Raw genomic sequence first — 72,089 nt, forward strand, 5'->3', positions numbered from 1 at the left:
TGGCATAAAAAGAAAAATAAGAAAAATAATTTCCATTTCATTTATTGAGGTGTGTAGATGAAATCTTATAATTTTTTGAAAAGATCCTTAAATCATATATTTAATATTTGTTGTGATCCACAAAGGCAATGTAATTTTCTAATTGGCCATATGGTGGTGCATTGTTGTATTTGGGTGGGAATAATATATTTTTTGGAAGGTAGTTGCATTTACCTTTTATCCCAAATTGGTTGTGTTTGTAACATCTTGGGTGGTAAGTGGCTATTTAAGAAAGACATATGAGCATTTTTAATCAATCTCTCAAGGTGTAATCTCTTCTTGTATAGAAGCTTAGAGAGAAGGATGAAGTAGAGGAGCAAAGTTTGAGGAGAGCTAGTAGCTATGGCTTGGGAAACTACAAGGATATTGCTTGGTGGCTTGTGAGCACAAGTTTAGATTTTCCTTGGGCATTTTTACCAAAGTGTGGATCTGGACTAGCTAGGGTTTGGGTTGGATCTTGAGGAACTTGCAAAACTATTACTTGCTTTGTACTTGGACATAACTAGGAAGGCCTTACATCCTAACACATTGCATGTAATCAATTGATTAATGAATAAAGAGTTATTTTTGGTATCAGATCTTTTATCTTGTGTTGTTTTTCTAGTGTATGGTTAATTGCTCAATGCTAGGACATCTTCTCTGGGGATTCTCCTACCTTATATAGTGTCAATGATGCAACTAGAAAAGTACGGGTTTATTTCCTTAGACATGAATATAATGTATTTATAACTTTTAAGAAATGGAAAAGCTTGATTGAAAATGAGACTACTAAAAGGATAAAATATCTTAGATCTAATAATGGTGATGAGTATTGTAGAAATGAGTTTGAAGATTATTATTCCACTAATAGTATTCTTAGGAAAAAAACTATTCCAAGGACTCCCTAGGGAAAATACATTGGTTGAACACATGAGTAGGAAAATAATAAAGCATGCAAAAAGCATGAGATTACATGTTACGATGCTCATAAACACATGGATTAAGGCTATGAATACTATTGTATATGCGATCAATAGAGGTCCCTCTACTCTATGGAGTTGTGGTATTCTAGAGGAAGCATGTACTAGTAAGAAGGTGAGTTGTCCTTTTCTTAGAACCTTCGATGGTGAAGCATTTGAACATATAAATTCTAAAAGTAGAACCAAGCTGGAAGCTAAATCAAAGAAGTGTGTATTTTTTGGATATGGCATTGATGAATTTGGTTATAGGCTTTGGGATTTTGATAATCATAAAATTTTAAGAAGAAAATATATCATATTCAATGAGAAAGTATTGTACAAAGATCTATTGCAGCAACACAAAAAGAAATAAAATGATTATGTAGTATTGGATGATACTCTAAAAGATGATGTTTCAGTAGTCCCTCATGGCCCATAATAATTGCAACACCAAATACCACACCCTAGTGAATGTTAGATGATCAGCAAAGCTAAGTAGATGTCTAGAAATAGTTTCTCCCTCTTTGTATTATATTTTATTAATAGATAATGGTGAACCTGAATGTTATGATGAAGTTATGCGGGTGGATACAAAGATTCATTAGGAGTCTACAATAACAAAAGAAATGGACTCCTTGCTGAAAAATAAGACTTTTCATTTTTGTACGGTACTTGCAGGAAAAAGATCTTTACAAAATAAATGGGTTTACAGGTTGAAAGAAGATGATGGAGGTAAGAAAAGATTTGAAATTAGATTAGTTGTAAAAGGATTTTTACATAAAAATTGCTTTGATTTTGATGATATATTTTCAAATATTATTAAAATGGCTTCTATTCACATTTTTTAAAGTATTCTAGCTACTAAAGATTTGCATTTGGCGTAACTTGATGTTAAAAACAACTTTTCTTCATGGTGATTTAGATGAAGAGATATATATGGCTCATCCAAAAGGATTTATGGTCAAAGGTAAGGAGAATTTAGTGTACACATTGAAGAAAAATTTGATATGGCTTGAAGAAAGCACCTCAACAATGGTATCTCAAATTTGACAATTTTATGCATGAGCATGGATACACTATGTTTTGTTCAGATCATTTGTGTTTATTTTAAGAGGTTAGATGATGAGAGATACATTATTTTATGTTTATATGTTGATGATATGCTTGAAGCTGGATCTAACATGGATCACATTAAGGGGTTAAAATAGAAGTTAGCACATGTATTTTCTATGACACTAGTAAATTTGGACCTATTTTTCAATGCGAGATCATCGAGAGTTTGATGTCTTAATGTTTAAAAATGCTAGAATTATGTCAAAATTTTGATGCACTCCACCACTGTCAATTTATCAATGGTATTCTCCATCAAAAATTATCCCCATCTATGTAACATGGTGCAATCAAACAACTAGTTTGAAACGTTGAAATATGGACTACATCTAGAGATGTGTTTATTTATCATCAATGTTTCAGATCACACTACATGATCCATCATCAAGATGAGAAAGTGCAAGATAGTAAGATAGATCACACTACATGATCCATCATCAGGATGAGAAAGTGTAGGATAGTAAGATATCTTACTATCCTACACTTTCTCATCTTGATGATGGATCATGTAGTGTGATCTGAAACATTGATGATAAACAAACACACACAATTGAATCCAAAAAACTTAGTACTTTACAAATGGATTGTGGAAATCTATTACTGTTAATACCTCTAGATATGATTTGATGGGCTTGTCATACCATCTATCCTAGCTCGTGTCAAAATATTGATTCTCACTAGAGAAGATTCGATGGGTTTTTCATATCATTGACATCAGTAAGCATTGAAATATTGACTACATCCAGAGATGATTCAACGAGCTTTTCATACCATTAATGATAGGCTATGTCAAAATATCGATGACAAGTAGAGTTTAAAAAAATAAAATCAAATAGTCTCATTGTATAAGAGGCTAATAACATCATTGCTATGACTGTACTTTGGAATCTCAAAAAATAAGTGCAACATGAAAGATAGACATCAAGATGAAAGATGAAAAACTTGCTCACAACTTAATCTTATATATTTTGATAAGAACATTGACAAATATACTAATAGCACATGAAATCTCTAGAGCTTGTGACTTAATTTTCATTTATCTTTACTTTTCATACTAAGACCAATATAAATGTAGATTTCACAAATAAAATCAATGATAACAAGACCATCTAAATGTAAACAAGATTGGAAATTGCTTTCAACAATACAATAATAACATACTTACTTTAATAATTTAAGAGCACAAACCACATAATGCATATAAGTGATAAGGCAAAAACTCATTAGCATGCACAAGTTTGACATATGCATTGACAAATAACAAATATACTAAAAATAGGCTACACTTTGGAACCTCCAAACTTTGAAAAAAAAGTGACTAGTATAATCAAGTATTCCTCTCATTGTTCTCGTATGACTTTCACATCCTTTATATAATGAGTCCATCAAACATAGGATAAGAAATGAAACCAAAATAGAAAATAGTGATGGACAATTTTTTTCTAGGCCAAATCTTATGTTACAAAGCATTGTATTAACATAGAGAACATTTACAATTTTAAAATATGGTATATGAGGTATTGGAAAATTTAGGGGTAAGTATTTTTTTTCGATGCCACACAATCTCCCTTTCTATTTTGAGGCTAGAGATTGCGAATAGTTTGAGACTAAAAATCTGATTAAAAAGTTACAAGTAATGTTGACAAATCTGTAATCAAGTTTCTCCAACAAATCAAGTCATAGAATTATAATAATAATCATAGAGTAGAAGAACTCTATATGTTTAAGGAAAATTCATTTCATCAATATTGATATATGTACACCTAGTTAAAAAAATTATTTCAAAAAATTACATGGATTGAAGGTATACTATTACAATCCAGCTATTTTTTCTTTTACTCCCTCAATTTTATTATGATCCAATTATTCTGAGTCAAAAATATTTAACAACCCTATGAAAAAAACCTAGACTAGCACATGTAAATACAAACAAAATATAGTTAGGCCAATAAACATTACATAAAAATAAAAGATCCAAATAAAAATATAATGAATCAACAAAGAAAATGTTTTACAAATGCAATAGTGGTAGATTAAAATACTAATCTACACATCAAAATGGGTAGTGATGATTTTGATTTGGATAAAATGCTTACAGTGATGTGACATACAACTTACACAATACAGTTAAATGAGGTCCTACAATCAAAATATGAATTCTTGAACATTAAATCAATCAAAAAATGAATGTTTGAATAGTAATGTAACATGCCATGACTAAGAATAGGAACTTGAGGGTCTGCCCATGCCTGAAGTACTAAATTCTTGTTTTACCACTAAGTGGAGAGGAGTATACACTAAAGCGATAATGATCTTTGGATCTTGTCATACAAATAGTTAAGGGGTTGAACTTTGAGTCTAAAAGAGGGCTCTATAATGTTGTTTGCATCTGAATTAGCTTTGAGAACAATTGGGTTTTGAGTTACCATATCAAGGGGTATGAACCTAGTTGCCTATTTAAGCATCTTTGAGGGCCCATTACTCAAGTGCACATAATCTAGTCTGATTCTCTCCTCATCACTACAAATAGGAGTACATAATTTTGAAATGAGCTATAGAAGAATATAAATAGGGTGAGGATAGACTATTTTGAGGCATGATGTGGCTATATAAACTAAGACAGAGGTTCCCATTAGCTATGGATACAAATTCTACCATGAACCAAGTATGAATCCAGCCACATTAGTAAAACCACCAAATAGAAATGTAGTGATGTTTTTTTGTAGGATTGTTGATAGATCCATTCAAAAGGAACCATTGTCACAAATATTTAAAACATAGTGCACGAAATATTAACATAGTCTTATAGGTTATAAATATTAGAAAAGCTTTACTGGGAAAAAAAACATAAATATAATCAAATTCCTATGGTTGAGTAAGATAAAAATATTTTGTCATATAGTGCATATGCCCAATTTTTTAAAAAATTTTGCATAATTATATTATTACAACAAAAAAGGGAAGAGAAGACAATTAACCTCTTTTATATCAATTATAATTCAACCCAAATACTGAGAAACCTTAATGATGAGACCTCTCTAGAACTGAAACCTAGCTTCACAATCTGACCTTTGCCCAATAAATGCCTTAAACCTTGCACTTTTTATCACATCATCATCCCAATCTACTACTTGAATTTTTATAAACTCACCCACTATAGTCCCCATTAATTCCAACAATGCTAAAAAATTCAATCTTTGTTTAGTTGACAATTTCTTACCCAATAATCAAAATTCACTGCAAAGCCCTTTCTTCTCAAGCTAAATAAGATTGAGAGATGAATATATTGATTAGAGCACAAGTTAATTGGAAAGATTATGAACACTTGTCTTCATGATTTCATTTCTTATCCTTCTTCATTGGCTTTGCAACCATTACCTAATTGAGAAAATCAACGAAGCAGTAAGTATCTCCCAAAAAATGGTTGAAAAACCACACAACTATATCAGTGAATGAAGCTAATGAAAATTCTAATGGACTTTATAATTTATATTTTAATATCAGGTCAACACTACAAACATAGGAGCTTTAAAATATAAACAAAACTATCATGTACAAACAATAAAAGTGATATTCAATGAAAGGGTGCACAAGAACAAAATTATTTGAATGAAAATTTTAAAAATAACCTATATCTTGAACTTAGGATCTTTATCAAGACAATCAATAGTTTTTCCATCAAGTTCTTTGATTGCTTTATCAAGGTCTTGTTACAAAATAGATGATACCCAATCATCAATGAACTAAAAAATATGCACCATCCACACTAAACAAAGAAACCAAGCATAACAACCATTATAGAATGTGAAAAATAAGTCAAAATAATACATTAGACCTCAAATGTGTTAAAAAATGTTGTAATTTTATATCAATCAAATTGTGGCATAAAAAAGAACAAAGCATAGTTATGACAAATTATTGTTGTGACACCTAATTTTATACTTACAACACGTGTCAAGAAGTGAACAAAACCAACATACACATTACTCTTTTTGGTATAGCAACTCTTTCTAATTGTAGCCACACACAAATATCTCAACAACTAGCTAAGAAATTGACCATTGTCAATTTTTTATTTTATAATAAATAATGAAGAATAGACTATACCTTCCCAAAAGGTTCAAACAACTTTCTTAAAAATTATTTATTAGCATTGTTTGGAAGATTGCTGACAAAAGCAATTTTAACCTACATTTTAAAAATCAAATCAAATCAAATCAGAAACACATTGTAGTTGATATAGAATTATTTGTCTCAATCATGTATGAGAAGCATATAACCTAATATGAGACCTTAAAACACATAATGCAAAGTTCACTTTCAGCCCAATCCACTATAGGATGCCACTTACCTCCAAGTTTAAAGTCTTGTTTTCTCCCAACTCGATAGGCTTAGTTTGAGCTTCACTTGGTTTCAAGAATCCTTTCATATTCTCTACTTAACAAGGCCAACCACATGAAGGTGGAATCTCATTTGGCCTCCCCCCCCCCCTAATCACCATCTAAATTCTCCATTAACAACTAAGTAAATATTTCATTCATTCAATTTAGAAGTATATCATCGAATCATTATAATCACATAACATTCATTAACACGACATACAATTAATTAATACATATAAACATCATCAATAATTTGTGAACACATCAATCATTATATTCACATAACATTCATTAACATGACATATAATTCATTAATACCTATAAACATTCATCAATAATTTGTGAACACATCAATCATTATAATCACATAACAATATTCAATAACATGACATAAAATTCATTAATAAGAAACATTCATCATCAAACAAGGTTTTTAACATTCATTTCTTCTTCCTTTTTTATTTTTTTGAAGATAAAGGATAATAGGCACATCATGACTATCTTCAGCATCCTATGGCTCTTATGGTTTTGATTTTACAACATGAGGATTCCTCTTCTTTTTTTGAGGACAAGGCTGATGCTCCCCTACAATAAGAAATAAATGGGTTTAATTCTAGACATTTTTTTAACTGTCATTTCGTTAATCTAAAGAACATTACAAGATTTTTTCTTAACCTAATAGTTCCACATCATCTACTATCACATTTTGTTCAGCCCCTACCTCAACATGCTCAACACTAACATCACGTTCTACATACTAAAAAAGTATCACATAAAGGATACACCAATTTGAATAGATGTTAAATTTTATTAATAATTACATGTTTAATTTTCAATAGAAATTGAATATGTACCTATATCATTGCGATGCACGTAGAGGTCTTTTTTATGTGTAGGATTTGTGCCTTCATCATCATGAATAAGATCTATGTTAGGAGTAGCAGGCTGCAGTGAAAAGTCATGCACACATTGTTATCACTATTCGAAATTAACATCAAATAGATTATGTCTCATAAAGTTTTCAATTATTGTTATTATTCTTTAGGCATATTTACTTGTTTGTGAACTGGTGCACTAGAATCTTCTACATATGTTTGGCCATTGAAATATGTGTGGTGGTGGGCAACCACTGTTTTATAGCCTTGCTTAGAGCCAATTTGTTTGTCCTCTTCTATGAGTGCTAGATTAAATTCAATGCCCTAATTTTTTTGCATAATATCATCATTAATTAATTAATTTATTAATTTTTAATTTTATATAAAAAGATTGATATGAAATTTCATTTACTGCTACTTACAAGGCATGAGTGAATTTTCATAGATCCATCAGAGCCAAGATGGTGTTAACCAACCTTCTCTTTCCTAGTGTGTGTTGCCTTTGATGTGTCCTGCAACTTGTATATGTAAACTTTGAAATATGCTAGAAATATGTTAGATTATATAAATCCACAATCACACTTCTAAAAATATCTACCAAAATCCACAACCCAAATAAACATGCCATTGTCTCCATACTATGTTGATTTTAGGGTGGTACAAATATGGTGCAAATTGCATGTTGTAGTTTGTTCTTAATGGTTCAAGTATGTTGTTAGTGTCAATTATTTACCAAAATAGAAAGATCAAAAAATGCCAGTATTGGAGCCTCAAGCATCTTCCTCTGTTGGTTGATAATATGACAACTCAATAACGAAGTGGGACTCCGTACCTTCTTATTGGTCATATTTTATCATGCCTATTAAATGCTATTGAAAATTGTAATGCTTATGATTGAGAAAATTTCTTGATTTTTATGGTAAATTTAGTTTGTCTCAACAACATTATTTTCTAAAATTTTGATATAAACTAAAATCGCATAATTTTCTTGAGAAATGTTCACTCATTTTCATAACTGTGAAAACCTATGTCTACTATTTAATGCTTTTGTCAAACAAAATTAATCAATATTTCGATGTCTTCCAATTAAAAATTTAAATCAATGTGCTCCAAATGTGTTTTGATATTTTTTTTGGTTTTTATACTCCTTAAGCCAAAATGAATGAAGTCAATTTTTGCCTGGTTGAAGCTCTATTATGGAAAAGCATGGTCTTCCCCTTCTCTGCTGATCAAATAGAATACTAGTGTTCATAATGGACACTCTAATATGTTAGACACTATGAAATACATGAAAAAAAATCTTGTAGGTGATCTCTTAATCTAATTCAAATTCCTAAAGAAGATAATCCACATGTTGTGCATTTGAATCTTGTATAGGGACATGAAAAACATGAGGAAATAGAGTGGTTGTATGGGGATCCACATGAGTTAGACCCTAATATGTATATTCAGTTCTTGAAATTCAAATATTATACAAATATGTAATTATTATCTATTATGGTGAGGTCATGAAACACAATAATTAATAAAATTATTTGAAGCTATTAATATTTAGTAGCTCTAATAAGATACAAGAATGATTGCTTATGTGTATGTGTGTGATTGAAATCTGAATGTGCAGATTCATTTTCTCTTGCTAACAGATCGAGTAATGATATGACATTCATGCATAGAATATGATTTTTTTCCAGTGTGTATTTCTATTATCCTAGAGTATTTGATGGAATTGCTAATTAATAAGTGGGTGTAATATTGGCAGCAGTACATAGCTGATCATGGGTGATATATTTTGGCTTTACATGGTTACAAAAAAGTGGTGTACATTAAATGTCACTTGCTGATTTCATGATTCTCATTTGCTTTATAGGAATTTCTTACAAGTAGATTTTGAACTCAAGGGTATGAAAACAAATTAATTGATACATTTTCTTTCCACAATTGAAAATTTCCTATATTATACATTTTAATATAACATAGAATCATATACATGTTAGATATATAACTATAATCTTTTTTAAAGGTGTATATCTAACATAGAATATTATACATGTTAGATATATGATTACAACTATTGTAATCAAGTCATGCATTTTAATGAATAGCTAGAGATCACTAATTTGTGCATAATTATATTAATACTACCACATACCTATTTTTTTTGGGTGGTGGATCAATTCCTTTAACTCTTAGTCTCGTCTCTTTTGCATATTCAATGATTTCATTCCACTTTGGATATGACCCCATAGGAGGATGCTCATACTTTGGGTTGAGCTTTAGAGCCCTTATGTATTGGTCTCTCATAGTCTTTAGGTGTTTACAAGTTTTTTTTAGAATTTGGGATTTATTCAAAATATTTTGACCAAAGAACTCCATAGTTTTTATGAACTGATCTTTTAATTTAGGGCCTTTCTCCTTACACCTTTTAACAAAAAAAATTGTTAAATCAAAAAATTAGTTCAAGCTATGTACGTTGAATATATTACAACAAATGGATGAACGAAAAAATGTAGCAAACAATTATATTAAACTATGTACTTTATGTAATGTGGGCCCAAATATCTTCAATGTTAAATCATAAAAAGTTTCATAAAAAATATCATTTCCTACAAAATCATCATGAGATCATTAATAAAAAATGAGTTATGAATAAGTGAACTACAATGACACTCTAAATAATTACAATTTTTTAAGTACCCAGAAGCTTAGGCAATTTTAAGGGAATCATATCTTTCTCATCTATCAATAATGATGCCTCCAACGATCTAGTAGAAGTAACATAGGTTGCTCCAGGAAAGGCTGGTAAATTATCACTAGTATTGGTATCAGTTCTATCACCATGAGAAGGTGTACATATCCTTGCACAAAGTTAATCAATGTCACACTATAATCAAATGAACAAGAAAGTAAAAATATTATCATATTTAACACAACAAAATGTAGAAAAACAAGGATTTACTAGTTCTAGTTATAGCAGGTATGGATGTTTGCAATTTCCTTTTTGTTGATCTTGTAGTTGGCAATCTTGGAGTGTTGGCCGGCCTTGTGGAAGTAGGTGTATGGAAATCACCAAATGCTAAAAAATAGTCATATATATACAATGTATTTGTCATGTCCCCCAGTTTCCTCTAATAGAATTTAATAATAAACATTAAATAAAAATGGCATCACTATTAGGAGAAATTCTCCAACCATGAATCATTCCAAATAAATGTTATCAAGTTGAGGGTAAGAAAAAATGAACATAGTTAGGATTTAGTAAGGAATTATCTTTTACAGATCTTTGGATACATATCTGGCATCATCATCTTCAACACACAAAAATATAGTCACATGTATGGAGATTTAATTATTAGATCAAACTTGGCACTCAGATCAAATTTAGTTTTTTTATGGCTTCATATATGGCATTAGTTTATTTTTGCATTAATAACCAAGGAATGATGATCATATTAATCCAATTTCCATTGCTATTTAATTCAAGGAAAAACTTCAATGCATGCTTGGATTCATCAATGTCATTCCAAGTTTTGACCAATTTTTCTTTGTCACATCTTCCATCCAATATTTTCCATAGTGTCTACATTACATTGTTTCTAATATGCATAGCATCAAAAAAATGCATGATTGTGAGGTGCTTGTAGTATGACAACCTACTAAATTTTCTAGGATAGCTTTTAATTCCTTTTGGAATTTTCTCATCGATGCCTTGATTAGCTTCACAAACATTAGTTATATCATTAGTAAACAAAAGATAGTATCCAAATTTAATTTTCATATGAAAACTTGCATCAAATGCAAAGACATTAGCTCGATGATTCATTCTATTGTATTCCAACTTCCACATGTGAGGTGTCATTCTTCATGGCTTTGATGTTGTCTCTTCTTTCCCATTGAAAAAATAATTTTCAAAAATTTGATACTTATGATTTTTGTGAAGAAAGTGTCTATGCTCATCAAACACCTAATTTCTTAAACTTTTTAAATGATGAGATTTCATCTTTGGACCACAAACTTGGACATGTAAATTTTCCCTTTGTCTAAAGACCTACCAGATCGTGTATAATTAGATGACATGTGTACTATAAGATTCATATTTACAATTATCATACACAACTTAAATATACAATGAAAATTCATTAGCACTATTACATACCAAAAAATATGTGTTAATAGTTTTACATACCACAAAAATGTGTTAGTCCAAGGGCATAATGTGTTGTCCATACAAGCATTACACATAATTAAAAATGTCTTTCACCAATTGGTCTAGAGATATCATACATAGGTACCCCATTCTATAACTCCAACAACTCATCAATCAAGGGCTCAATATACATATTCATATCTTTCACTCAGTACTTACCTAGTTAAATAAACATAAACAAAACATAATTATTATGACCATTTTGATACTATGTTTATAAATTAATTTAGATGAATATTAAATGGAAAAATACCTAGTACAATAATTTATAACATTATGTGCTCCCTCTTTATGAACATCCAAGGAGGAATGTTATTGTTAATAACAAAAATAGGCCAAACCAAGTAAACATATCTCATCTCTCCAAATGGATTGAAATTGTCTATTGCCAATGAAAGCTTTAGATTATGAGGTTCTTCTTTAAATAATAGCCACCTATATTCTATGTCCTTAAATGAAAAACCATTCACAGGCATTCACATAATATCATCTTGACTTCTATTACATGCATGCTAATCCATAAATTTTGCTAAGCTAGTACACCTGAATAATCATTGCAAATGTGGAATAATGAGAATGTATTGAAGAACCTTGCAAGAAATCTTTTTGGTTATTTGATCTTATCAATATATTCTAATGTGACAATCAAGGCATTCTATTAAAAATTCATATTGTTAATGACATATAAAATGATTATTGGGACATACATGTATTGTTTGATGCTCCATTCCAATATCTTTCATAATGCTTGATAATTCTCCTTAAGAGCGAGGTAGAATGTTTGATGGTGGTAACAAAAACACACCTATCAACCTATGGAAAAACATTGTTAATATAAATAACATTAATGGTACACTAACATAGAAGGTAACAAAAATGACACTATACCTTAGCATACATGTGAGATTTCTATATTGGATATACCATTCATAACCTTTAAGTTTACCAACAACAATACAACAAAGAGAAGTATTGTTTGGGAGCCTTGGTACATGGGCTTGTATGCTTTTTCAAGTACAAGTGTATCAAGGTTCTTTTCATCATCATCATTAGATGCACAACTATCATCATCTTCATCACCTTCATCAATTGTGTTAGTAACATCTTGTTCAATCCTATTCTTTGGCACATTATCAATTGCACCAATACCAAAATCAATTATTTTCTCAACCTTAGGATCATATTCTTCCATGGGAGCATTACCTTTTGCTTCGATATTCACACCTCCATGTTCCACTAGTTCAAAATCCACATTCACCAAAAGACAAAAATCCTTTCCCCCTTCAATGTGATCATGTTTCCTATAATGTCTCTAAGTTTTTGTGATTAGAATTCTTTGATTCTTTAAGCCCTTGCATTATTTGCAAGGACAATAACATTTTCCATCACCATTTCTTTTGAATTGAGACCATAATCTAGCAATTGTCACCTTCTTTTGTTTTGGGTTCATATTGTTAGGCATAGAATTTCTTCACAAGAAAATATTCGGGCTATAAAATTTATATTAAATATAAAAATATAGGCATTAGTAGTATCTTGTAAATAATTGATAATAATAAAATAATTCAATATTACTATCTCTTCAGTAAAGATGACATCTAAACAAATCAAATGAATTATGCAATATAAATATTGGCATTAATTTTGATCAAAAATTAGTCATTTATGTATGTTGCCACACGAAATATATTGCTGCAACAAATGTGAGTGAAGGTATGGATTTTTTTGGTAAGATTAGTTTAGGATCAAGAAACATTGGGGGTTGGGGGTGAGGGTGCATGAATAAGTGTTATTAGATTTTATTAAATTTTTTGAAAGAAGAAGAGGTGTGTCATTCTATTAATTTTATCAAAAATACATTTGTTATATGCAATCACAATGTGATATATGGTTTACTTGTGTGCAAAAACTCAAAAACTTAAAAGGTGTCTATTTTTGTGGAAGAAATGAGTAGCCTCCAATCAAAATTAAGGACTACCATCTCAAGTGTATGAGAAATTCCTTAAGAGTTCTATATTATGAAGATGGATCAAAAATAACATTCAACAATAGATTTCATTAACCATTTAAGGAAATCATATGCCTCTGAAGTCTAGATTACATTTGCAAACTACCAATGGAGTTTGAGAAACTTGAACATTTTGGTTACTACAGCAGCCCTTTCACACAAACATGAGTTTTTATGAGGTAAGATCTACCCTCCTTAGACCATGTCATTTCAATTAGATTTCATTCATTAAAGAATATAATAAAACTTGACATCCATTAAGATTGTTGCTAAGAGTAGGGTTAGAGATTCTAAGGTTCTTCCTAGAGTAACTTCAGCCTATGATCACTTTGAGTGCAACTTAAGGGAGAATGAAAGAACATGAAAAGATAGGTCATTGCTACAAGACCATGTGAGGTACCTATGTATAGAGAAATTTTTCACAAACATCATAAAGGAGAGAAAACCCATGTGAAAAAAGCCCCTCCAAAAGAGAAAGAAGATTAAGGAAAAATGTACAAGTGAAAAAGGAAGGAGGAACCCGCAAGGAACTTCCATCACCAATGTATAGTCATTTTTCTCACCCATTGGAGAGAATAAGAGAAGGTATGTAGGACCATGATGTATAATCGAATAAATCAATGTTGGATGTTCAACAAACAATGATGAAAATCAAGAATGTTAAACAATGTTCCTTTTATTGGGAATAAGAAAAACTAAATATGTATGAAAGGTTTCTTTGCATACCAAATAGTAAAATATGGGAAGAAAATCATAATTTATGATGTCTCTAAACTCTTCTCAAATATTACACAAAAGTCTTAAACCATGAAATGAAAACATGTAATATTGGAACCCCTATAGTGTAAAAGTGGTCAAACACCAATGTTGCATAAAGTAGGAGGTTAATAAATTTCCAAGATGGACAAGACATTTAGGCAATCTCAAAACATCCCTAGAATGCATTTAGACAAATTTCTTACATGTTGTAATAAGGCATATAAGCAAGTCAAAGGTTGGTCAACACTATGAGTTGACCAAAAATCTTCATTTTCATGGTTTTTAGTATTCTTGCATGATTTTTTAAGGTTTGGTAGGCATTTAAAGTCATTTTTTTTAAATATTGGAAAATTGCAAAAAATAAAGTTGTCACGCAACTTTTCTTGCAAAAATGGAAGATCAATAGTCAGTTTATTATTTTGATCGAACATGTAGGAATGAATTTGTAAGGTCAAGAAGTTTGACTTATAAAGTGAATATCTTCAACCTAGGAAAGGGTTGGAATGTGTTGTATGAAATTTGAATCAAATAAACAAGTGTTTTGGTGGGAAAGAGATGTGTAGACAACGAGTACAAATTTGAGATCTTCTTGCAATGTTCAATATGTACCCGTGTTTATGGTGAAAAGTTGTGTCTTTTATCATTTTTTAGTGTAATGATTAGTTTATATCGAATAGAATTAGTTTGTGTTTGATTTTCATTTATTTGGGTCTATTGGTTAACCTATACTACAGTTAGGGTTTTAACTGAAATGACTCCTCCCATCTAATTCCCATGGTGAAAAACCCTAATTATTGGTTTGTAGAAGGATATTAGGATGGATATTTCCATTTTGGTTCTTATTTTACCACCACACATCTATTTGGGATATTTTGGCAACATTTGAGGCTAAGTAGTTGGTATGCTTGGTCTACTGACAGTTTGAAATAATGTTGCAGAAGATAGAGAATAGATCACGGTGCTTGAGATTGGGTGAGTAGAAATGTGGAAGGATTCCCTTGGTGATGGAAGAAATTATTTTGATGTGGGTCTTAGGTTTGAAAGCTTAGAAGCCCAAATAGTGTTATTAAGCCTAATAAGCCTTAAACTAGGGCTCGAGAGTTAAGGGGTAAGGAGAGTCAAACCATAACCCATTTTGTGGGACTATTTAGGTCTTCATATCCTATGAGAGATTTTGTAACTAGTTGGATGTATTCTTTGGGATTTTTTGGAGTTTAGTGTTTATTTTGGTTAGACATGGCTACTAGGAAACTAGAGCCCCTATTAGGCCTTGTAGAAAAACTTACAAGTTTGGCTTAGAAAGAAGCTCAAAACCTATCAGAGGGTTATGAAACTTGGTGGAATGATGGAAAAGGGCATAAAGGAGTGTAGTAGAGTCTGAGATCCTAGAGAATGAAAGGGAGTGAGTTGTGGAGAAGTTTTGGTTTCCTTTTTGAAGGCTTGAGGCTACTTGGAAGATATGGATGGACTTTTGAGGTGAAGTTGATATGTTAAGGAAACCAATCACCACCAGCCTAGTCTTGAGTAGATCTTAAGGAGGTATATTAGGATATCCTATTGGATTACACCCATTACTTGCATCAAAAGTAGAACTCAAAAAAAAACAAAAAAAAACTTTAAATTAAACTGATATGGTTGTGTAATGCATAGAAGTAGGTTTCCAATGCCTACACATATGGGTGAACACACAAGAATGGGTTCCACTTTTGTGGGACAAAGAAAATCCAAAAACTTTGCAAAATGTGCTAATCACATTTATCATTTGTTTGAGCAAACATAGTAAGTATGTTCACAATGAACATATAATATAATAGTGTTCATAGTGAACATGTTTTACATTTATTAGGTATGTTCACAGCGAACATACCTAATTAATATGTTCACTGCAAACATATTTTGTGGCGACTGTGACATTTTTAAACATCATTTTCTTAATCTCATTGTTCATTTTTACAACCTGTTGATTTTGATTTATACATTGGAGTGAACGTGCTTGACTGGTTAGCATGCCGCATCATTCTCCTCCAGATTCTAATGTCTATATGTTATTATTTGAATGTTTTTAATGTTTTAATTCTATTAATTTAATCTTTATAATTTATTTGTATATGTTTGTTATATATTAGAAAAATATTAATATAGCATTAGAAAACAAATTTAGAAAAAAATTAGTGTTAAATTAGATAAATATTAGAGAAACAATAGTTTAGAATATTAGAAAAACATTAGAAAATATTAAAAAACTGTTAATTTCTAGAATATCAAAACATTAGAAAAAAATTACATAAAAAATATTAGAAAAAACATTACATTAAAATATTAGTTTTTATTAGAAAAAATTACATTTAAATATTAGAAAAACATGTTCGACAATATATTTTTAAAAATACCAATTTGGAAAATATTAGAAAACTATGAGAAAATATAAGGAAAAACATTAGAATACATTAGAAAAATATTAGAAAAAACATTAGAAAATATTTTTAAAAATGTTAGTCTTGAAAATTAGAAAATATTAGAAAAAACATTATAAAATATTTTTAAAAATAGTGTAGAATATTAGAAAATAGAATATAGAAAAATATTAGTTTTATTAGAAAAACAAATTAGTTTAATTAGAAACAATTTTTTAAGAAAAATATTAGTTTTATTATAAAACCAGTTGAAAAAAAAAATTTAGAAAAATATTAGAAAAAACATTACATTTTTTAATATTAGAAAAACATTAGAAAATATTAGAAAATATTAGCTTTTTAAAAATTAGAAAATATTAGAAAAACATTAGAAAAATATTTAAAAATAATAGTACAAAAATATTGGGAAAACATTACTAAGTGAAATATTAAAAAAACGTTAATTTCTTGTACAATATTAGAAAAATAAATTAGTATTATAACATTAAGAAATATTAATATTTAACATTAAAGAAAATAAATTAGTATATATAACATTGAATATCTTTACATATAATAAAACAATTAATGTATATGCTCTGCTCTGCAAATATGGCAAAAAAATTAAAAACATATGCAACACCTAATCATAAAAAAGCAAACCACTTCATGATCTAGTCGAAGAAATCACAGACTTTCTTGAAAACTAGTAATCAATTTGAAGCCCTATCATCTCCAAGTAGAGGGCAAGAAAACAAAAAAAATATAGGAACCAACAAATTTGAAAACCTAGTCAGGCAACATAAACAACGACGGGTGGAAATTAACGGGAGAGCTTTGAATGCATAAGCCAGGAAGATGTTGGGCACTCTTTCAGAATTTGAATTAGATGGATCATGTGTAGGCAAGAAACTGGTCAGGGGGAATCTGACTGGAGGTACTGAACCTGGGGGAACGACAAAGGATGCTGCAAAGTTTACGAGGTCAGAATCTTTGGTTGAGGTGGACAATGGAAAGTCTTCGGGCGAAATTGAACTTTTGTGTGGGGTTTGTGTCCCACCTTTGGGATCTCTTTTTGCCTCTCATGTGTCGGTATAGGATCTCGAGAAGGAAAAAGAAAATGTTGTTTCTCTCAAGGAAAAGACTTTTGGAGGACAAAAGCAAGGAGCCTTGGAAGGAAAATCCTGGTCATCCCTGTTTGGCAAGAAACCAACTAGAAAATCTCTCTTTCCACTGATGACTACGAAGACCTACTCGGAGAAAGGTGAGTTTCAAGTCTTTATCCCAGACCCTTTAGTAGATTTTTTCGTGTCTTCCATGGATTTAACTCTAGTGGGAAAATTTTTAGGTGCTAGACCTGATATTGAAACCCTTAGAAAGATGGTGAAAAGTAAATGGGTTATTAGAGGAGAGGTAGATGTTTCCCCCATGCTGAATAGCTTCTTTTTCGTTTATCTTCAACTGTAAAGAAGATATGGATAGAGTTCTCTGTGGAGGACCGTGGTCTTTTGGCAAAAGTTCTCTTACCATTCAAAAATGGGAACCTAGTATGGATCTTTCAAACTCATTCTTCTTAACCACTCCCATTTGAGCCAGACTCCCTGGTCTCCCTCTTGAATTCTAGCATGAAGATATCTTTAAAGTTATTGCTAGTTCCTTTGGTGAACTAGTGGCTCTGGATAATGCTACGGCTTCTAGATCCAAACTTCAGTGTGCTAGACTTTTTGTTAAGGTGGCAAACCTGAATCACCTCCCAACGAAAGTGGATCTAATCTCCAAGTTGGGTAATAGAACTCAAGAAATCCTATTTGAAGATTTTCCTAATTCCTTCTATGCTTGTAAGAAGCAGGGGCATCTGGTTAAGAACTGTCCCTCTAAAAGTAAAAAATAGGCTAGTAGTGGGTTGGAAAGGAAAAAGAACAAGATTCAGCATAAGAAAGTTTGGAAACCCAAAGAAGGCCAATGCCAAGAACAAAAAAGCCATGAAAAACTTCAAACACAATAGGTTGGGGCAGAGAAAGAGTTCACTTCTGAGGAAGATAACTTTGAGAAAGAAGGTCCCAGTTTACAATCTGAAACTAGTGTACCTGAAAAAGAATTGGAAAAATAGGCAAATATCTCTAATCAAATTGTTATTTACTAGAGGCTAAATGAACAATGGGGAGATATTGATGACAAATCTATGCTTGAGGATGGTGAAATCTTGGCTAATATTGGAAATTTACTAGAGGCGGGAGTATTTCCTTCTTCTCAATCCAAGGAGATTCAGATGCAAACCAAGATAGAAAATGACCTTTGTATGGTGGAACCTCCTCCCTTGGATGATGTGAAAGAAAATGGCTCAATTCATAAACCTATCCAAATACCAAGGGAGTAGAGACTAGGAGCAGCAAAATAGATCAACATAGCAAGGAAAAACCTCTTGTTTCTAATCTAGAAAAAATTGGAAAAAAAACAGACCAACACATTAAGGTAAAACTGGATGTTGGATCCCTGGGTAATCTTGGAAGAAGATCTATGAAGAAAACTAGAGAGTTAGAAAGTATGCAGGATATTGCCCATGGTAGATAAGAAACTATGCTAGATTTTTCTCCTCAAAAATGGATATGAAGATCATAACCTAGAATATTAGGGGATTGAATAGTACTCATAAATTGGATATTGTTAGGAATTTTGTTAGAGAAAAAAAGCCTAATTTTCTCTTGCTTCAAGAGACTAAAATGAATAAAGAGAAAGCGGAACGGATTAAAGCTTTTAATAATTATTCTTTAAATGCTAGCAGTTCAGAAGGAGCATCAAGAGGAACTTTGTTGTTATGGAAGAAGAACTATTTCTCTAGAGCTATTTTGTTTGCTAGTAAACACCTTATGATAGCCAAAATTTCTAGTTCTAACTAGAAGGAAGAGTGGCATCTTGTGAATATTTATGCTCCTAACTCAAAGCTTTCAAGGAAAAAGGATTGGGATTTTATTTCTATCTTTAAAAAAAAAATCTATTCTGACTGATGGATCCTCATGGGAGATTTTAATGTCCCTCTTTATTACCATGAGAAAATGGGAGGCAATGCAAATCAGTTGGAAGGAAGATTGGATCTAAGGGAATTCATCAATAATGAGGGCTTAATGGACTTGGACCTCCATGGTATCTAGTACATGTGGAGCAATAAGAGAATTGGTAATAAATGTATCCAGGCTAGGCTTGACCGTGCTCTTATTTCTCCTGACTGGACTAAAGACTTCATTTGTAACCTGGAGGCTTGTCAGAAAATCGGTTTGGATCATTTCCCTCTTATTTTCACTGCTGAAAAGATTAATCTCAAGAAGAATTTTCCTTTTAGATTTGAGAAGATGTGGATGCAACACCCTCAATTGGAAATTAACATCTCAAATAATTTTTTAATGGGAGAGCTTTGAATGCATAAGCCAGGAAGATGTCAGAATTTGAATTAGCTAGATCGCGTGCAGGCAAGAAACTGGTTGGGGGGAATCTGGCTAGAGGTACTAACCCTGGGGGAATGACAGAGGATGCTGAGAAGTTTATGGGGTCAAAATCTTTGGTTGAGGTGGACAATGGAAAGTCTTTAGGAAAAATTGAACTTTTGTGTGGGGTCTATGTCCCACCTTTGGGATCTCTTTTTGCCTCTCATGTGTTAGGACAAGATCTCGAGAAGGAAAAAGAAAACATTGTTTCTCTCAAGGAAAATAATTTTGGAGGATAGAAGCAAGGAGCCTTGGAAGGAAAATCTTGGTCATCCCTGTTTGGCAAGAAACCAACTAGAAAATCTCTCTTTCCATCGATGACTATGAAGACCTGCTAGGAGAAAGGTGAGTTTCAAGTCTTTATCCCAGACCCTTTAGTGGATTTTTCCATGTCTTCCATGGATTTCACTCTAGTGGGAAAATTTTTAGGTGCTAGACCTGATATTGAAACCCTTAGAAAGATGGTGAAAAGTAAATGGGTTATTAGAGGAGAGGTAGATGTTGCCCCCATGCTGAATGGCTTCTTTTCATTTATCTTCAACTGTAAAGAAGATATGGATAGAGTTCTCTATGGAGGACCATGGTCTTTTGGCAAAAGTTCTCTTACCATTAAAAAATGGGAACCCAATATGGATTTTTCAGACTCATTCTTCTTAACCACTCCCATTTGGGTTAGACTCCCTGGTCTCCCTCTTGAATTCTGGCATGAAGATATCTTTAAAGGTATTACTAGTTCCTTTGGTGAACTAGTGGCTATGGATAATGCTATGGCTTCTAGATCCAAACTTTGGTGTGCCAGACTTTTTGTTAAGGTGGCAAACCTAAATCATCTCCTAGCCAAGGTGGATCTAATCTCCAAGTTGGGTAATAGAACTCAAGAAATCTTGTTTGAAGATTTGCCTAATTCCTGCTATGCTTGTAAGAAGCAGGGGCATCTGGTTAAGAATTGCCCCTCTAAAAGTAAAAAATAGGCTAGCAGTGGATTGGAAAGGAAAAAGAACAAGATTCAGCATAAGAAAGTTTGGAAACCCAAAGAAGGCAAGCGCTAAGAACAAAAAAGCCATGAAAAACTTCAAACACAATAGGCTGAGGCAGAGAAAGAGTTCACTTCTGAGGAAGACAACTCTGAGAAAGAAGGTCCAAATTTACAATTTGAAACTAGTGTACCTAAAAAAGAATTGGAAAGATAGGCAAATATCTCTAATCAAATTGTTATTTACCAGAGGCTAGATGAACAGTGGGGAGATATTGATCACAAATCTGTGCTTGAGGATGGTGAAATCTTGGCTGATATTGGAAATTTACTAGAGGAAGGAGTATTTCCTTCTTCTCAAGTGAGGGAGATTCAGATGCAAACCAGGATAGAAAATGACCTTACTATGGTGGAACCTCCTCCCCTGGATGATGTGAAAGAAAATGGCTCAATTCATAAACCTATCCAAAGGAAAAGGGTTGAAAAAAAGAACAATACCAAGGGAGTGGAGACTAGAAGTAGCAAAATAGATCAACATAGCAAGGTAAAACCTCCTGTTTCTAATTTAGAAAAACTTTGAAAAAAAATAGACCAACACATTAAGGTAAAACTAGATGTTGGATCCCTGTGTAATCCTAGAAGAAGATCTACGAAGAAAACTAGAGAGTTAGAAAGTATGCAGAATAAGTCCCATGGTAGACAAGCAACTATGCTGGATTTTTCTCCTAAAAAATGGATATGAAGATCATAACCTAGAATATTAGGGGGTTGAATAGTACTCATAAATTGGATATTTTTAGAGAACAAAAGCCTGATTTTCTCCTACTTCAAGAGACTAAAATGAATAAAGAGAAAGTGGAACAGATTAAAGCTTTTAATAATTACTCTTTAAATGCTAGCAGTTCAGAAGGAGCATCAGGAGGAACTTTGCTTTTATGGAAGAAGAACTATTTCTCTGGAACTATTTTGTTTGCTAGTAAACACCTTATGATAGCCAAAATTTCTAGTTCTAACTAGAAGGAAGAGTGGCATCTTGTGAATATTTATGCTCCTAACTCAAAGCTTTCAAGGAAAAAGGTTTGGGATTTTATTTCTATCTTTAAAAGCAAAATCTATTCTGACCGATGGATCCTCATGGGAGGTTTTAAGGTTCCTCTTTATGACCATGAGAAAATGGGAGGCAATGGAACTCAGTTGGAAGAAAGATTGGATCTAAGGGAATTCATCAATAATGAGGGCTTAATGGACTTGGACCTCCATGGTATCCAGTACACATGGAGCAATAAGAGAATTGGTAATGAATGTATCCAGGCTAGGCTTGACCATGCTCTTATTTCTCCTGACTGGACTAAAGACTTCATTTGTAAACTGGAGGCTTGTCAGAAAATCGGTTTGAATCATTTCCCTTTTATTTTCACTGTTGAAAAGATTAATCTCAAGAAGAATTTTCCTTTTAGATTTGGGAAGATGTGGATGTAGCACCCTCAGTTGGAAATTAACATCTCAAATAATTTTTTAACAAGAGAGCTTTGAATGTGTAAGCTAGGAAGATGTTGGGCGCTCTTTCAGAATTTGAATTAGCTAGATCACATGTAGGCAGAAAACTGGTTGGGGGGAATCTGGTTGGAGGTACTGACCTTGGGGGAACGATAGAGGATGTTGAGAAGTTTATGGGATCAAAATCTTTGGTTGAGGTGGACAATGGAAAGTCTTCGGGCAAAACTAAACTTTCTTGTGGGGTTTGTGTCCCACCTTTGGGATCTCCTTCTGCCTCTCATGTGTTGGGATAGGATCTCGAGAACGAAAAAGAAAACATTGTTTCTCTCAAGGAAAAGACTTTTGGAGGACAGAAGCAAGGAGCCTTGGAAGGAAAATCCTAGTCATCCCTGTTTGGCAAGAAACCAACTGGAAAATATCTCTTTCTGCTGGTGACTGCGAAGACTTGCTGGGAGAAAGGTGAGTTTCAAGTCTTTATCCCAGACCCTTTACTGGATTTTTTCATATCTTCTATGGATTTCACTCTAGTGGGAAAATTTTTAGGTGCTAGACCTAATATTGAAACCCTTAGAAAGATGGTGAAAAGTAAATGGGTTATTAGAGGAGAGGTAGATGTTGCCCCCATGCTGAATGGCTTTTTTTCATTTATCTTCAACTGTAAAGAAGATATGGATAGAGTTCTTTGTGGAGGATCGTGGTCTTTTTGCAAAAGTTCTCTTACCATTAAAAAATGGGAACCTAATATGGACTTTTCAGACTTATTCTTCTTAACCACTCCCATTTGGGCCAGACTCCTTGGTCTCCCTCTTGAATTCTGGCATGAAGATATCTTTAAAGGTATTGCTAGTTCCTTTGGTGAACTAGTGGCTATGGATAATGCTACAACTTCTAGATCCAAAATTCAGTGTGCCATACTTTTTGTTAAGGTGGAAAACATGAATCACCTCCTAGCTAAGGTGGATCTAATCTCCAAGTTGGGTAAAAGAACTCAAGAAATCCTGTTTGAAGATTTTCCTAATTCCTTCTATGCTTGTAAGAAGCGGGGGCATCTACTTAAGAACTGTCCCTCTAAAAGTAAAAATAGGCTAGCAATGGGTTGGAAAGGAAAAAGAACAAGATTCAGCATAAGAAAGTTTGGAAACCCAAAGAAGGCCAACGCCAAGAACAAAAAAGCCATGAAAAACTTCAAACACAACAGGCTGAGGTAGAGAAAGAGTTCACTTCTGAGGAAGATAACTTTGAGAAAGAAGGTCCTGATTTACAATCTGAAACCATTGTACCTAAAAAAGAATTGGAAAAATAGGAAAATATCTCTAATCAAATTATTATTTACTAGAGGCTAGATGAACAGTGGGGAGATATTGATGACAAATCTGTGCTTGAGGATGGTGAAATCTTGGCTGATATTGGAAATTTACTAGAGGAAGGAGTATTTCCTTCTTCTCAATCGAGGGAGATTCAGATGCAAACTAAGATAGAAAATGACCTTTCTATGGTGGAACCTCCTCCCCTGGATGATGTTAAAGAAAATGGCTCAATTCATAAACCTATCCAAAGGAAAATGGTTGAAAAAAAGAACAATACCAAGGGAGTAGAGACTAGAAGCAGCAAAATAGATCAACATAGCAAGGCAAAACCTCTTGTTTCTAATCTGAAAAAAATTGGAAAAAAATAGACCAACACATTAAGGTAAAATTAGATGTTGGATCCCTGAGTAATCCTGGAAGAAGATCTATGAAGAGAACTAGAGAGTTAGAAAGTATGCAGAATATTGCCCATGGTAGATAGGCAACTATGCTGGATTTTTCTCCTAAAAAATGGATATGAAGATCATAACCTAGAATATTAGGGGGTTGAATAGTACTCATAAATTGAATATTGTTAGGAATTTTGTTAGAGAAAAAAAGCCTAATTTTCTCCTACTTCAAGAGACTAAAATGAATAAAGAGAAAGTGTAACAGATTAAAGCTTTTAATAATTATTCTTTAAATGCTAGCAGTTCAGAAGGAGCATCAGGAGGAACTTTGTTGTTAAGGAAGAAGAACTGTTTCTCTAGAACTATTTTGTTTGCTAGTAAACACCTTATGATAGCTAAAATTTCTAGTTCTGACCAGAAGGAAGAGTGGCATCTTGTGAATATTTATGCTCCTAACTCAAAGCTTTCAAGGAAAAAGGTTTGGGATTTTATTTCTATCTTTAAAAGAAAAATCTATTCTGACCGATGGATCCTCATGGGAGATTTTAATGTCCCTCTTTATGACCATGAGAAAATGGGAGGCAATGGAACTCAGTTGGAAGAAAGATTGGATCTAAGGGAATTCATCAATAATGAGGGCTTAATGGACTTGGACCTCCATGGTATCCAGTACATGTGGAGCAATAAGAGAATTGGTAATGAATGTATCCAGGCTAGGCTTGACCATGCTCTCATTTCTCCTGACTGGACTAAAGACTTCATTTGTAAACTAGAGGCTTGTCAGAAAATCGGTTCGAATCATTTCCCTCTTATTTTCACTGCTGAAAAGATTAATCTCAAGAAGAATTTTCCTTTTAGATTTGAGAAGATGTGAATGTAGCACCCTCAATTTGAAACTAAATTGAAAGAATGGTGGAATATAGAGATTGAAGGTTCTGCCCTCTTTAGAATTGCTTCCAAGCTTAAAAATGTTAAAAGGGAAGTCAAAAAGTGGAACAAGTATAGCTTTGGGAACACTTTTGAGAAAAAATCTGCTGGAAAGGAGGATATTCTTAATATTTAGGACAAAATATAGAAGGAAGGTTATTCCTCTAATCTCCTCCTTGAAGAGAATGAAAAGCTTGTCCAATACCATGACATCATTACTAAAGAAGAAATATTTTGGAGACAAAGATCCCAACTATTATGATTAAGAGAAGGGGATAAAAATACTAAGTTTTTCCATCTCTCCACTTTGAAGCACAGGGCCAAAGTTTGCATTTCACATCTTAAAATGGGTGATGGGAAAATTGTTCATGACAAGGCTATCATGAATGAGATGGAAACTTTTTTCTCTTCCCTTATGACGGTTGATTCTAACATTAATGTGGAAAGTCAGGCTGAATTCCTCAATGTGATTCCACCTCTGATTACTAAGGATCAAAATAAAATTTTATGTTCAATTCCTAAGGATGATGAAATTCTCAAGGTTGTTAGCTCACTGGGAGGAGATAAAACCCCTGGCCTTGATGGATTCCCCATGTTCTTATTCCAGAAGCTTTGGAAAGTGGTTGGTAAAGATGTATGTGATGCTGTTAAGGAATTCTATGGGGCCAAACAATTACTCAAAGAACTCAATTCCACTTTTCTGTGCCTTATTCCTAAGAAAGTTGGGGCTGATTCTCCAGATCAGTTTCGCCCGATCAGCCTCTATAACTCTTTCTATAAAATTATATCCAAAGTTCTTGCTTCTAGACTTGTTCAGGTGATTCCATTGATTATTGCTGATCAATAGAATGGTTTTGTCCCTGGTAGACAAATCCTTAACTCTATCATCTCTGCTCATGAGAATATTCATTCCTTGTCTAGTCTAACAATCAGGGATTCATTATGAAAGTGGACATTGCTAAGGCCTATGATAGAGTGGATTGGTCTTTCCTTTGTGATATTTTGTTTGCTTCTGGCTTTGATCATAAGGTTGTGGGTCTGATCTGCCAATTGGTTTCTACTATTTCTCTTGTTGTCTTGGTTAATGGTAGCTCCTCTCCCTTCTTTTTTCCTTCTCAAGGGCTAAGACGAGGAGATCCTTTATCCCCCATCCTTTTTGTTATTATGGTTGATTGTTTGGGGAGATTTATTGGGAACTTGGTCCAAAGAGGTTTTCTCAAGGGCTTACAACCTTCCTCTCAACCGTTAACTTTCTCCCATGGACAATTTGTTGATGATACTATCTTCATGGGTAAGGCTGAAGTGAAGGAAGCTAGGATTTTAAAGCAGGCTATTAACTTATATTCTGCTACTTCCGGACAAGGGGTAAACTAGAGAAAAAGTGTTGTGTTCTTCATTAACACCCCTAACCATAGACAAGTTAAAATTGCTAAAATATTGGGTTGTTCTATAGGTTCTCTTCCTTCCTCTTTCTTGGGGCTTCCCCTTGGTTTGAAGGTCCTTGATGCTTTCTGGGAAGATCTTATTAACAAATTCAAAAAAAATTTGGCGGGATGGAAAGGTATTCTTTTAAGCCAAGCTGGTAAGTTAACTCTTCTCAAAACCTATCTCCAAAGCATTTCTACTTATGCTTTAAGTATTTTTAGAATTCCTATTAAATTTTTTGAGTCAATTGATAAAATTAAAAGAAACTTCTTATGGTCTAGCTAAGAGGATAAAAGGAGAATGCCTTTAATTTCTTGGTATCAAGTTTGTAAACCTCGCAGTGAAGGGGGATTAGGAATTCAGAAAACCAGTAGTTTGAATAAAGCCCTTCTTGCAAAATAGGGGTGGAGAGTGTACCATGACAATAAAGAGTGGAGCTCCATTTGGAAAAATAAGTATCTTTTCAATGCTAACTCCCTTCCTAATTTCCTTGATTCTCCTGATGTTATTCACTCTTCCTCCATATGGGCAGCTATTCAGGGGACCAAGAAATCTTTAAAAAAAGGATGTGCGTGGAAAGTAGGTAATGGATTTAAAGTGAATTTTTGGGAAGATATCTAGCTTATGGATCACCCTTTGACTAAAGATTTTAATAACAAGGCCTTAATTGATCGATGCAAGTGGATATTTGGCCTTCTTGTTTGTCATTATTGGCAGAATGATTCATGGGTGAATTTAACTAATGTTAGTCATGGTTTCAGTAATATCCAATTATCCCTTAATGTTGTTTCTCTCTACCCTGGTATGGAGGATGAGATTATATGGTTTGATGACCCTAGTGGGAAATTCAAAGTCTCTTCTATCTTTGCTCCTAAGGATAAGAATAATCAACCTCTTTGGAATCAAGCTTGGATTAAGGGTCTCACTCCCAAAATTAACATTTTCTTATGGACTCTTCTCCAAAACAAAATTCTAACTCTTGATAATCTACAAAAAAGAGGTATAAATTTAGTTAACAGGTGTTCTTTATACAAAAAGGGATATGAAGATAGAGATCATATGTTTTTGATCTATTCTTTTACCTAGGAAGTCTAGACTAAGATTTGAATTTTTGGGGCATGACATGGGTACATCAAAATAATGTGGATCTTGCTTTCAAGAGTTGGAGATGCCCCTCAAAGGATCCTGATGCTCAATTTCTTTGGAAACTAACCCTCCCCCATCTCTGGTGGGGCATATGGAAAGAAAGAAATAACAAGATATTCAGAAATAAAGATCTTCTATGTTGGGTGCTTGGTCAGAATATTATCAGAGCTTTCAAGGAGATTTTTTTGTCCCAGAGGGAGCCTGCTCAAATCTTCCAACTTGATCACCCTTTACGATCTCAAGGAGCTAAGTTGAAAATTGACAATCCTAGATTGATTATAAAATGACTTGTTCCTCCTAATGGATGGATCAAAGGAAATTTTGACGGAGCACCCAAGGGTAACTCGGGAAGAGTAGGATGTGGAGGTGTTCTTAGAGATCATATGGGAAATGTTATTAATGCTATTGCTATCCCTATTGGTCACTTGAATAGTCATATTGCTGAAGCTATTGTTGCCCTTTATACTACTATTTTAGTTGTTGATTTGGGGTACTCCAAATTATGGTTGGAAGGTGATTCTCTGAATATTATAAATATTCTTAATAATAAAAATACTACCTCTTGGTCTATAGAGGCAACGGTTATGAAAAATAAAACCCTATTTCAAAATTTTGAGAAGGTGTTCATTTCCCATACGTATAGAGAAGCCAACGGGATTGCTGATTGGATTGTTAATCACACAGTACAAACGGGGCATAAGATGAGGTGGATCGATGACTTACACAAACATGTGAATCTTAAAGTGATTATTAATTATGATGTTATTCATTCCAGAGTGGGAAAGATTTGCTTGGATTAGAAATTTAATGATTTGTGGGAGTGGCGTTACAATTGTTAGTTTAGCATTCTCGAGGAGGTACATTCATGTGAAGGCTATGTGGTCTCTGCACGTATCTTCAAAAAGGCACCCTCGATATCGTGTCACAAAAAATTGGTCTCACTTCTACCTCTCTACTATTGATATTTGGGTGTCTCTAGTTTTTTGTTTGCTCTGCAAGATGGGAGGTGAACCGAGGAAGCAGGAACCCAAAAAATGTGATGATTGGAAGGATAGGGAGGATGTGTGGAAGATTCTTCAGAAAGGAAAGGTGGTTAGTTGCATGGATTCAAACCCCATTTCACCACTGCCTTCTTCAAAAACTGGGTGGATGACAAAGTTACCCTGCATGGTGTGTCTGTTAAGCTGATTGAGGATTTCATTGCTAAAGTCATTGGTCTTCCCATGAAAGGTATAAAGTTTTTGAATTAGACCAGTATTTCCAATGCGTCTTACAAAAAATTCCCAAAGATGGAAGAAGAGGAGTTGTAATTGGAAAAGAATGGCGACTTCTTTGATGTGCAACAAATAAAAGGTATTTGGCGTGATGTGCTTAGTTATATTCATGAGTATTTCATCCTTGATGGAAGAAATAAAAGGGTGCACAAATTCCACTTTGTATTCCTTAAACCATTTCAGATACAAGGACAAAATTTCCTTCCCTTTTTATTTGCAATTTTCTTTGCTCCAAATTTTGAATGCCCATAAAAAGAAATAGTCTCGACCTATATTACATGAAGGTCTGATTTTACTCATTGAGGGTTTTTGTAAAAATAAGTCCATTGCTTTGTCCCCATCCACTGGTAAGCATAAGAGTCCTAATCCTATTAAAGGAAAAATGGATGAGAATGTTAAAAAGAAAATTAAGGCTAAACTGAATCCCTCCAGTTCTCGAAGAGAAATTGAGGAAGAGGAAATTGAAACGGAGAGCACTGATGGCTATGATAAGGATGCCCCTGAGGAAGAGGAGGAGATGGATGCTAGGGAGTTTAGCTCTAACTTGGATGGTTACCTAGACTCGAGAGACAATAATGAGGATGGGAGAGAGAAAGAGACTACGAAGGTGAATTTAGAATAGAGAAAGTTTGAAAATGAGGACACTCATATCGTTTCTAGGGGAGGTGATAAAGAGAAAGAAAATGATGATTTAGCCATTCTGAGTGAGGAGGAAAATATGGGGAAAGCTTCCACTCCTCTCAAGGAGACTAAGGATCATGATAAGGATGGCCAGAGCCATCATATTCATGTGAAGACTGGTGAGGTGGAGTCATTGGATGGGGGGATTCATATTGATAAAGATGGCCCTACTCTACACACCACTGCTGATGATGCAAGTGACTCCCTGGTGAGGGAAATCAATCTCTCCTTCCTTCACTTTGCTAAAAAAAAAGCTGACTACTTCCTTTAGGTCAATTCCTGGTTATATAATGAAATTATGGGGCTAAAGAAGAAAATGGATACCTTACAACATAACCAGGAGGCTGATTGGGCTAATATTCAACATATGGAGGTGCAAATGGGAGATATCCCAAAAAAACTCAAGGATTATGAGCAGAATCTTAGATTTCTCATCAGGGAAAGTGGAACAAAAATGGAGCAAGTTACCTCTAGCATCTGTGCTGCTATGGCGATGTTGGGTAAAAGAGTTAATGAAGGAACCATATCTTCGGAGGGTCCAAGCAAGAGGACAAGACATAGTTCAAGGAAAAAAGCTTTGATTGTTGCTGCTTCTTTGGCTGCTAACTCCATCTAGGACATGACTAAGATTGGTAAGGAGGCTATGAAGATGATCACAAAATTGCAATAGTTTCCTGGGTTTTCTTCTCTAGTTGAGTTCCTATGCTAGTCCTATTTGCTGGCTGGTTCTTCTGGTTCCTGTGTTTGGTCCTATTTTTTGGTTTTTAGTTTTTATCTTGAACTGTAGGTTCCAAGTCCTTGTAAAACCTGGGTTTTCTATCTGGACTTTTTCTAGTGGTTTTAGGTCCCTATAAAACATGATTTTGATGTTACTTTTTAGTAGGTTTATGGGCTCTTTCATGTTGGATGGCTTGTCCTTTCCTTTTTTGAGGATGTAAAAGGGTTTCAGTGTCCCTTCAAAACTTGTTTTTACCGTAATCTAAAATGACAGGTGGAAATTCTTGAAAAGCAAAATTGTTGAGATGAAAAAGGGTGGAAGATTGTGTAAAAAATAAAGAAACAACCACAATCTTTTCAAAAAGAAAGATCAGATAAATTACAATTTCGAAAGGATTTCTTCTGGAAAACAAAGTATTCTTTGTTGCTAGAATGAAACCCTAGTCCAAAGAAGGATACGATTCTGACCTAGATCAAGCAAGTAAAAAAGCCAAAAATAATTTTAGAAGCTAATTGTGTCCGTTAGGGCCTACACCAAAGAGTTTGCCCAAAACAAAGGGGTCTTCTGATTCATGGAAGATTACCCATGGTTTCAAACCTTGGCAAGAATTACCCTACCAAGCAAAAGAATTTTACATTCTGCCACATCAAAAGAATCAATAGGTAAAAGCAAATCAAGAGGAAATTAGAAACCCTAAATAGAGAATTCCAATCAAGAACCTAGATAGAAAAGAAATAATAATCAACAATTCACATAGCAAAGGTAGATGGAAGGATTGTGAAGAAAAAGGAATATACATGTATTGGAAGAGGCCGTTGAATAAAAGAAACAAGTTGGCACACATCATATCCAAAAAATGGAGCAAGCAGGTAAGTAACCTAACCCTCTTTGTAGATAAAATTTGGTTTATTCTATGTCAAAACCCTAAAGATAAAGAAGAAATTCTAAAATCTGATAACTTATTCTACAAAGGACATCATATTAATTTTTTTTCTTGGAAGCCAAACTTTAATAAAAACCACATTAAAAACATAAAATCAATCAAATGGATGGAAAGCTCAGAAATTCCATCAGAATTAATGGAAAGTAACATAATAAAGAAAATTGGTGAATCAATAGGATCTTTGATAGGTTTTGAAGATAATATAGATAAAACAAACATAATAAGAATATTGGTAAAATTAGATTTGAGCAACATAGTTAGTAGAAAAATCATCACTAATAGATCAATTTACAATATATCATTTAAAGAATATTCAAGAATCATAGATAAAATTAAGAATCCAAACTTAACTAAATCACATATCAAAAATAACATTAAGGACAACATAAGTTCAAGAAAGAACAAAGGGGAAAAGAAAATGCAGGAAGAAGAGATAAATGGAGTATCAAAGAATAATAGAGAGGGCCGGAGAGGAGAAGAAGAGATCAAAAGCAATGAATATGGAAATCTTGAAAATGGTAAAGTACAAAAAAAAGAGGAAATGGATTTAGATGGTTCGATGGGGAAAAACAGGATGGACAATATAAGCTACCAGCATTCTCTCAAAAAATTCAAAAAATGTAGGGATTGTCAATTAGGAAAAGAAATAATAGAAGAAATGGAACTCAAAATCAAAAAGTTAAATAAGCTATCCCATAAAATCCCATTGATTCAAAATGATCTAATTGATCAAAGCTTATTGGCGGAAGAAGTTCACAAGGAACATAAAGGGAAAATAATAATTATTATAGAAATAGGGGAACCATCAGATAAAAGAAATTAGTAGAGAGAGGATCTAAGGAAAGATCAGACTAGAAAGCAAGAAAAAAACACAGAACCAAGAACAATTAAAGAAAGGAAGCACATATCTGAAACTTTATAAGGAAAATAATATCAAAAAGAAAACACAGTACAGGAGGCTATTATCCCACTGATAGATTCAGCACATTGGAGCAACATAACCATCAGGAAAAAAGAAAAAAAGAAAAGTTACAAATTCTGGCAAACTCCTAATGATGGAAAGGATATGTTTGCACTAAATAAAGAAGGACTAGAACTAGAATAAAAAAAAAGAGAAGAACCCATATAATGGACAAATATATTAACTAAAGAGCAAACTGTGTGGAAGGAATCAAAGGACAACCCTATTGAGGAGAAGAATAACACAGAGGATAGAGATATGGAAAAAGATCAAGAATTGGTAAGTAAGGAATATCATATTAATAAATTGATTATCAAAGAAATTGTTATAGAAGATAAACAAGAAAGGGAGGATTCAAAGATAGCAAAAAAAGTAATAAATGACCAAAACTTGGAAAGAATAGGCATCTCCATGAATCAAGAAGGAATTAAAACTCTGAACTATGGAAAAATAAAATAGAAGTGAGGAAGGAAATCATTAAAAGAACTCAAAGAGGCAATAGGGTAGGGACAGGAACAAACAAAGATTCTTGATATTCTACAAAGTGGGAAGTGGAAGAGCCTTCCCAAGGAACAATGAGAATCATAACCTGGAATGCTAGGGGCCTAAATGCTCCTAGCAAGAAGCACTTACTAAAGCACAATCTCACCTTGTTTGATTATGATATAATGCTAATACAAGAAACTAAATTAAATAAAGAAGAAGGAATAAATATGAGTTAGAAATTGGGGAAATGGAAGTCAGAATTCTATCAGTCTTAGGGTGCATTAGGAGGGCTTGGGGTTATATGGAATCCACGACAAACTAGTATTGAAATAATAACCACCAAATCTAATGGGATGGGATGTAGAGCTATCAATAATAAGAAAAACTTGTAGACAATCCTAATAAATGTTTATGGACCCATTTAGTTACTAGACAAAGTAGCAGTTTGGAATGACATCAATACTTTTATTAATTCTAAACCCCAAGAGATTTTCATCCTAGGGGGAGATTTCAACATAGTATTAAAAAAGGAGGAAAAATTTGGAGGATGTACTACAATATCTAGAGCCATGGGAGATTTAAAAATTGGATCCAGAAGAACTCCCTCATGGATATCCACACCAAAAATAGAGTATATACATGGAATAATAGAAGGAAAGGATTTTGTTTTATAGCAGAATGTTTGGATACATTTCTTATAAAAGGTTAGTTTAGTTCAATGGACAATACAATAAGTGCAAAAATACTTCCAATGGTAGGTTTAGTCCATTTCCTAGTAAAATTGGAAATCAAAGAGCAAAAAAAACCAAGCAAGAACCCCTTCAAATGTGAGAAAATATGGTTCATGGATAAGTCTTTTATGGAGCAGATAAAAGGATGGTGGCAAGAGGAATAGTTTGAGGGATACAAAATGTATTGCATTGTATCTAAATGAAAAAGTGTGAAAGAAAAAATCTTAAAATGGAACAAAATTCATTTCAAAAATATTTTTAAACAAAACCTAGACATTGAAGAAAAAGTTAGTAACCTTAACAAAGAAATCATCATGAAAGGTATGAATAATGAAGCTTATCAACTAGAAAAAGAATACTTATTAAAATAAGAAGAGATACTAGCTAAAGAAGAAATATTTTGGAGACAAAAATCCAAGGAAAAATGGTTACAAAAAGGAGATCATAATACAAAATTCTTTCATAATAGTACTATTTTAAATAAAAACCATATTAATATATCCAAGATTAAGAATCCGAAGGAGGAGCAAATTGAAAACCCAGAAAAGATAGCAGATATCTTTGTCCAATATTACAAGAAGACTCTTAACAATTATGACTCATCAAATAAAATTGCTCCAGAAGATATGTTAAAGTATATTCCTACGTTGATAATAGAAGAGGATAAAAAAATCTTAAACAAACCTTTCACTCTCCAAGAAGTTAAAGCTACACTCTTTAATACTAATCTAGATAAATCACTAGGACCCAATGGTTTCCAAGCTCTCTTCTTCCAACAATTCTATGAAATAATAGGAGAAGAATTATGGAAAGCTCTGGAGGCTACTCAAAATGGAGGGTCAATATTAACAACAATCAATCATACATTTTTAACAGTTATTCCCAAAAAAAATGAAAGTGTAGCACCTAGGGATTTCAAACCAATTGACCTATGAAACACTATTTATAAATTTTTCTCAAAAATCTTTGCAAACCACCTTAAAAGATTTCTCCCAAAGCTGATACCGGAAGAACAAATAGTCTTTGTCCTAGGAAGATCTATACTAGATGAAATATCTATTATTCAAGAAACTATACACTCTGCAATTGAAAATAATGAAGCCTGTATGTTTCTTAAACTTGATATTCAAAAAGCATATGATAAAGTAGATTGGATATTTTTATGTAAAACCTTGGAAGCATTTGGCTTCTCGAAACAATGGATAAATATCATCTTTCAATGTATATCTACTCCTAAATTTTTACTTCTTATCAATGGTACCTCAGAGGGGTTCTTCAATACCTCTAGAGGCATCAGACAAGGTGACCCAATCTCACCATTCTTATTCATCATTATGGTAGAAACATTTGGAAGGGCAATCAAAGCAGTGCAAGTAGAAAACAAAATCAAGGGAGTTAAAGTAACAAAAGATGTAGAAAATAGAACTCATCAACAATTCGTTGATGATACTATGCTAGCAGGAACATGTACTCTAGATGAGGTAGATCGAATGAAGCATATCTTAGAAACATATACCAAGGCTTCGGGGCAATTCATTAATGCCAAGAAATTAGAAATCTTTTTCTTAAACACTTTCAAAGAAATAGAGGGTCATATCTAAAATAAGTTTGGGTTCAAAAAAGGGACCCTACCATTTAAGTATCTAGGAATATACTTTAATAAAGGTAGCAAAACTAATCCCAAATGGGAATAAACTCTTAGGAAAATAGATAATCAAATAGAATCATGGAAAGGAAGATGGTTGACCAAGGCCGAGAAAACTAAAAAAATCAAGGCTATTTTATCAACAATTCCAACCTATCAACTCTCCTACTCACAATTACCCAAGAATATCAACCTCAAAATGGAAAAGAAACTTCATGATTTTTTCTAGAATGGACTAGAGAACAAGAAAAAAGAAACATTAATCAGCTGGAGTAACATCTGCAAACCTAAAGAAAATGGGGGTCTAGGAATCAAGAATCTAGAATGGCAGAATGAAGCACTAGGAGCCAAACAAGTCTGGATATTGTATCATGAAAGAGATAAGAAATTGATAGAATCATATTTAACAAATATCTCAACCCCTCAGATAGCACATCGTTATTTAGAATAAAAGAACCTCCCAAAGGTTTTAGGGGTTGGAACTTCTTAATCCAAAGCCAGAATTTGATCTCAAAATATCTTACATGGGACATAGGGAAAGGTGGTAAAACTCTATTTTGGGAAGACTCTTGGAACAGATATCCCCCACTTATCAATTCTGACATAAACCCTGAAGCAGTTTCTCTCCTCAAGGAAACTTGGGGAACCAAAGTGGAAAATTACATAGAGGAATTTGAATTTGAATTAAGCAAGTTATGGGAATGGAAAAAAATTGCTAATTGTGGGCTAAATCAAATGGATCAAGAAAATTTGGAAAACATCTTAAAAAGCCAACCAATCTTAGTCAAAAATAGGGAAGATAAACTAATTTGGGTAGCCTCTAAAGAAAAAATTTACAAAGCCAAAGAAGGCTATAGAATGATAACAAATTCCTAGAGATGGGAAGTCAACACACTTCCACTAAAACTATGTTGGGACCTAGTAGGACTCCCCAAAACTAGGATCTTCCTATGGGTTGCCATGCAAAAGAGAATTCTAACTATAGATAGAATTAAGAAAAAGGGAGTTGAAGGATTGACAAGATGCATATTATGCAAAGATAATGAAGAAAATGTAAAACATCTCCTATATGAATGTAAATTTTCTTAGGAATGTTGGAGGTGGATCCAAAGCAAACTAAAATGGTCTGCCCCTCTGGCTAGAAAATTGTTAGACCACTTATTGAGTTGGCCTAAAGATACATCAAATAATGTATATGGAAGATTGTGGAATATTTCCCTAGCAATTATAGCATGGGAAATATGGAAAGAAAGACATCGCCGTATCTTCCAAAACCAAAGTCTAGATGAGACAAGCTTTCTTTGCAAAATTAGAAGTAGCCATCCTAGAAGTTATGAATAGTGACCTAAGGAAGAGACCCAGAGAAGAAGGAGCATTTTCATAATGGGATGCAGAGATCAAAAAATCATGGCTCTGCTAATTAATCTTGCTCTATATTATAAAAAGAAAAACAATCTAGCTAGGCAAACCTGTAAGTGGGAACCCCCACCACCTGGATGGAAGAAATTGAATTTTGATGGGGCCTCAAGAGGAAACCTTGGTAAGGTAGGCATAGTATGTATTATAAGGCATGAATCTAGAAATTTGGTAGCAAAGAGATCAAAATCATTAGGAATATCAACTAACAACATAGTAGAACTCGAAGCAATAGAAGAAGGAATTAAGCTATGTACTAGCCTCAACATCAAAAGGATCATGATTGAAGGGGACTCTCATATAATTATAATTAACACCCTTAGAAAAGGAGAAACTCCAAACTGGCTATTGAATAATAAACTTGAAATTATTATCAATCTACTAATTTTTTTGAAGAAGTAAGATTCTCGCACATATACAGAGAAGGCAACAAGGATGCAGATAAAATTTGTAATAAAGGAATAGATGGGAAAAATTCATTAAAATATAATCAAAGTATATGTATCCCATAGTAGTAGACTTCTAATTATTTTTTTAACCCTTCTATTAGTAATCATTAAACATCAACTAGGATCTACATCATATTAAGGCATACCATTCACTCATGTTACATATCTTCACCATTATGATTTTGAGAAGAAAATCTGTGCACATCTAGGTGTCCTTGTCATAATTCAGACGTCTAGATCTTTCAGATTCACATATGTTTATATCTACTAGGGTAATTTCTCCTCGTCTTAGTTTTCAAATAAAGGTTTGTTATCCCAACTCCATGGACACCAACATATGTCTCTTTCATGCTTTCAAAAGCTGAACTATGGCTTTCAGTGGCTCGATAAAGCAAGAAAGGTAGAATTGCCTATTCAGGCCTATTAATGACATGAGCTGTGTTGCTGCCAGTCGAGCATTGGGAGAAGGGGCATTTAACTATGACTACTCATGGAGGACCAACAATGATGTTATAGGGCTTTGGGTAGGATCTTTAGTGAGGGAAGGGGTGGAAAAATGGGATATTATTAGGTTAACCCACAATGTCTTTGATCCCAGCTAGCTAGTAGGGTTGGAAATTGTAGCAGCAAACATAGATGCAAGGCTTTGAATTTTTCTCCTAAAGGCTTACATGGAGCTTGAGTTGGATAGTCCAGAACTTGCAAGAAGCCTAAGGTGACCCTTTTTGGTGATAAGGGACAAAATATAGTTTTTTAACAAGTGGCCTAAAATGGAAGAGAGTATAAACTTCCTACTTAGTTGGAGAGGAATTATTGAAGACTCGGGCACAAATTGGCTCTTAAATTACCTTAGGGTCTTCAACGTATATATCCATCCAATTGTAGACCTCTCCAATTTGGAAAATATGGAGTTCTAATTACCTAATTATGACCGATCGAGCAGAGGAAGGACAACCTATGAATTTTTACCTAGTGCAAATGCCACTAATCTATAGGAGGCTTCAGAGATAATCACGGTATTTAAGAAAACTGTTTGACAAATGTAGTATCTGGGCTATTTTGATAGTTAAAAATGAATCATATAGTAAAGGAAATAGTATCTATAATAAGTATAGGAACCATATTTTGGTTATCAGTCGATTAAATAGGTTGATATCTTGATTAGCTGATAATAAGAGCACAGTTTCAAAGATGCCATTATCTCATATCGAATAGCAAGATTATAATTTTGAAATGTATACAATTAAATCAATGTATATGAAGATAATATGAATATACAATTCAGTTATTCAATTTGGTTTTGAGTCTTTGCATTTGGATGTGATTGTCACTCTGTCATTAATCTTGGGTTCTTGTTGTTTACATGATTAGTCTCTCTAGTCTCTCCACAATTTGTGAAATCAACATAGTATTTTGAATAATCATATTAAAATGTGGGAAATCTATGAAATCAATGAATTAATCTATGCCTGCATACCTTTTAATGATTTCCTAATTTTCACCATCATTAACAAGTGCATTGAAATATCACATGTATATACCTTTTGTTGGAATTTGCTCCCTTCAAATTTTTTTAGAAAAATATTAAGGTTAAACACTTTATTTCACTAACCCCTAACACTTCTTGTTGTTTGATTATGTGGTGTTTCATTAACAGGTTCTTAGCCATAAGTAATTCAATTAATTTTACAGATGTCTGAAGTAATATTGATGTAAAAATTGGGAGAAGATGTAAGATTTATTGAGACTAGGGTGTGCCCCTTTTATAAGTGTATAATATAGGACTATTGTCCCACGCAAGACTAGAGGTTTTCTTTCTCTATTCTTTCCTACCAATACCCATCAAAACAAAGGAACTTTTGTAATACAATTTTTTTATTAATAAAATATAACAAGATTTATGTCGTTTATCGATAATAAAAAAAGGATTAAAAAATATCAGAAAAAAAAAAACATTTTATATTAGAAAAACATTATAAAATATTTGAAAAAAGCATTACAAAATATTAGAAAAAACATTAAACTTGAATTATTAGAAAAACATTAGAAAAGAACAAAAAAAATAAATTAGTGTAGAAAAATAAAAAATATTAGAACGAGCTAGATCTGGACATAATCATAAAACTAACTATAACCCTAAAAAATAACACTAACCATAACCCTAACCCTAACTCAAACTCTAACTCTAATTTCTAACCCCAACTCAAACTCTAACCCTAATTTGAAAACTCTTTAACCCTTTAGATCAAACCCTAATCTTTAACTCAAATCATAATCTTAATAGATAACTAGATAACCCTAGAATCTAACCCTAACTGTAATTGAAATCCTAATCTTTAAACCCTAACTCAAATTGAAACCTTAATCTAACTCAAGTTACCCTAGCTCAAACCCTAGAATGAAATCCTAATCAAATCTGAATCTAACACAAACCCTGTTAATCTAACCACATAAGTTCCCTATAAATATATTTTAAATACCAAGTCATGCCAATGCATGAAAATGTTACTTATGTGTTGAATTAAAAATTAAAAAATATACTTAGTCATTTGAAAAATAAATTCTAATTCACAACTATTGAGTTTAATGTTCATATTTTTTATTTAAGTAATAAATAAATATTAGTAAAGAAAAACAAATAAATTAGTTGGACACCATTTACCATTAAGGCCAACCATAAATCTTTTAAAGGCTTAATAAATTAAGATCAATTGTACCATATGTTTTTTTTAATATATTGAGTGCTTCTTGCATCTTGTGGTTGCTTTGTGTTTATGAGCATGGTCTATTGTTTTCATGAACACTTTTTCCTCAGGAGAATTATACTTGTGTTTCAAGATCATTGGAAAGTTTGTTGTGAAGGAAACATGTTTTCTTAAGGTTATTAAGGTTCAATGTTCATATTCCACCACTTATTATGCATGTAAGGGTTCTACTTAACACATTTAACAAATATTCTTTGTTTCCATTTCAAATGTCAAGTTTTAATAGTTTAATATAAGTTATCATATTTAAATGATTTAACTATGATTACAAATGGGTTACAATAATGTTGGGGTTTAAGGGTTAAATATAAATCTACTTTATGGTCTAACTATGATGTACTTGTAGGTTGCACTAATTATGATCTTTAAGGGTTTAATAAGCTATCTTATTTGTGGTTTAACTATGATATATGTTTCCAAGTGATCACTCTTTTTATACCAATAAATTATCATCACCTATATAAAGATTCTTAAATATTGATGAGAAACTCTTACACATACATAGGTTACAATTCTTTCAACACTCTTGATGTGTCAAGTATAACTTTGATATCTTTTGATATCAAGTATTTTAGATCTTTGAGGACTTTCATTTTCCATACTCTATAATTTTTTTGGTTAGAACTTAGCTAATAAGGTGAAATTATTTAAACATATTATGATCATTATAAAATTTAACAAAAAAAACATAAAACATAAAAATCTTACATATATAACCACTGAGACCTTTCCTCTAATATATAAATTTATATTACAATTATATAAATCAAATGAGAATTAAAGCCATCAAGGACATCTAGTGGAGCAAGTTACACAAACCTCAATGTCAAAGTGAGCATAAATTCATTCTCTCATCACTGTTTGGCAGCTAGAAACTTCCACAATGTAGAAATTTCTTAGCTTGCCAAGATTTATGTTAATTTTCTATTAATTTAAAATGGTATGCCAACTATGACAGCTGATTCATTGTATTATACAGATTTTATTTTGCATCCATGTATTTTATTTCTCACAATAATTTACAATTATGTATATTTGTATGCATAGGAAAATCTAGTAGAATATGAAGATAGTGAGGAAGAAGGAGAATTTGCACAAAAAGATAGCCTTCAAATTCACTAAGTATTACCTCTAAGACAAATAGCTCCTGACAAAATTGAAAATGAAGAATGTGTTCCCAAAATTGCGTACGAAGATTTTTCTACGAATGCAAACCAGGTCTCATTTTTCTTTGTTCTCTTTTATATTGTATAATGCAGTTTTACAAAGGTATTTATTGAGATTGTAAGAATTTGAGCAATGTGTTTTAGAGATAGGGTGGGTTACATTGTATGAAAGACTTATTAGGTTCAATTCTTGAGTTGCAGACTCAATTCCCAGGAAGAGCTTAAAAAATGCAGTGCAATGTGCAATGGGTTGCCTTGGGGGAATCGCCTAGGTTCTATTATTATGAAACTTGTATGAATGAATCTAAAATAGAATATGTTTTAAGTGTTAAGTTTCTAGGGATTTTATCAAATGAATGGAGAATTGAGCATGTAAGAGAATAATAAGCTTTGTCTACTCTTGATGTGTCAAGTATAATTTTGACATCTTTTGATATCAAGTATTGTTGATCTTCGAGGACTTTCATTTTCTATACTCTAGATAATTATTTTGGTTAGAACTTAGCTAATAAGATCCTATTTTCTATGTTTTTATATAGAACAAGTTTCACAATAGTATTTCTTTGTTTCCTTCTTAGCCTAGGATTCTTCAAAAGAAATTGACCATCCTTCCTTAAATTTCACTTTCATTCCCCCTATATGTTGATGATGGAACTGTAAGGAAAATTAGGATCTTACCTAAGCTAAGGCCTATAATTCTTTTAGCATTTTTCCAATATTAACCCACTCTTCCTACAAATTTAATCTTAGTTCAATAAGAATGATAAAAACTCTCTTATTAATTTAAATATTAATAGGATTACAATAGTTTTTTTATATTAAGTTATCTCTATATACATATATTTAAATTATGTTCATAATTTGATTCGTGGCTTCCACTAGAAACCTGAGTGGTCTAGTATGAACTTGTAAGACATGTATATGTGATGCAAGTGTCAACTTATTCAAATAAATTATATTAGAGGACCTGTATTATAGACAACAATAAACTATAATTGTATATATATTTTATTTCAAAATCATTTTCTAAATTGTATTTCTAAATCATTTTCAAACCCTAATAAATATTATATCCTAACTTTGAACTCAAACCATAATCTAAGTTCTCAAACTAGATCTAATGTTACAATCCTAACTAAAAACTCAAACCCTTATCTATCTAGAAATGCAACTCTTTAATCTAACTCAAACTCTAACATGTAAGATTTTAGGTAATTGAAAACTCATTTAACCCTAATTTCTTTAACTCAAACTCTAATGTAATCTAGAACTGAAAACTCAAACCCTTTTTAATCTAAATGAAATCCTAATCAAACCCTAATCTAGCTCATTTAAAACCCTTTAAGTCAAACCTAGGTACTAATCTTTAATTGGACTAAAGTTCTCTAACTCTAACTCTCATATATGTATGTGATCATATAAATTTTATTGATAAGTACATGTGTTACAGATTATCTAGACATGTGATGTATGTGATTACATATATCTTTTAATTTAAATAAAAAATTGTTTGTACTAGACTTAGATAGACATGTTTACATGTTATAACATATGTATTATATGTACAATTTACAAATTTTATATAAAGTAGCTCCATCAAATGTTGTACAAATATGACTTCACATGATTACCTTGTTCATTATCCTACTATGGCTCCTGCTATGGATCCTACCATGGCTCTTGTTGCAACTCCTATTGTGGTTCCTATTGCGACACCTGATGTGGTTCTGTTGTGGCACCTGATGTTGTTCATGTTCTAGTTCCTTGTGTAGTTCATCATGTTGCTCATGGTTGGGCTCATGATGCGGCTCGTGGTGGGGCTCTTTTTGTGCCTCATCATAGGGCTTTTCATGGGGCTCATGTTGCAACTCTTGGTGTGGCTCTAGGTGGTGTAGGTCCTGACGTGGCTCCTAGTGTGGCTCCTATTGGAGATCCTACACCTGCAGCTCCTGCTAGAGGTCCTACTGCACCACCTCCATGCATCGATATCAATGCATTATTTGCACTTTCAGAGCAGGAGGTTGCTAGATTACAACAGTCTATATTGTCCTTCAATGATGGTCTATATAGAGACATATGTGCTACTATATGTAGGAGTTTATAGGATTTGACTGCTAGATTTAGAGATCACCATTCATTTACCCTTGACATATTAGCTTCCATATCTAGGGAGCTTAGGGATGAGATTTCAAGAGATGCATCTTTTGATGATATCAAGCGTGTCGCCCCCAAAGACATCATCAAACAAGTTCTCTTTCCATCATATGAGGGTGCATAGGGTAGGGTAAGAGGCTATTGACTCACACAATGTAGAGATCCTATTATTGCAAGCATGATCTATCCTCATTTTTTAGCTGCACATGATCATTATCCTAATAATGACCAAATACCTCTTTATTTTGCATATCAATTGACAATGAGTTTAACATAGGGCTCTGTTACCTAGGGTTTTGGAACCCTAAGTTTTTTCCTCCCACTCAATTATGTGTGAAATTAAAAAGAAATTTCAAATTTCAAATTATTTTGCATTTTTATAATATTTAATTCTTCAAAGGAATTAAATATTAAAGTGCAAAGTAATTAGGTATTAAATTATTATATAAAATTAATTTCTCACCTAATTCATTCTAGAAAGAATTAATTATTCTTTCAATGTATGTGCCCATAAGAAAAATATAAAAAGGAAGTTGGCAAGTTGATAGATATAAAATAAATTAATTCTTTAATAATTAATAGTATTGTTAACTGCAAATTAAATATTGTACTTGATCATAGAAAAAGAAGTGGAGGATAAAGTAAATATTAAAAAGAATCTGAAATAATTAATTCTTTAAAAAGAATTAATTATCTTTGTGAAATGAAGTTATAGAAGCTGTTAAGAGATTGATTAAAGTGGAGAAAGGGATGCAAAAATGATTAATTCTTTTTATAAGAATTAATTATCATAGTAAAGTGCAAGAGAAGGTAATAGAAGTTTGGCAAGAAGAAGTTAGGGTAGTTGCCAAACTTCTTGGCAAAAATTATTTAAAGTTGAAAAGCAATTGTAACGGGTTCTTCTTTTCCAAGGGTTGGAGTTCTACAACTACTACTACAGGGAGAAGAATATTTTCTATTTTGTGGAGGAAAATGTAGAGAGTTGATTTCTTTTGTTCTCTGTATTTGATGGTAACAGAAGGGATGAAATAATACTATTGTTATTTTGTTATGTGTTAGAAATGGAAAGGAATGTTTGTATGTTAGATCTTAAGGTCTGAATATTTATTTTCTGATGGAGAAAGATCCTATGGTCTTTTCTATCCTGTTTCAAATACAGTCCTATGTTGCTATCTTTCACAAAAAAATATGTTTGATTCTCTCTATTCTCTTCTAGTATTGTGAAAGACTTGGTGAATAGTCCTATGGCTATTTTCTGGTTTTTCTCTCATAATCAGCTTATTAATTTGATAATTGTATTTATTCCATATTGATGGATGAATGTCAGAAAACCCTTCGTGTCTTTAGGTTAAAGACATAATCAATTTATTGCATTCATTGTATATCTTTTATGAGGGAGTTGTACCTCTCAATTCAGAGCAAGATTATCAATAGAATGATAATCTATCCATTTGTTAGTTCATTTTATTCTTCTTTTGAAACCTATTGAGTCATTGTTTGCATTTCTATCTGAAGGACAAAACTATTTACTAATAGTTTTTGGCGACTCTGCTGGGGAAAGAAAGCAAGTTCCAATGCTTTTATTTTCTTGGAAATCTAAAGGTTACCTCCCTGAGGGTGGAAGTTGGTGACTCTAATTGATTGTGGTGAAAGAATTTTGGTGTTATGGCTTTGGTTGCAGCCCAACCATGGGGGGCTCAGATTGGGCCATTTTCTTTATCTCAATACTCAGCTTTACCTAAGAATTCACTAGAATATCTCCCAAATTTTTTTGGTGATGCACCTCAAGACCCTAATGACCACATCAAAGCATTTATGGTTGCTTGTGGGATTCTTGGTGTGCAGGAGGAGAATGTCTTTGTTAGATTATTTGTTGCAAGCCTCATTGGAAGTGCAGCAGATTGGTTCCAAAATTTGTCAGATGATTGCATCACCTGTTGGAATGACCTTGAGGTGAAATTTGTTCAGAGGTTTATGCCTACACTTGATGTAGCTAAATTATTATTTAATTTCTTTCAAATCAAGTTGAAAAAAGGGGAGGTCATGAGAGATTTCATTGATAGATTTAATAGAACTATTGGTAAGATACCCCTAACTAGCCAACCAACTAAAAACAATTAGTTGTATGTTTTCATTGCTGCCATGCAAATAGAAATTAAATTCTTGCTTCTTCATTTAAAAGTGAAAACATTGCAAGATGCACAAAGGGAGGCTATTAGTTTAGATGATGATATGATTCGAAGTGGAATGAAGTGTAAAGAAATTGCATAGGAAGGAGTTTATCTCTATGAAAAATAGAATTATCTAGAGGTAAAGCCTAAACAAAAAAGGCTCCTTCTTAAAGAAATTAAACCAGCACCTCCTATTTATTAAAGTCTAACAGTTTTCAATGATAAAGATCTTCAAATTCCTCCAATGAGTGAAATTACTTCTTGTAGTGTAGTTGGAGCCTACCATCTACATGTTGAGTCTGAGGATGAACATGTCTCCCAATCATTTGACTCAATGATTAGCCTAGATGGACCTCGTAATGAACAAGGGTTGCAAGGTAGAAGATCAAATGAAAACTTGTCAGAGGATGTTTCAAATGTAGAGTTTGATTCATTTATATTTGGGATTTCTATTGATATTTCATCAAATGATGTTATTCAGGAGGGTATGAAAGATTAACATACACAAGAAAAGATTGAAGTTGATTATGAATTGTTTTTGTTTGATCACATTGAAATGAATGAAGAGTCTTTTCAGCCCAAGGCATTCAAAGATATTGAGAAAGATAAGATGGAAGTTAAAGGAAATTCTTTTAGCTCTAGACCATTTCCATGCACACAACCCAAATTAGAAGTGTTCAGGTTTGATTGTGAAAATGGGCTAATGGATTTTGGTCCTATGTTGGAATCTTTTTGTTTTGAGATAGACTTCATAGATAGATTCTTGGAACCTAAATCTTTGAAGGAGGAAGTTGCAGATTTAAATGAGAACTATGTGGGTTATCACTTCAATAGTTTTAGGAAAGACTATCACCATAGAGACTCCATTTTATTTGCCAAGAATCTCATGGAAGATGTCAAGAGTGCTGATAAGAAACAACCTGTGCAAGAAGACATGGAGGTGCCACAATTGATGAGCTATAATGTTGGTTGGCTTCTTGGTTTTAATCTGTTGTTTGGAAAGCTTATAGCTATGGAGTTTTTATTTTCAACGATTGTTCTCCAATTTTCAAGAATGGACTCACTTGCACACCAACCATTTTTTTGCACCGGTGCATACTTCTCTCAACCAGTTAATGGTTTTCCATTAGTAGCCAGGTACATTTTTCTAAGTAGGAGCTTCTTGCCCTACTCTTTGTACATAAAGTTTTTGTTGTGGCTAGGTGTAGTTTTCTCTTTAGTTTTGCTTGCTGGTAGTGTAGGTGTTTTTGGTGTTTCCCTTCCCTTCCTTGGCACACTCCATACCCACCTAGTTATACTAACCAACTTCAAATTCAAGGCTCAAATTTCAAATCGCAGCATGCAGTTTCAAAGCTTAGTTTGAAGATTGAAAAGTTCAAATGCATAGTTTGAGCTTTAAATTCAAGTTCAGGTTCAGATTGTGATATGCAGATTTTAATTCAAATCCATCTGGAAAATGAGGAAGGAAATATTGTTAGCAGTGTTGTAATTATGAGTGATTCAAATTTTGTTCTGCATTGTAGATGGTCATCCATAATATGCAGGCAGTACATTTTTGAAACACACCTTGTGGTCTGAGATTTTGTGAATAATGTTGTGCCCGCGGTGCTTAGAACATGAAATTTTTTTTTAGCAGAATAAAAAAAGTAATAATGATGGAGAAAAACAAATGCTTGGTCAAAATCCAGTAATAAAAGGATGAGAGTTCGAGATCACAGTCATGGAAAACAAAATACTTCATAACATTTAGGGCTGATGCTGGCAGGCTCATATAGTAATGGTATCAATTATTATCGAGGGTAACCTTTGATAAGAATGCTTTGCTATTTACTACTGTTGGAAGTGAAACTACATTCCATCCCAATCCAAATTCTTGTTACCAAATTGGAGCATTCACAAGGACAATAAGTTTTGTCTTGCAATTGGTAGTTTCCTTGAGGATTATAACAATCAAGCAAAAATTGTTCAACTTGATCAGGAAGTGGGTGAGATAAAGAGTGATTCCAGATTGGTATTCAATGGATATCTGTGGGCCTTGCTGACATCATTGTGCAGAGGGAAGCCATTTGATATGAAGCACATATGAAGGAAGCCTTTATCATATGACAATAGCATGTGTAGGAACGTAAGAGCTTGTTTAACACGAGGCAATGGATGAGTCATCCAAGTATTATATTCAATATATACAATCTTCATGGCCCAGCCAATTATTGAAAATATTAGATTTGAATATTCTCTGGGCAATTGAAATCGAAGGACATGAAATGGTACATGTACGAGGCATTTATGATGGGAGGTAATGTTATGGATGTGTATATATGCTATTGTCATCATCCAATCCACATAGTTAGGAAAATATGTCTGCAAGTACAATGGTTGCACCTATTCATGAACACTAAGAGAGAGTCTACACGTGTTTCTCTAACCACAAGAGGCGAGAAGGAAATAGGTTTTTCCTCAATGGTTCACAGCAATAGCAGTTCCTTTGAACCAATCATGAGCATTTCTAGGTCAAGTTCAACATCAAAGCTTGAGAATGGTGTGAATGAGTGGTGAAGGAGTTTTGAGTCTCATGCTTAAAATGTGCTAACCCTTATTAGGGTGGTGATGGGACTGCAGCAATACCAGATGCTTATTGTCAAAAATAATTATTTTACAAAAGAATTAGCAGAAGTATCAGCAAAAAGCCTTGTCTAGTTGCACTTGATGGACTTTTCGCATAATGTTATAGAGCTTTGGCGTGTTCACAATCAAAAAGACCTATGGAGTGAGATTGCAGATACACCTGTGCAGCCGAACACAAGAAGATGGTAGCCATGGATTCAATACTATGTTAGTAGTATGAACGAGCATAACCATAGCCACTGTGGATGGTGAGACATTGTGATAGTATCAAAACATGAGAGCATTGTTTCTTTGTTATTTGAGTGAGCCTGATAACTTAAAAGCAGTTTGGGATAAGGAGGAAGATTGGAGCAGACCCACAATACTATTTGAGCACATATACTCATGGAGTAATGCTTGCCTCTTGATTAGCTATATGAGGGTGTTCTGCAGAGAGATTTATTCTTACCCTTCATCTCACTATTGAAGGAGCAATGTGTAGTTCATCCAATTGGTTCATCCTTTGACTACAGAAAGCTCACTTTAGCTGAAAAAGAATTATATTTTTGTGATGAAGGAGCCTCTTATCTTTTGAGAGAAAATTTATGAGGTTTGATAGGTGGATGCATTGCCACCGCAATAAGTGCAAAAGTTGTCATGGAAGACTCACAACATTAATTGAAGAGTCAAGATTGCAAAGATGTGACAACACCTATTGGAAAGAAGAAGCTAGAGATATTGATGAAAATTTTATTGTAATATTCATTGAATAGGTACAGGTTTAGGTTCACTTTGATAAATGACTACAACCCAAGGAATCAAGGCACTGGATAGTAGCAAATCAAGATTCTAGAGTTCTTTGCATCCTGACATAGAATGCAGCCCCTAGAGAGAGCCATTATTACCTAGGGTTTTGGAACCCTAAGTTTTTTCCTCCCACTCAATTATGTGAGAAATTAAAAAGAACTTTCAAATTTCAAATTATTTTGCATTCTTATAATATTTAATTCTTCAAAGGAATTAAATATTAAAGTGCAAAGTAATTAGGTATTAAATTATTATATAAAATTAATTTCTCACCTAATTCATTCTAGAAAGAATTAATTATTCTTTCAACGTATGTGCCCATAAGAAAAATATAAAAAGGAAGTGGGCAAGTTGATAGATATAAAATTAATTAATTCTTTAATAATTAATAGTATTGTTAAGTGCAAATTAAATATTGCACTTGATCATAGAAAAAGAAGTGGAGGATAAAGTAAATATTAAAAAGAATCTGAAATAATTAATTCTTTAAAAAGAATTAATTATCTTTGTGAAATGAAGTTATAGAAGCTCTTAAGAGATTGATTAAAGTAGAGAAAGGGATACAAAAATGATTAATTCTTTTTATAAGAATTAATTATCATAGTAAAGTGCGGGAGAAGGTAATAGAAGTTCGGCAAGAAGAAGCTAGGGTAGTTGCCAAACTTCTTGGCAAAAATTATTTAAAGTTTGAAAAGCAATTGTAACGGGTTCTTCTTTTCCAGGGGTTGGAGTTCTAGAGCTACTGCTAGAGGGAGAAGAAATTTTTCTATTTTGTGGAGGGAAATGTAGAGAGTTGATTTCTTTTGTTCTCTGTATTTGATGGTAACAGAAGTGATGAAATAATACTATTGTTATTTTGTTATGTGTTAGAAATGGAAAGGAATGTTTGTATGTCAGATCTTAAGGTCTGAATATTTATTTTTTGATGGAGAAAGATCATGTGGTCTTTTCTATCCTATTTCAAATACAGTCCTATGTTGCTATCTTTCGCAAAAAAATATGTTTGATTCTCTCTATTCTCTTCTAGTATTGTGAAAGACTTGGTGAATAGTCCTATGGCTGTTTTCTTGTTTTTCTCTCATAATTAGCTTATTAATTTGATAATCGCATTTATTCCATATTGATGGATGAATGTCAGAAAACCCTTCATGTCTTCAGGTTAAAGACATAATCAATTTATTGCATTCATTGTATATCTTTTATGAGGGAGTTGTACCTCTCAATTCAGAGGAAGATTATCAATAGAATGATAATCTATCCATTTGTTAGTTTGTTTTGTTCTTCTTTTGAAACCTATTGAGTCATTGTTTGCATTTCTATGTGAAGGAAAAAACTATTTACTAACAGGCTCAACATCAACTACTTAGACATTCTAGATTATTGTGGATAGGAGCATGGTCGGATCGCAGATTGTGACTAGTATCATAGTGTACAACATTTGCCACCTCTAGATATGAGATAATTCATTGGACAGAGACTGCCTTTAATGACTCTATCACATGCACCTATTGTAGATAGATTTTTCATTGCTTCACAGAGGGGAGAAATTGATAGTATTGGACACATTGCATCTATGATTGCTAGTATCACATCTGATTCTCTTGGTCATTATATTCATAGTTGACAAAGTCATACAGGTCGACCATCTTCAAAGGCATCTAGTAGCACTTTTGGCACCTCCTTTGATGATGCACATAGAGCTACTAGATTACTAGTACCAAGCAATGTTCGTGTTCTTTCAGGACAGCATACGCATATGGATTTAGCATTGTATTTTTTGAGGATCTATTGCACAATATCAATTATAATTCTGATACACAAGGGATGCCAGTTCACTTAGTGATGGATGCCATTAGACAACATCATAGCCCCATAGTTCCATAGGCATAGACCACACCAATGATAGTCAATACACCTGTGCATAGCTCATAGCATTCTGCACCAGGCTCATGACACTCTATAGAAGGCTCGAGTATATGAATTGGAGATGTTAGGATCACAGCTAAGGGCCTTGATGGTTTTGGTAAGTAGTTATGAGGGCTTTCTGAGATTGATACTAGTTCAAACATGGGATTATCATTGTATATGGACATGTTATTTGGACCCAGCATTGATTCTACACCATTACCCAGCTAGTTACATAGTCCACTTCACTCATCATTGCTAGCAGATGGAGATTGTGGTGCTAAGGGTGGTTCAGTACATGTTACAGTTTTAGGAGATGATGGTAGAGTATTAGGATGCATTGATAGATGATACGATGGAGTCTGCTTCAGATCATCCTCCACCTTTGGAGACCCAGGTACACACACACACACATATAATTTATTTTTAAATTTAAATATATGAAATTAAATTTTTTAGCTCAAATAGATATTTAATTTAAGAACTATAATAAATCATGTAGGCATAGGTCATCGAGAACACATATAGTGTTGGGTTAGGGCATGTACATTAGAGAGATCATTCTATTGAGGCAGCCATTAGTGCTCAGGTATAAGTTTTAAATAATTTGTAAAGTTATTTATGTTTCAAACTAGATATATATGCACTCATATTTAATTTGAACATGTACACACACACACACACACACACACACACACACACACACACGTGTGTGTGTGTGTGTGTGTGTGTGTATTTGCAGGGCTCGGTTGATGCGCCTCAGCCACAACATGTATAGGAGACTCGATCAGAGGGTCATTTTGTACATATGCATCTTGAGTGGTCCCTCTAGTAGTAGTAGATTTATATATTAGATGCATGCATTTATATATTGAAGACTTTGTATATATTCTAGAGACTTACATGTTACACATGTGTATTTTAGTACCTCGATGGCATACATACATGTTTCACTATTTATTTGACTATTTAGTACTTTAGTAGTTGGATGGTCACATGTATATGACTTTTTATATTTTGTTACATTTATAGATGTTTATTCAAGATTTACAGTTTGCATATGTATCCATTTCAGTATCTAGTCTATATTAGATGTAGATGTTTATTCTTGAGATGTACATGTATGTGTATTTTTTTTAAATTTTAGTAGAACATTATTCATCAATTAGATTATAGATTTTAAACTTTAGATTTTATTACATGATCATTATAAAACTTTATTGTGAACATATTTAAACTTTAGATTTTAGATTTTATTGTGATCATTATAAAATAATCAAATAATGTATTTCATGTGTTTAATTTCACCATGGTAATTAATATTATTATTAATGTAATTAATATTAAAATGTAAAAGGTGAAATTAATTAACATGTTACAAGTGAAATTAAACACATGAAAATACTCTTGAGAATGTAGGGAGATCAAATGTAACATTCATTAATACACAAGTTACCCTAACCAAGTGCATTATATTCTAAATGTGCAAGATTAGAGTAGTTCACTAGTTGGAATGCACATACTAAAAGGACATATGCATATAGATAAGGGTTATATGCATAGCAAGATTAGATGTATGCATGGGGAAATAACCATATGTGTAGTTCTATCTAGTTTGAGGCAAAATACATAAATCTAAGTACTGATACCAATGTGTAACCTATATCTACACCAAGGAGTACCAAATAAACTAAATCAAGGTGAATTACACTTAATTACATCTATAAACATTATATAAACATAATTTAGTAATTAGAATTACAATATGGGTATATGATAAGAAAAGAGAGAGGAAGAGAGAGAAAGGGAAGAAATAACTATCCATTTCACACAAAGTCTCTCAATAAAGTTCATCATCTATGCATTGGTCCCTAATATTTGTTGATCGTATCACCTGACCATGTGGAACCCACATGCTCACCATACCATGCTTGCAGAGATAGTTTCACAACATAAATAAGGAATAAATCAAACAAGGGAATATGGGTCTACACTCATGCCAATTAATGAAATCAATGCAAATAATCAATAACATATGGAGAATACTCAAGACTTGACAAACACCCATAATGCAATACCAATGCAATAAAATCATAGTAAACTAGGGTTACTACTTAGTCCTATAAATGGTTTGGTGTAGGGAATCAAGAATGGAGTTTCATGAAAAGAATGTGAAGGCTCATGTACCATTAATTCAATGATCAACACTTGAAAATTATTAGAATCATTATATATCTTCAGTCAACTTATAGAAAGAGATAGATATGATGCCTTCAATTAAAGTTGCTAGATGACTAGGAGCAATACCTTTGATCAATGTCCTCAAATTTGCATACATTGACTTACATATAATCAATTTCCTTAGATTATTAGGTAGTCATATTAATTCTTATTAAAAAATTTTACCCAATATATTTATTTATTTTTTACTTCATTTAGACTTCTAACTTATCATGATGACCCATATGTATTCTAGACTAGCATGGAGGGATACTCTACTCCATTATCCAAACACCAACTAGGCTCATCTTATTATCAAAAAAAGGCACAAAGAAAAATAATACAATAATCATAAAGATATGTAAATCCCCCACATATCCATTTGACTCTGCATAACAATATGCATACATAAAGACCTTATAAAGTTAATGTCATTATAATCATTTTTTTTTAAACAATCATTAAACCTCACAAATGTCATAAATCTGATGAAATTAGTTAGGCCCAAAGTGGGTTTGATATATTTTTATTTTTTTTCATACAACTAAATTTCCAAATTGATCTACTGAATGCCTGATTATAGTTGGAATCAATCTGTGCCATTGATTCAACTTTGGAAAATCACTTTACCTCTTTTTTCCAACTATTAATTTATTTCCAAGGGATCTGTTGACTGGCCTTAAAAACTGATCAAGACACCTAACCGGGCTTTGAAACCATACAAACTGATTCTTTGTTCCGCAATCTCTTACCCTGTCAAATCTCCTCTCATGAAAAATTCTCAATCAAAAGATATTGACTGTCAAAGTTCCCTTCTTAGAATTACCTGCATGAAAACATGTTAGAAAACCATAAATTGCATTTGGATTTGGCTTTGAAAACTGGGTAAACTAACACTTGGGAAAATGAAAACTAGGGCATTGGTTCTCTGTCACGAGGAAAATATAAATATCTAATTTGGGATCATGATGAATAACTGGGCATAAATGGCAAGGGGTCAAATTAGGCTACTCAAAATTTGTCTTAGAAACAATGGTAAAAAAGCATTTTTGTAAATGGAATTAACCTAGAAAAGTGTGCAGACAGATTCGTCAAGACTTGAAAATTGGCACACTTAAAGTATTTTCAGAGTAGAACACAGTGGTACAATCCATTTGATCTCATCTATCACATGTTTCAAGATATGACATCACAAACAGGGGTTCTGACACCAGTAAAAAGTTACAAATTGTATTTGGAATCGCATTCAAAAATTGATCAAATGAATTTTCCATAGGCCAAAAATTGAAACATAGTAAGTATCTGACCTCTAAAATGAAATGCAAAAGGAATTTTAGTATTTTGGTAAACTAGGTCAAAGTTATAATAAGTCAAATAGGGCTTTCTAGATTTAGAATAATTCACATTAGCATGACATCAATAAATGACCAATTTTGAGGGATTCAAAACCTAGTGAAATAGATTTGAAATGACTCAAAATATGAAACAAAGGCTCTTTGTTATGGACACTAAACATTCCCAAAGTGGTGATTCATCATACATTACTGGGTGTGAGATATTCAATTGCAAACACAACCTCCTGTCGCTATTTGACACAAGCAAAAATGCAAAATTAGAAATTGCTCAAAATGAGACTCCACAAAATGGCTCGGAATGACAATTTATCATCATGAAACACATAGATGTACTAAATACAAGGTATTAAAAAAATTAAACACCTCTTAGGCCTCAAATAGAGTTAGGTACAAATGCATCAAAAAGTGCTTATAGGGCTTGATTTTTCAATGGTACTCAAAATTAGGGCTTCAATTTTGAGTCCCAACAACCACAATACTAGAAGAACTCAAGTGGTCACATACCAAGAGTACAAGAACCTCAAGATCACCTCAAGTATAACTATCTCAACTATGATAAAGGTTTTTATTCCAAACACATGCATTAGTCAATTTAATTTGAACCAAATGTGGTCATAAATAAATCCAAGAACACAAGGAAATAAGATAAGATAGTTCATAGAACAATATATTAACCTTATTGCCAAGAGAATGGATCCCAATATAATCCATGGTAATTAATATTATTAAAATGTATGTACATTTAAAAACACATTAATAAACTAATAAACTAAGAGTTATGACCCTGTAATGTAAACTAACAACTTTAAATTAATTCGAATTATTATAAAATAAATCTCAAAGGTCAGTTCAACCATGATGTACACTTATAAAAAGTAATATCTTCTCATGATTTTCACTGTCTAGTCTCCACTTGTGATATACATGCTTAAGTTTGACTAGATGTAGACAAAGCTTGAGAGCAATGACCAGGTAGCAGTATTGTAAAACCTTGTTGTCAAGTTGATAATCAACAACATGTATTCCGTGTTGGACTATTTTGTCTTGCTTCAAATGTGTTCCCTCTATCACAACATAACCTGCACCACAAATTTAAATATTTTAAAATTTGATAGATATAAAGTTACCTAGATATATATATTTATTCATATATGTATGTACACACATGGGGAACAACATTCCATCACTTTCTCCAGGATCATATAACTTTGTCCTCTCTACAGTACATTGCAATAAATAATAACTGACACCTTCATGATTTCTAGGCTCAACAATCACTACAAAGACATCTCCTACATAACAAGTTTACATACATGTGTACAATATATATAAGACAGTTCAAATTGATAATTAAATAACAAGTTGAAATTAATTGACAAGTTGAGATTAATTTTTATGATACTTACCCACTTTTACCAATCTAGAGATATAATTATAATCATTAGAAATCAATGGAATATCATCAAAATTTTCATCATCTTTATCAAATGTATCGGTAACATCAAGTGGTACCAAAATCCATGCACCTATATATCCACATCTTTGATTGATGCATTCTTGATAGTCTTCATCAATACAACTCTCACAAAAACATGAGTATTCTCTTGTGTTCAATGTCCAATTGCAATTATCTGTACTCATGGTTGAATGTAAGGAACATGTATTTTCTATCCTCTTGCAACTATGCTTGTTTTTTCTATTAACACCCAAAAGTTCATTAAATTGAAAATATGGACAAATTAAATTTAAACTTCAAAAAATTGAAAAATAAAACTTAATAATAAAATTTTATAACTTAATTTCATAAAATTTAAATAGATGTACACATCCATACTTGTTATCTCCAAAAGATTCTATATGGTACCTGTCGACTTGTTGTTGATGATGTCTCGACCTTGTCTGATGCAAAATGTGTCTTACACATTCAACAACATCATGTGCATCATTTACACAAACACCTTGATAATTCATTTGATACTTTCATAGAGCATGTTTGATGCAAGCTCTAGCACCATCGTGTTCACCTTTTCCATGGCCACTCTCGAATAAATTCCATATGTATTTTATATTCTCATTGCAATGCTATCTACATAATGCATAAAATGGTCTAGATGATTTGAACTATGTGACACATCCACTAGACCAAACATAATGTTTATCAACATTTATGTCTCTTTCTTTCAAATAAGAAAAGAACATATTGAAGCAATGTTCTACATAGTGAATGTCATGTTCTTTATCATCACTTATATAAAAATGATATTTCTTTTTAATTATTCGTGCTTGAACTATGCTCTGAACACCATCCAAATCTAACTCTGCATTCTCTAATAAACATGTACCATAATAGTGACCTGCTTAAAAAAGTAATAATCTGATTGAATTTCTTTATGATGAACAAAGGAATAGTTCTCTACAAAATCAACAACTGATACAATCATTCCAAGTGGTAAATTATCTCTCAAAGTTTGAAACTGTTGTGCTTGCCACTTTGCAAAAAATGTGTGACGAATATAAGGTTGAATCAAATTCTTAAATCTATCCATAAATGTTAGAATAGGTAACTCCTCTTCAACATATTCCAACCTTTTTTTCTCTTTCCCCAACTTTGTTTCATTCTTCACATGTACTTGTAATATTTGCAATTTAATTTTTTTGTTACATCAACATTTTCAATTTTCAAAGGAAATAGAGCCAATTCACCACATGTTTCACATAATCCTTTGATGCAATTTATTTGACCACCTGGATCATCGATTTTGTCACATAGAATGGATGATATAAAGTCACTTCTCCTACTAGGAGGAGCAGCATGAAAACCATAAGTGTCTTCTACAAACTTTCAAAATACTTGATAGTGGAGATCAAACTCATTATGATGACGACAACAACATGTTTCAAACACTTTGTTTGACCTCACAAAGTATGGCTTCAATTTTTTAAACAACGTTTGCCCAACTTTTACATTAGGATGTTCACTAATAAATGACACATATAACTCATGATGTGTTGTGTCCAACCAATGTTTTGTATGATGTTCATGTTGACCAGATGCAATCCTATGGTTGATAACATCTCTACTATTTGATGAAGGATGAGTGCTATCAATCCAAAATGATATGACTAAACTTTTTGATAACTCTTCAATCCTATTAGAATGAGGTGCTCTACACATGATTTCCCAATTGCCCTCTATAGTACTGTCATCCATAATTAATCTTCTCTTAACATATTCTCATTTTTTTGCTACTAAAACCCATTTTAGATGAAATTGAAGATATTTGTCTATTTTGGGTCATATTCTTATTTATAACAGACATCAACATCACTTTTCTTGCCATAGACTTATCTTTAGTTTGAGAGTGTTTTCCTATGTTTCTCAAACCTTGTTTAACATTTTCAATCACATCAGTTTGCATGTTAGAAAATCTTCTTTTCTTTGATGTTGTGTCTACACCTAACAATTTCAATGCCTCTTGCAACTTCTTTTGTGTAAGCAAAAGTGAAAGCAACTGAGCTTGTTCAAGTGTTTTAGTGTTATCAAATTTAGTCATAATTTCTCTTATCTTCTTATTCATTGACCTTTTCTTAGAAAAACTTAAGGGTTGAACAGTAGCTGCAAGTCTTCTCAATTTATCCTCATCCATTTTAAGTAAATGATCTAATTTTTTATGAGAAATACCATTCTTTACAAATTGGGAAATATTTAGGAGTTTGTCCATACTAGTTCCTGCACCTAATCTTGACCCTTCTCTAACTTCTATTACTAGAATTTCTACAAGGAAAAATCTTGAGCCTTCTCCAACATTCATTTTTTGAGATTCTGTACTGAAAGATTCTAACCATTCTTTGAGTTCTATTATTTCAACCTTTGTAGGGAGTGATCTTGAACCTTCTTCAACATTCATTGTTTCAGATTCTTCTATAGGGAGTGTTCCTGACGTTTCTCCCAAATGCAGTTCTTCTACTTCTATTGAGCCTTCAACATTTCCTTTACCTTTTTGATTGTTTGCAACAAATTTATAAATAGATAAAATTAGATAAAAAAAATAAGATTGAAACATAATTAAATTTAAGACCATCAAAAATAAATTAATATATAAAATTACATACTTTGTTTAATTCGATGATAAGGTGCAATAATCTTTTGAAGATTTCTTTTTTCTACTTCTTCAAATCTCTTCCTTGCATATTTTCTTTTCCTTCCTTTCTTGTTTCCCATTAGAAAATCATTAAAAAAAAATTTACCCCTTGCCTCAAGATAAATTTCATGCAATAACTATATAAACATGTCACTTGGTATGGCTTCGCAAGTACAACTTTGCATTATTTTAAAACTAACCTATCTGTTGGTGACATCAGCAATTTTTGAATGTTCACATGAACATAAATAATATGACATGTTCATGCGAACATGCTAAATTGAATTTCAAGCTGCCATAAAACTTAGCTATGTATGTTCACTGTGAACATGTGTTCGCAACAAACTCATAAAACATGTTTGTTGCGAACACCATGTTCACAGTAAACATATCAACTTACAAATTTTTGACCCTCTTTTCTAAAAAAAATAAAATTGGCTCTTTTGACACCCAAAATTAAAAATGATTGATCTCCTACTATAAAATAAAAAATGTCAATTTGTGTTGCTTAGATCAAGCTTTCCAATGACTATAATTGTAATACATATTATATTCATTAAGACTTTCAAATATGAGTTTAACTCATTATAGGTTCATTACTGATTGAACATCAACTGACTTTGACACTTTGAGAAAATTAGTAAATTAGGTCTATTTTTTTATTTTTTTTTAATATCTAGGAAATAGGTTATTGAGATAGCTTTCTATTCAAATGAAAAAGTTTAGATTTATGATCAATTGAGTTCAAGTTATCTATGTGAAAACGAACATATGTTTGAATTATGATTGGTGTCACTTCAAAACTTCATAAACTATTCAATATTCAACCAAATTGAACCAAACCAAATGCATCCTCTAGATATTAATGTTATAAATCCAACATTGAAAGAATTACCTCATTATCTTTTCTTGAAATAAAGTTATGTGTGTCAAACGGATTGTCACTCTTTAAAAATATTGAATTTTAACATGTACCACTTTTCGAAGGAGAAGAAAAAATTGAGATAAATAATTTAATTTTTTTTAAATTAAAAAATATGGTTACAAAGTAGGAATGGAGTACTAAAAATCACTAGTTTATGTCATCTTGAAATTATTCATAGTTTTAAAGATATAGTCACTCGAACATGAGGTTTGTTTCAAAAATATTGATTTCAGTGTCAAAATTGGTCAAAAAGTGGAACCCATTATTGTGGGATCACCCATATGCAAAACTACAATGTCATATATGTAAGATATGGCTCCAAAAAATAAATAGTTCCATTATGCACAAAAAAATTGAACTAAAAAATTGAGGTGGCTAGAGATCTGCACTATGGTGACTAATATAAGTAGATAGCATTAATCATGTGTATAGGAAAACACCCAAGAGTGGTCAAGGGCTTCAACCAACCTACGCAAAAAATATGACCTACCCATAAAATCTCAAAACAATGTTAAGATAGCATAATAATTATACTTGCCAATGAAATATGTTAATTAAAATGCCAATTGTAGGAATCTAACATTGTGAATGTAAAGTTTACAACCTATAAAAATCCATTTAGGTTTATAAATCTTGATAAGTTAACTCTCCAAATCCTCACAAATAGATCCAAATGTATTGTCTAGCTTATTGCATCTTTCCTTGATCTCTTGTAAGTGTTGTCTTGCTTGGGCATTAAACAATTTTGCCTTCTTAGCTTTTTGTGAACACCCATACACATATCTTGTGTCCTTTTAAAATATTTGACAATGTGATGAAAAAAATCATGACCTTTATGCCTTGATTCCACAATATATATCTCATGTGCACCACTATCAACTTCAGTATGAACATAGGAAGACTCAACCATGTTATTGAGTTCATGTGAAATGAATGCTACCTCATGATCAAAACTATTTTTACCAAAATTAGAATAAATGTCACAAACAAGGTTGTTTTGTAATCTTAGGACACTATTTTGTAGAATTCTATGTTCTCTTCACCATTAGATACCCAATTTCCAAGAGACAAGTTCAATATTTCCCATGTCATCTCATATTGTCAATAACTGTAGCCTCTGTCTCTCTAGGTTTTGTGCCTAAATAGGCCATATTTTAATAGAATACTTTTACAATTTGTAACTTTCCATTTCAAGGAGTTAACAAGGCTATTTTGTTTCTTCCATTTAAAGCTCTTTAAGTTTTATGAAGGTTTCTTACATATGTGCATTTCTTAAAAACAAGGTACTAGATTGGTTTAATGGTTGATGCATGTTAGTAATCTCTTTTGTTGGATTCATCCGAGTGAAAACTTTTTAACAATGTCCTATGTACTTGCAAAAATTATTTATCTTGAAGGCTTAGTGTGTCATGTACTCAAAGATATTATAAATGTATTTTTTTATTTTGCATCATTAGCAATATATATGATATCATCATTTTTTAAATCAAATATATTTGGACTACTATTTTTTATCTCAAATGGCCCTATGTGGGAAAATATTACTTATTTTTGCCTTAATGAAATTCATGAATCCTTTCAATGAGTTTTCTATGTCTTGTCATTGCTTAGGATGGTCTATTTAATAACCTTGGAAGAAAATTTTAATCCACATTAAGGGTACAATAGTTTCTCATTCCATTTGTTGAATCAATTTTCAAGTTTTAAGGTAAGTGTACATTTCAAGCCTCAAGGTCAATTTGTTTAAGGAAATTTAAGTCTTTTCTAGTCTTGGGTCTAAAACATTTCATGGTCTCCTTTAAATTTCATGGTCTAATAGATTTTTCCAATTGTAGGCTTATTAGATTTTGTCATTCATGTAAATATCATGCAAGTTTATAACCAATCCCTAGAGTATAGTGAACCATCATTAGTTTTATTATTCATCTTAAAACCCTAATCGATCACTATAGGGATTTTAATTTATTCTAATAATATTTACATGCCAAAGAGAATCGATCTTGTTCAAGGGTATTGTAGACACCAAAAAATTGGCAAAGACTTAAATCATGTAATTCTAATCAATCAATGCAAATTAAAGAGAAAATTAGAAGAAACACAATAGACTCTCAAAATAGAAAATTACATCAGGTCATTAATCACCTATCAAATCAACAAGACCTAAATCAACTTTAAAAGAGGAAAAAAAGAATTCAAATTCATAAAATGAAATTCAAAAATGGAGGAAGAAAAAGACAAAGTGTTGAAAATAAATCATTTATTAAATCAATAAAATCATTTATCCTCACAAGATTGAAAAACTCCCTTTTACCATTTAAAAGAATTTGAAAAATTCTCATATTATCCTCAAAACCAAGTCTGTTGGACTCTTCCTCCTGACCTCTTATGAAATATTTTCAGTTTCACTTTCAACCCTAGTCAAAAGTGGAAATCCTAGTTCTTACCCTAACACCTTCTGAAATCCTATAAATAGGAGGGAAATCTAAGAGGCAAGGGACCCAAGTTTTTATGCATTTGCACTATAGGCATATTTAGACTCATTGTTTTAGCATTTACATTGTAACAATTTCATAGCATTGTTAGCATCATTTTATTGCATTTAGCATCATTTTGTATCATTTAGCTTCATTTATTACATGTTCAGTTCATAGCATGATCATTTCAATAGCATTCCTAGGAGTTGTATTTCACATATAATCCACATTTTAGTCATAGATCTTACACTTTTCATTGTAGATCTTCATTTTTAGCACAATCCCATTCTAGAACTCTCACTAAAATGCTGGTTTGAGAGCTATTTTAGTAGTTGTAGTTAGGGAGACATAAGACACTTGTAGAGATTACATTCTAATGATGATATCTTAGGTCTAGTATAGTTTTCATAGTATAGTCCATTTTCTTTCTACAGTAACGTTTCATGAATACATGTTCATATTGTGTAAAAAATGGTGCCCACCATGGGGCTGAACTAAAAGCCTCCCTATTTTCAAGATTTTCAGTCTAATCTTTCATTTCTAGTATAGATCTGTGTTTTTTTGGCTATTCTCTTGTGCAGATCTAATCAAATATAGGCTTCTACTACATCCGAGAGACCCCATATCAGCAAGAATAGTATTCCAAAGTCTTTCCTGAGCATAGAAGGGCCAGATTCAAATCTTCTAACACTTTTGCACTCTATTTCAATGCTTTTGAGAGATATTCTAATGCTTATGAGCTTTTTTTTAACACATTTCATCTTCCTGTAGCGCATTTACATATTCTATAATGCATTTACATAATACAGTAATGCGTCTGCATAGTTTTGTAACACATTTACATTATTCTGTAATAACACATATAAGGCATAAAATAGTGCTTTTGAACATTCCTGTAATGCCTCTAACTGTTGTTATGATGCATGCATCTATAAAATAGTGCATCTCAGACTTCAAATAATGCATCTAATTCAAGAAATAGCGCATATGCAAGTTAAAATATTGCATATGAGCATTGAAATAGTGCATATGAGAAAAGAAACAATGCATTTTATTACTAAAATAATGCATTTGATTACTAAAATAATGCATTTGAACATTCTTGTGATGCATCTAAGAAAAAACATGAAACACGAGCTATCTGCAAACATAATACTCATGAACAAACAATAAATTTGGGTACCCCTTTTCCTTGCTGGTATTTTACAAAGTTTGAGAATTTCTTTAACTGATCAAAAACATCTTTTGAAACAAGAAAAGATACATCATCATCAACCCAATAGTTACCATTACCTCACTTTTCACATCAAGCTAGGAACGTTCAAAAACACACATCAATACCTGACTTTGTGACAGTGAACCTTATTCTATCAACATTGGCAAACACCTTGTCCAATCTAGCTTGTTGCTACAAACAAATCACAATCAATGAAAACTTTCACTTTTGAAAAATGCCTAAAAACTAAAAGAATCCAACTCACCTTTCATGCCACCATGCAAAATAGGTGTACCAGAAAAATCAAAATGGTCACCCATACAAGTAAGTGCTAAGATAGCAAGTAAGATCATCAAATGCACAGAACCTCTAAACCTCCTCAAATATACTACAGCAATGAATTGCACATAGAACAAAATTACTCTCGAGTCACCCTTATTTGATCAAAATTCATAATCCCTAGCCACAATGGGTTCATCTCATGCATGGGATGATAGAAGTATTGAATCTAAAATTGAGGATTTTCAGCAAAATCTTGAACTTGTCAATATCATGGACAAGATACTAGAAAAAATAAATAATGCTACATGCTCGCATTAGCACAATAAGGTGCAAAATTGCCATCTGATTTTGATGTGACCAATCTGAAATGAGATGAAGAAGAGTCACGTTTAGACGTAATCACACAAAAATTGCAAGACTTACAACTAGAAATGGAAAAGATGAAAAGAGGAAAAGCACAACCCATGGAGTTTAGCCTTGAAAAGGTGTGTCCCCTACCATTTGATAAAAACATTGCTTTCACACCTTTTCCTCCAAATGTATAGATACCAAAGTATGATAAATATTTTGGCATGTTAGATCCACAAGATCACTTGAGGCAATTCTATATGCTAAGCATGGAGTTTGTCCATGACACAACATACCTAAGGCATCTATTTCCTAAGAGCCTCGGGGGGCAAGCCATGGAGTGGTTCTCCAAACTACCCTCTAATATTAAAACCTTCAATCAATTGGCCTCCATTTTTATCACCCAATATTCTTATAACATTAAAAGAGAGGTTACAATGATCGATCTATGTAACACAAAATAACTCCCAGGTGAATCTTTCAAGACCTTCCTACAATGGTGGAGGCATATGTTTGCTAAATATCATAGAGACATACTAGATAAGGAGAAGATAGATATTTTCATCAACAATCTCTCAAAACTAATGAATTATTGGCTCCAACTCCAAGGGCCTAAAGATTTTAAAACCACTATAGAAAATGCAGCTAAGGTGGAAGAAACCTTGGTAAACAATGACATAATTGAATTATCTAAAGATGGTAAATGTTTCTCCAACAATTCCAAAAAAACACACAATTCCTCTGATCGGTCCACTAACAAACAGAAATTGTGGTGGAGAGACAATAATAAAAACATCAAAAATGATGGGGTAGTTGAAGCCAATCATGTCAAAACTCAAACTCAACCCCCTTTAAATCAACTAAGTCCCAGTTTTGCAACTCAAAAAAATAATGCCTGCCCATTTTATCGACGTAACACAAAGACTCTCTCTACATCTAACTAACAAGTTGTTTACAATCAAGCTCCTCCACCACGAAGATACAATCTTCTGATATACCTAAGGAGTATACACCCATAGGGGTTTCTTATGAGAGTGCTTTACAAACACTCTTGGTTGATGACCTCATCGTGTTACCTGAGGCTAAACCATATGAACCCCAAGTCAAGCCAAAATGGTGGAATGAGCAACACACTTGTGCCTATCATTGCAATTGAGAGCACTTAACAAACAATTGTTTTTCCCTCAAGCGGGTCATCCAAAAATTGATAAACAATGGAACCATTGAAGTTAACAATCTTAGTAATAATGGAGACCTAACAGCCTTTAAGAACCCCTTCATAAGTCATGAAAAGGGGGAGTCTTCCAAGGCCAATCAAAATGCACCTCTACAAACCAAGGTTAATTATGCACACCACTATGATAATACAATTGGCATGATTTTTGGATTTGATGACACTGTAATTGTCATCATAATTAAAGATAAAAATAAAAAATAGTCCTCAAATGCCATCACTCAAGGTCAAGCCTCCAAAATTATCCTACTAGGGCCTATGACAAATCCTAACTAAGCAACTCCAAGTTCCTCCATGCCCAAGTATAACCTGGTTAACCAATTACTCAAGACTTCGGCCCACATCTCTATTTTCAAACTATTGCAAATCTCCTTGGAGCATAAAGAGATACTCACCAAAACCTTAGTGACAAATGACCTAGATATGAGTAGATTCCAAAACATGGTTAGCAATTTAGTCACTCCTCACTACATGTCTTTTTCAACTCAAGATGACATGTCTATCATGCAGCCACAAAATTCTCCTTTGCATATAGAAGTATTTATCCATAGGAACCGAGTTAAGAAAGCATTGGTCAATGGTGGGGCTGGTCTCAATATTTGCATACTCAGTTTAGTGAAAGCCCTCAAGTACATAGAGGATGATGTCAACCCAAGAAAAAAGATTATCATCAAGGCTTATGATGATGAAGAAAGATCCTCCAAAGGCATGGCCATATTACCCATCAGAGTAGGGCCAATCATGAAAGAAACTGTCTATCAGGTCTTAGACCTACAATTAACTTATAACATCTTACTAAGAAGATCATGGATTCATGACATGTAAGCCATCCTCTCCACCTACCACCAATGCCTTAAATTTCCATACATGGGTCAAGAGATAACCATACCTGAAGATTAACACTTTACCCAGTATTGTAACTCACTTGTCCCTCATAATAGAGAAGAATCTGATACACAGATAGATGCCAGCAGTCAGTCCGCAGTTATGGACACTTCACACTCAACCGACCATATGAGAAACCACTTATCAACATCAACTAAGGGTAAAAAGAAAGTGATTTGTTTAGGTCCTTCCACTCCCTCACCACCATCATCATTAAAAGATCCTAGATAACTACACTATGAAGAAATGGATAAACTGATGAAGGAATTTGATAGAAAGTGTAAGTTACACCATAAAGGGGTAGGAAAGTATTCATTCTCCCTATTTAATCCCCCACTTTCTCTGAGGTCTCATGGAAAAATAACTTCCACCAAACCATATCATGCACATTTTATCAAAGCAAGTGACACACCTACACACCCAGTGGAAGACATCACTTAACAAAACATTAACATCTCCTTCCACCTACATGGGAAAGGCTTTGAGTTAATGAAAAAGATGGGATACACAGGAGATGGTCCATTAGGGAAAGGGAAATGAATCACCAAACCTTTGATGGCACAATTCATGTCCAATAAATCTAAAATAGGAGTAGGGTATGATGGGCAAGATAAGGTGCAAATCTCTTCTGAAGCTCACCCAAAGCATAATGATCCTTCCTCCTTGGTGTGGGTACCCAAACAAAAGGATAATCATACCTCGGCAGCAATTGATATCATAAATAAGAGTCTGGCCCTCTCAAGTTCACATTTTGTAGAAGAACCACCCATAAATACCTCAAATAATGAAGATGATGACGATTCCGCTAAGTGGGAATCTGAGTCACTATCCAAGGAATCTCTCCATGACAAAGAATGTTATGTTGTCCAAATACCCACCCCTAACAGTTTGGCTATCCAAAGCACAACTCATAGTCCAAGATCCACTTCACCAAGAAATAGAATACATTAGGGTGGCTTATAAGATGATGAACACATTGAAGGGTTTCAGTTTTAAACTTTATTCCCTAATTTCTTTCTAGTAGAAGTCAAAGATGATTACTATGAGCCTCTTGTAAGCTCTACTTTCCTTGACACTCTAGAAGAAGTCCATGTCATAGATTTGATAGATATAGCATATGAGTAATCTAATGAAGTTATGTCTTTAAACCCTATCTAACCCTTTCCATACTATGAATCGCTTTCCCTAGTCCATCTCAAGCTCACTAATTATGATACAACCGAACCTCATCACCTCCCTCATTTTGACAATGACCATGAATTTTTCATCTACCTTAACATAGTTGAACCATCTCGTCAATGAAGAGTGAAAGAATAGCATATAGTCGGGTTAGGTATCAATCACCTCAATCACACTAGAGTAGGGCAAGCATCCCATAACCTTATTGACCACCACCAAGTTGTGGCTAATATTGATAAAAAAATGGAAAAAAATAGAAGTGACGTATCCCATGGTTAAAAACCAACTATGGCTCCTGCAGATGGGGTAATTGATACCTTATCTAAACATTCTAAGGAGTGATCTTCTATTTTGATTGAGCTAACTGAACTAGTCAACATCGGCACAAAACAAGAACCAAAGGTCATTTACTTGGTACAATCCTTGAACCCAAAAGAAAGGAAGTTATTCATTGAATTCTTCAAAGAAAGATAGATAAACTTTGCATGGTCTTATGTAGACATGCCCTGCTTAGACCCGATCTTAATCCTCCATCATCTTAACATCTCTCTGGAGGTCAAGCTAGTGAAACAAAAACTCAAAAAGATGCATCCTCACATAGCCCTATTAGTGAAAGTGGAATTGGAAAAATTAATTAGTACTAATTTCTTCTAGCCCCTTGCATATGCACCATGGATCTCCAACATTGTCCCAATATCAAAGAAAATTGGTAGCATACACATTTCTATCGACTTTCAAGATTTAAAAAAAGCATGCCCTAAAGATGACTTTCTTCTCCCTAATATTGACACCATTTTCGATCTCACAACATGCCATTCCATGTTTTCACTTATGGATGGGTTTTCAGGATATAATCAAATTAGAATAGCACTAGAAGATCAAGAGAAAAAAACTTTTACTTGTGCATGGGGCACATTTTGTTGGAATGTAATGCCCTTTGGGTTAAAGAACACTTGGGCCACCTATCAATGGGCCATGACCACTATCTTTCATGATATGATGCATATCTTCATGGAAGATTATGTGGATGACATTCTTGCAAAATCCCATAGTCGAGAAGAACATCTTCCCATATTGGCCAAAATATTCACCCCCCTAGAAGCATTTAAGGTTAGGCTCAATCCTAAGAAATGTACTTTTGGCATCAAATCAGACAAGCTTCTAGGATATATTGTCTCAGCTAAAGGGATAGAAGTTGACCCTGAGAAGGTACAAGCCATAATTAGTATGCAAACTACAAAGAACCTAAATCAATTACACTTCCTTCAAGGTAGGCTTCAATTAGTTTTTCGGTTCATTTCTCAATTGGAAGAAAAGTGTATACCTTTCACACAACTACTACATAAAGACATAAATTTTAAGTGGGATGATCAATGTCAAAAGGCTTTTGAAACACTTAAAACCTATTTGATGAATTTGCCTATGTTGGTACCTCTGGTATCACACAAACCATTACTATTGTATATTTATATAATGGATAAGTCAATTGGAGTTGTCCTGGCACAAGAAAATGACCAAAGAAAAGAGCAAGCAATTTACTACATCAGTCACACCTTAGTCAACTATGAGCTTAATTATTCTTTCATTGAAAAGGCTTGCCTAGCCATAGTTTTTGCTTCCCAAAAACTATGTCATTATCTCTTAATGCACAAACTCAAGCTCATCTCCAAGATTGATCCTCTCAAGTACCATCTTAGCAAGACAACATTAACGGGTAGACTGGCTAAATGGGTAATGATCCTAAGTGAGTTTGACATTGAGTATGTGGATAGGAAGGCAAGAAAAGGATAGGTCATTGCCAATCAATTGGCAGATGTGCCTATAGAAAGTTCCAATCCTATCTTAGTTGACTTCCCTAACATGCACATCCTTCAAGAAAAGCCAGTAATATGGAAATTTTATTTTGATGGTTCCTACACACACCATGGATTGGCCATCGATATTTTGTTCATCATGCCACTCAGTGTTACCATCCCTAAATGTTACAAACTACTCTTCCCTTCCATCAACAACATGGAAAAATATGAAGCTTTGGTCTTGAGTCTCAAGCTGGCTATAGAATGGAAACTGGTAGCCCTAGAAGTTTATGGAGACTCCCAGTTAATCATCAATCAAGTTACTGATACTTATTAGACAAAAGATGAAAAATTGGTTCCTTAAAAACATATAGTCGATGCACTCAAGGCATGTTTTATTCACATTACTTTCAAACAAATTCCCAAAGAAAGGAATAGAGTAGTAGATGCTATGGCCACCTTGGCCTCCTTACTTCAACTCCTGGAACAACATGAGTAGTATGAGTTCCTAGTGGAAGAGGTGGTTTAACCCACGTTTACTCAACCCAATTCCCTTATTGTTTGTCATCTAACTGCCCCTAATTCCCTTTGGTATAATGTCATTATCACTTACCTTTGTGATAACACCATCCTAACTAACCTCTCATGTAACCAAAAACAAAATTTCATTTGCCAAGCCTCCTATTATACCTTGGTGGCTAATACACTATGTAGGAAAGGTCTTGACGGTACTTTATTTAGGTGTCTTGAAAAGGATGAGTCTAGAGTTGCTCTGCAAGAAGTCCATGCAGGGATTTGTGGGTCACACTACAATGGGTTCACATTAACAAAGAAAATTCTTAGAATGGGCTACTTTTGGCCAACCATGGAAAAAGATTATATTGATTTTGTCAAAACCTATAAAAAATGTCAAATCCATGGTAACCTTATTCACGCACTAGCCCAAGAGCTAAATCCTTTGGCCATGCCATGGCCATTTTACTAGTGGGGTTTTGATATGATTGGAGCCATACATCCACCCTCCTCTAGTGGGTACAAATGGATTATCACCACCACCGAATACTTCACCAAGTGGGTCAAAGCAGCACCACTTGCCAACTCTACGAGAGAATAGATCTCCTCTTTTATTATCAACCATATCATTTGTCAGTTTGGCATACCTCATGTAATTCTCATAGATAACACCTTGTATTTTAAAAACCAAATAATTGATGAATTATGTGAAAATTTTCACATTATACACCATTCTTCATCAATTTATTATCCCCAAGGCAACAGCCAAGTAGAGGCTACTAACAAAACTATCATCAACATCCTCAAAAGAACCATCAATGATACTGGTAGGGATTGGCATTTATAGTTGAACCCTACCCTTTGGGCCTGCAAGAAAAGTGTTAGGACACCTACTGACGCAACACCCTTCTCTTTGGTTTATGGCTACGAAGTCATTCTCCTTTTAGAGGTTGAGGTCCCCTCCTTGACAATTACTCTTCAAGATGTCCTATCAGATGAGGATTACAGAGTAGCCCATCTAGAATAGCTTGAGTTGTTAGAAGAACATTAGTGTATAGTGCATGAACATCTCAAAATTTATCAGAACAAATTATAAAGAAATTATAATAAAAAGGTCAAACCTCGTGTATTTTAGATTGGTGACCTAGTGCTTAGAGAAAACCCCAAAAACCAGGCAACAAGAGAAAAGAAAGGGAAATGGGAGGCCAACTAGACTGGTCCTTACCTTATCATAGAATCCTTTGGGATGGGTACCTACCAATTTTCTAATTGTGATGGCATAGAATTTGCAAAACCTATCAATATCATCCATCTCAAATGGTTTTATGTCTAAAAGCTTTGAGAAAAACATAAAAAATACCAAAAAAATCAAAAATATCCACACAAAAAAAATGGTACAAAAGAAATGAGAATGCCACTTTTGGTTTGAAAAGGGCCAAGAGATAGTGCGTTTGGACTTCCCTAAACAAGGCCTTCAATGCTAAAAAGAGGTTGCAGTTGAGTGGTTGATTTTTCGTCTCTGAGACAAATTTTGGTTCTTTAAGTCTTTCCATTGCAATTAATAGAAGATACGAATAAGAGAAAGGGGTAGCATTTACAGTTGAATTATTTGGAGGTATTTGGAAGAAAATTATTTGTTTATCTATGGTTGAGAAGCTTATAGCTTGAACTAGAGTAGTCTACTAGGCTGGTATTCAATCTAGAATTAATTTCACACATACCTAATTGAGAAACACTCGTGGGTTATATTTATAAGGTTTTTCGGCATCAAAAGAGATTCATAGCAGCAAAAAAAAAACTAGTATGACAACAACAATAAAGAAAGGGAAACAAAACTCATAATGGTAATAATAATAACAATAACAAGAGCAAATCAAAGCCCTTTTCCTTGATTGAATGTACACAACAATGGAAACAGCTAGTATGGCAACAACAATGGGGAGCACAACAAATTCAGGAACATAGGGAGTCTAATTATCTATTGAGATACCATAGACATGAATTGCAGGAAAATCAATGCACATCTCCACCATCCACCTTACCCAATGATCTCCAGTATTTATTTTAGCCCTTAGTCAACCCATTTGGCATCATAAACTCCTTCATTGCCTCTTTAGGTACCTCACATGGTCCTAGTTACCCTTGTATTCTACCAAATCTCACTCACATCCTTCATTTCACCCCCACAAACCAAAACTCATCCAAAAACACCAAAAAAAAAATTCAAAAATAGCTTAAAACTATCAAAAAAATTCAAAAAAATTGTCAAAAAAAATTCAAAAATCCCCTAAAAATAGCAAAAAAATTCACAACTAGCAATAAGCATTCAAAAAGGGGGCAGTTCATGTCAACAACACCCCAAAATTCTTGTCAATTCCTCATTTAGTCTATACAATAGGACATCAGCTCCCAAGATGCCCTATTGCTATTAAGAAGAAGTGTGGTAATGTCCTGAAACATTTCATGGGACTTTGGAAAATTTGGCACAACGCAAATAGTTCAAAAGGTGCCCCCGTTTCCCTCCTCTTGTCAAGAGCAACAATTCCCCACAAATCATTAGTCTTATTTAAGTTGTAGTGGCCACGATTAGTCTAGCCTCCTTCAACAAATATGTTAATGCTATCTTGAAAGCCTAGATATCTGTTGGACTCATTCATCCTAGCTCAACCAGAGGCAAATAATAAGCAAGCATAAGCATGCATGCTTCGCTTCCCCCTTTAGCGCCTTTTAGGCCCAAAGCACCTTTTTAGGCCCCTCTAATGCCTTTTTCAAGGCCCAAGCATTCTTTTCAGC

This window comes from Cupressus sempervirens, chromosome 11, assembly GCF_028749045.1.
Source record: "Cupressus sempervirens isolate cs-2001-9-10 chromosome 11, ASM2874904v1, whole genome shotgun sequence".
In the NCBI taxonomy this organism is placed as follows: Eukaryota; Viridiplantae; Streptophyta; class Pinopsida; order Cupressales; family Cupressaceae; genus Cupressus; species Cupressus sempervirens.